A 56,683-nucleotide genomic window follows, 5' to 3' on the forward strand; every position below is an offset into this window, starting at 1 on the left:
TGTCATCACTAGTGTGGCTGATCCAGAGATGTCACCAATCCACAATATTTCAAATGGCACGTTCTTCATTGAACAGTTTGGAAATCCATTTTACCTCGCTTCCTCAGTATTTCAAACGACACGTTCTCCATCGAACAGTTTGAAAATACAGAGGTATGTGTCAACAGTTGGTCCGAAACTAGCAGGTTCAACGAAGGAGCAGCAGTCATTGCAAAAAAAAAAAAAAAAAAAAAAAAAACCTCCCCGGTGGATCCAAAATCCGAAAGGACGATCCAGGCAAAAGTTAGGGATTTCAAAAATATATACAAAAAGCAATGACTATTCAGACAAGACAATACGGTGTTGCATTGGTGAAATGGCGACTTCTTCCCCAGTTTGTGAGGACTTACCCCAGCAGTATGTTTAAGGGCTGTACCCCAACAATGGTTGATTCATTCCCCGTGGCTTTATCCCCAATGAAGGTTTCGAGTGTTCGTCCAGTGATGCCGGGCCGTTCTCCTTGTAGACCTGCCTAGTCCTGCCTCAACAATCTTACCATTATGCCGTCATATGAGTCTCATACATACTCATTCATTCATGCATACATAGCACGCATATAAATATCATTCATACATAGTTGCATTTTTACCCAATGACTTATTTCAATATCCTTAGATATCACCCCCATTGTGTCTAACTCCAAAATATCATCAAATCAAACATGTGGCAGGTCTCACCAGTAATCAGTCTATACAATTCCCCTTTGTCTTTAGACAAATTCCTTGTTCCCCTCAGGTGTATCTTCGTCAAGTTAATCCCCACTGATACCAAGCTTTACATTGTCTTTACTTTCACCGGAGGCTTTGCTTTTAGCAAATGCTAATGGTCTGTCTTACCTTTATTTTTTTACCGTGTGTGCGCTATCCCACAATGTTAGCAAACCCTGTCGGTCCATCATGTCTTTACTTTCGCCACTCGTCGGCTAAATCATGTCTTTACTTTCGCCACTCGTCGGCCAATCATGTCTTTACTTTCGCCACTCGTCGGCGAATCATGTCTTTACTTTCGCCACTCGTCGGCTAATCATGTCTTTACATTCGCCACTCGTCGGCTAATCATGTCTTTACTTTCGCCACTCGTCGGCTAATCATGTCTTTACTTTCGCCACTCGTCGGCTAATCATGTCTTTACTTTCGCCACTCGTCGGCTAGTCATGTCTTTACTTTCGCCACTCGTCGGCTAATCATGTCTTTACATTCGCCACTCGTCGGCTGAATCATGTCTTTACTTTCGCCACTCGTCGGCTGAATCATGTCTTTACTTTCGCCACTCGTCGGCTGAATCATGTCTTTACTTTCGCCACTCGTCGGCCAATCATGTCTTTACTTTCGCCACACGTCGGCAAATCATGTCTTTACTTTCGCCACTCGTCGTCAAATCATGTCTTTACTTTCGCCACTCATTGGTTAATCATGTCTTTACTTTCACCACTTGTCGGCTAATCATGTCGTTATTTTCGTCACTCATCGTCTAATCATGTCCCTACCTTTACCTTGAAGCAATGTTAACGAACATCAATCATAAACATTACTTACCATTTCTTTCCCCAGTGATATCTGTCCATTTGTCCCCAGTCAGTCTTTATGCATCATCTTTACATTCATGCTTGCATCATGTTCAGTCATATCATCACATTCATCAGCATCGCATGCCTGGCATTTTAAACGGTCCAAAATTGGCGTTTTTTTTATATTTAAGTATCTTCGACCCTTTGGTTTAAAAGTTTTCCCTTTTAAAACCTTCGTGACGAAGAAACTTAAATAGGGGCATCTGTCATACCCCAAATTTGGACCATTTAAAATCTTTTTTGTCCATATTTAAAAATAGTCCACATTCTCTTCTATTTGTTTTTTTTTACCATTTAAAACTCGTGTTTTTCTTCTTTAATCATTTAAAAAAAAATTTATCTACATTTTTATAACTTTTTGAGCGCATTTTATAATCTTGTTAGTCATAATAATCAAGTCATTTTAAAAGGTTTAATCATATTTTAAAAGTCGCGTCTTTTTATCATTTCAAACAAAATTTCGGCAGGGAGGTTACTTTGAAGTACCTCATTTGGTTCCGAAGGGACATTGTTTTTACGTTTATTTAATCTTCATTTTTATTTTATTTTTTATTTTTATTTGTTTTTTATTTTATTTGTTTTTTTATTATTTCTTCTTTTATTGTTATTATTTTTGTTTTTTTGTGTGTTGTTTATTTTTTATTCTTTGTCTTTTTGTCAAGTCTTTTTCTCCAAGTCTTAGCTGCAGGGGTATTTTGGTCTTTGATGTGTACCAGAGCCAACCCTATTTTGTCACTATAAGTACACTGCCAATCATTGGAAAAAGGGGGCGGTACAGAAATTATTACACGGATACATCAATCAACAGCCACAAAAGTTCAAAAACCCAAATCCCTTCTCTCTTTCTACTTTTTCGGATCAAATTATCAAAAATCAATGAAAAATAGATGAACATGTCAAGAGCAACATGAACAATATTCTCCAACAAAATTTCAAGAATCAACCTCGAATCACTCCACACTAACACATAAATCATCATCATCCAAACATCACAAAGCTGCCACGGACCCGTAACAAACAGATCGGTAACAAACAGTAACAAACAGATCCAAATCGTGTATAAACTCAAAAGACTCGAACACAATCACAAAAGCAAGTAAGATCCAAGCCGAACCGGATTCGAGTAAGGAAGCAAGACCGAACCAGACCGGAGCAAGCAGAGAACGAACCGGATTCAAGCAAGGAAGGAGAACTGCAACGGACTCAATTTGAGGTAAAAATCTAAGCTCAGATCTACTCTGTTTGGGACTTGTTTTCAAAAATCTAAGTTCAGATTCACACAAAGCAAGAAAAAGGATCTTTAAAAACGTAAAAAAATTGCAAACGGAGGAGTTTTGTTCCTCCGGCGCGGCGGCGCCGCCTGTTGGCCGGCGGCCACCACGCCGGAAATCGCATGGCTCACCGGAGAAGAAGGCTGCACTTGCAGACCTTCTCTCACTAGAAGTGTTTTAGAGAGAGGGAGGAAGGAGGAAATAAGAAAAAAACTGGTCCCAGCTCCTTTTATAAGCATGTGTGAACCGGTCTGGTTTATCTGAACCGGACCGGTCCATATGATTCCTCTTTCCCTTCTTTCTAAACCTTTAGATCCTTCCTTTTTTTTAATCTAACGGTCATGCATGTGCAATCTATGGTGGTACTTGGTACATCTTCAGATCTAGACTGTTTGATTTTTAATCTAACGGTCAGGGATGATTCTGTTTAGATCACACGCGTGTTCCTTGCTTGCAGTATTCCATGTTCTGTTTGGTTTAACTGTTGGATCTTAGATCCTAGGGCTGTGATGAGATTTTGGGATTCAGATCTGGACCTCTGGATTCATCCAACGGCCCAGATTTGATCCTGCTGAGCCAATGTTTTATTATTTCTTATTTTTAATTATCTTTGTTTTTTTAAATACTGTTTTTTACACTTTTTGACATTTTTGTGTTTAGAAAAATTCTAAAAAATATTTTTCTCACTATTTTAATTTTCTCTAATTTTAAAAATCCATCCTAATTGTTTCCTTTTAATTTTTTTTTTTATCTATTTCTTATATGATGATCTTAATTATTATTTGTCTTAATTCTTGCTTATTATTTCGTATGTCTCATTCATCATAATATTTCTTGTGATTACTAACTATTTAATTTTTGTCTTGAATCATAGCATGCACATTTAATTTTCTCATCATTTTACTTTGTCACTGACTTAGTGTGTATAAATAGGGGATTGATGTAATTTTATTTCTTGCATTTTATTTTGGCATAAAGGCCTTAGGGTTGTATTTAGGAATTGATGTAATAACGTAGGTAACACAAGCACCGACACTATCACACATTTATTTCCTTTATCGCTTTCCGCTCATTATTCGTTATGCCGTGCGTTAGTTTAGAAAAATCTTTTTTTTTTAAAAAAATCAAATATGCAAAACTTCAAAATCATTTTCTTAATAACATTTTTTCCTTTATTTTCTTAATCAAACTCTCAATCAATCTTAATTCAACTTCAATCATTTTCAAAATTTAAAATTAATCAACCTCACTCATTTCTTTTATCTCATGCCTTGAGGCCTCTTTCTATTATTAAAACCATTTTCAAAAAAAATCTTAAAACCAACCTAACCCACCAAAGAAATTTTTTAGTGGAACTACGTCGGTTTTGATCCCTTTCCCAAAAAAGGGTACGTAGGCAGAGGACTTGTCCTTCCAAATCAAATAAAAATAACCAAAAACATACTTCTTCTCCCTCCATTCTTTCACTTAGATTTTTAGGTAATAATTTTCAAATAAACAATGAATTTAGCACAAGATAATCTAGGTAAGAGGTTCCTATGGGATACCATAGACGCTTAGGGTGCTAGCACCTTCCCTTCGCGTAACCAACCCCCGAATCCAAAGTCTCGAAGGGGTTTTTACTCATTTTTTCCCTTCCCAAGAATAAAAATCGAGAGTTCAAAGATTGACGATTCAAATCAATCAATGGTTTGATATCCGAAAATCGGGGAGCACAGTTACCTTTGTAGTATGTACTTAAGAAGTCCTAGGAGAATGGAGCTAGAGTAAAGTGATTATTTATTGACTAACAAATTGCATCATAAAGAGTTGAAATTGTAGGGAATAAAGTGATTATTCCAGAATTAAGGTAGGGTTGTTAGTGAAATAGGTTATTTATGGTAATTTGAATTTTACATCTCATTTAAGAGGACAATATGATGAATTTTCAATATAATTGGTTCAACATTTTCCTTAAAAGTGAGATTAGCGCATAATCAATCATGCAGTAACATATATAAACATTGACACAGTGAGAATATATAAGATTGATGGTAAATAATAGTCATGAATGAGTTGAGTGGCATTCAACCAACATTGAAGCTGAAATATTAGTAAGGTAATTGCCTGAGTAGGTAATAGATAAGATAATAAAGGATAATTGAGTTCCATGAGGGGTTCCTCAAGACATTCAACCAACAAAATATCAAAGTTAAACATAGTTTATAGTCCAAAAGGTGGCATTATAGTAATGTCATAAATATCAGCCTGTGTGGTTCTTGATAGAACACATATGAGGAAAACATCTAGCGCTCATACACATGCCTCAACACCAGCACTACTACTACCAACAAACTACCCAAAGAAACACCAGCCAAAAACTCATCCAGCAGCTGCCGTGTGCAAAAAGCAGAAACTGAACTGCAGACAACAGCAACATACTAGCCCAAACAGCAAAAACCAGCATCCTGCTGACACAAAAATTGGGCTGACAACCAAACCTGCAAGCCCAGAACAGCAGGATACTAAGAACAGCCCCTGCACTACAACTTGCACCTCCTCTGTCCAAATCCCCTACCTCGTAAGACATTCTTGTGGATTCCAACTCCATTCATAATACAACACGTTGAAATATTTAGCCTACTCAAGCTCCAATGCCAAGAGAGCACCATAATTTCCTCCACCAAATCATCAATTGGAATGGAAATGCAAACAATATTCTATTGATTAATCCAAAGAATCATTACAACTTGGTAATTGTAGTCGTTTTTTATAGAGAACAGTAGGTAAATAAGAAGATGCGCTAATAATAAGAAAAAGAAGAATAGAATAGAGGGAGTACATAATCAGAGAAAGAGAGAAAGAGAAGTTACATCACACATATTTCATGTCTTATTTCTTTGGTCTTCTCTTATTTATGCGATCATTACACATTTCCATTTTGGCTTTTTCAAAAAAAAAATATGCGATCATTAACATAATTCTTCCTTTTTTTTTCCACATATGAGATCTAAAATCACATAATACATATAGGTTTTTGGCAAGAGTATTGGTTAAGGATACTATTGCATGATACTACAAAGCTATTTCTTTTGATTTCTTAACCAATACATTATTCTCAATAAATATAATACATATTGAAAATAAAAAGCAAACACACTAACATCATTACATATACCCAGAAGAGTACTTATTTCAACAATCACACAGAAACTCAAACATTAAACATATAGTACTATGTAATTAGCACAATACTAAAATTAAAATCACATATCTGAAACACCCTGAACTTCCAATTTTGGAACCCATATGAAATTATCAGCAGGAAAAAAGTGACAGACATTAGAACTTCCTGGCACAACACCAAGAACCTGAAATGAAACATGACCATGTCCCCAATGAGAAGTATCCATATGACAAACAACCATAGCTTCCACCATATCCCCATTATCACCGACAAGTGAAACTCTATATATCCTATTTTCACTTTCTTGGCTATGGCAATAGAATACAGCATAAGGGTAAGGCATAGTGTGACATGCCACCATCTTTGGAGCTGAAATCCTCATAATTTTTTCTAATATAGTATAGTTCTGAAAAGTGACACTTGATTTGGTTAAATGTGAAGTTGCATAAACTTTGAGATCATTTTTAATACCAAGAATACTTTGAGTGAAATCAAGCATAGATTCTAAAGAAGTGGCACAGAATTTCACTTCTCCTTTGATGGGTTTGCTCTCACATTCTGTAAGGGTATCTACCATTGCTTTGGCTTGTGGAGAGTCTTGAGATAAAGAGAAGATTTTGAGAAGAGTTGGAAGTTTGTTCAATGAAAAAGGAAGTGAATCAGCTTTGTCTCTTGGCCAAAACTTAGGGGAAGTTGAAGGGTTTCTTTTGGGAAAATTAATTTGCATTCTTTTCCCAACTTTTAAGTCTTTTAAGGTGAAGAACACCATAACAGAAGGATCCATGTGATTGTGATTATGTGCATGATGTTTGTGTTCTGTTTGATGTTCATTAGTAGCAGTTTTGTTCACTGCAATATCCAAGAGTTTGCTTTCTGTTCCAGCTAATTCTCTTGCTCTGCTTCCATAAAAAATCTGCAAAAATTTAGAGAGCTTTGAATATAGAAATAGAGTTCCAAGAAAAAGAAAGGAAAAAAAAAAAGCACATAACATAAGATACCGTGATTAGAAATAGTAGATGAAGAAAGATGATCTCAGATATAAACTTTGGACTCATGTTTCTCCTTAGCATGTATTGAATGATTTTGTGCACCTTTGTATAGCTAAATCCAACACTGGAAAACAATTAAAGGCTTAATTGCATTTTTCCCCCCTATAGTTTGCCAATTGTGCGATTTTGCACCCCATTGTTTAAAACGAGCGATTTTGCCCCCTATAGTTTTCCTCCTTTCTGATTTTATGGTTCCCATGACATTTAATGCTGATGTGTTTGTTATTTATCAATTAATGTGTGCCACGTGTGTAATTTCATTTTTTTAAAAATAAAAAAAAAATGGTATTTTTCAGATTAATTAATAAAAATACCATCATTTTCACGTGCCTCCTTATCTCAAAATCTAAAAAAATACCTTTTTTCATTAATTGATAAATAACAGACACATCAACACTAAATATCATGGGAACCATAAAATCAGAAAGGGGGAAAACTATAGGGGGCAAAATCGCTCGTTTTAAACAATGGGGTGCAAAATCGCACAATTGGCAAACTATAGGGGGGAAAGTGCAATTAAGCCTTAAAGAAATTTGTGCACCTTTATCTACATGATTATATTAGGTACTCTGCATTTGCGCACGTGGAGGATAGTCGATTTACACCAAAAAATATCAGGTACTTGGCAATCCAATATTTAAACCACAGAGGAGTTTAAATATACTTTTGCTCGTTTTGACTAATCTATGATTTTGGTTCTTTTTTTTTTTTTTTCCTTTTATCATATAATATTGGTATAAAATTTTCAGCGATGCATAATGATGATTAATCTCCTTCGGAGAATTTGTGGCAAACAATATTAGTTCTCCCTCTTTCTACCGGATTTTTATCATATGAGAAATGATATTTGAACATCCATTTAGTGATAATTTTTGCAACAATTTTCTCTCTCATATTCACATTACTTTTTACTTTATCTCTCTATTGTTATGGTTTCTGTGTCAGTACCACTTTTTTCTTTGTAAAATATGGTTGTCAAATAAGTTGTCACCAAATTAGTTGTTCAAATAACACTCTTCTTATCATATGTATCAGTTAGAAATCGAACCTCTAACAATATATTTAAAGGATTCAAATCTCTTGCCACTCAAACCATTCTATTATTGGTTGGTTCACTTACTTTTAAATCCACGGTTTTGGTGACCTACTCCTTCCATTTTTAAATATAAGCAAATTTTACTTTTTAGGTTCATTTAATTAATGATGTATGTGGTCCATATTATGAACCACATATATCATTAATTGAATAAATCTAAAAAGTAAAATTTACTTATATTTAAAAACGGAGGAAGTAATTCTCCAAACAAAAACACCCTTACTAACAACTGAACCAAACTTCGTTGGATAAGACATGTTTAACTATATATTATTTCTTTTAGAAAAATAAATTGAAATGTTGGAACAATATTATAAAAAGCGACCCTGTTTGGATTATCTTATTTTAGAGTTTATGCAAATAAATATGTCTTTATGTATTATTTATAAGATTGTTAACGTAGTTTATGAAAAAACAGTTTATGAATGTACTATTTTCGTTAGTAAGAACTTATAAATTAAAATAAAAATTTATTTATTTGGATAAGCTCTTTTTCATAAGCTCAATCCAAACGGGGTCTAAATAAACAGAGTAATTGCTTATTAAAAAAGTATGATACATCGATAGTAATGTACGGTGAGTTACTTTGTCGTTAATTTAAATATGGAAAATGTTAACAAGTACTTCATTCTTTTGGAAATTGTGTATTCTACTTTTGAAAGTTAAAAAGGTGATTTTCTTAATGTCAAACTCGACTTTTCTTTCTACTGTTAGTATGCTAACTAATGCCTTAAGGACACCGACAAGACATTTTTTAAGTGAAATAATTTTATAGTAATTTCTACCAATTCATTTATAACTTTAATTAAATGTTTATTTTTAATACTCCCTCCGTCCCTAAATAAATGATCTAGTTGACTCTTACACACATACCAATGCATATGTTTTATCTTTGATATCTTCAATTCTCTACTAAAAAAAATTATAAAAATTTAATATTTTAAAAATACTCATCGAGACGAATCCAACAACATCTTACATGATATTATTTATCTTTGTGAATTAGTAGAAAAGTATGGTCAAAGTATATCAAGTCAATAATGCATATTGTCAACTAAGTCATTTATTAAGGGACGGAGGGAGTATATGCTAATATTACTTTTAAATTAGCATACAATACACATGATATTTGCTTATCATCCTTTCAATATGTATGATTTTGACATTTGCAACTAGTTGAATCACCATCAACTAGTTTGTCTTTTTGTAATTTTTTATTTTTCACGGTTTTATTGCTTCTTCTCTTTGTTCTTAGATGGACCGCGTATGAAATCACTGAATGTTGATTTAATTGGTAAGAAGTTCATTCACCCGTAATATTGTAGATTTAACTTTTATTGTCATACAATAACTTCTTTGATAGATGATCTATAAATATACCTTTAAATATTTTTTGAGTCTTGGATTCTACCCTTACTTTGATGAGTCTTCAAAGCCAACCCACCTAAAGTTTTAAGTATAGATGGACCGTACATGGACCCAAATATATTTCTAAATTCTTTGGTACATGATCTATAAACATAAATTCATGATCAAGGGTAATTAAGATATTTTTGATAATCAGTTAAGCTATCCAAATGTTTGTAATTTATTTGCAGCAGCTGAATTCAAATGATTTCTTTTTTTAGTCGTTGGGAGCATATACTATAGTATTTGATGTCCCCTTGGCTTCAGCTTTTTCATTTTCATATTGACAATAAAAAACAAAAAGCAAATCTATACTGATGAAAGAAAATCTCATGTGTTTTTTGATGAACTAATAACCAGATTCAGGTGGGTCGCCAATGATATATGCTGTAAAAGATTAGGGAGATCGCTTATGGGCTTTCAAGTTGTTCAATCCTAAAAAAATCAATAGAAAGATAGCTTCCGGTAAATTTTGAGTGAAAAAATTTTGATCGAAAGATATGTTCTAACAAATTCGTACAATCAGAATTTAAGTTTTGATAAATTTAAGAGATTATAAGTAAAATTGAGGGACCTATGGAGCGCCTTCAAACGTTAGACAAATCTCTTCAATCAATTGATCAGCATGTTCAATTTTTTGTCCTAACATCAGCATATTAAATTATTGCTCATGATGCTCGGAGTCAAGATCCTCTCCATTTTATACATTCTCCATTTCTTTCATTTGGAGGTATATTTATAAGGATAAAAACATATTTAATCTAATAATAAAATAGACTTTTTCTTTTTTTTTTAGGGAGTAAAATAGAGACTTATTTGGTCCAAATTAGTGAATGGCTAATTTTGATTTTTTTTCGTTGAAAATTTGACCTTTCCACAAACTTTGGTCAATTTTTAAGAAGGGATTAGTTTCTCCTTTCTTATAAAGTTGTTATGCTTAATTTAAATAGTAATTTGTCTCGGTAATTAAATTGATCCGCACTTAAATTGTGAGAGATTAAATCAGATCTTTAGTCTTAAAAAGTTCGACACGTTTGTTACTGTTTTTCTAAAATAGTTTTTAAAACGTTTACATTGAAATTTGTAACAGTTCTTTTTAATAGAATAATTTTTAAATTTTAAATCTTTAAAAGGTATCCCAAGTCATTCGTTAATAGTATGATCCAAATAATGTTACAGTTACTAACAACGACGGTACCAAAAAATAATTGAATCAAATTGACTGGACATATAACCAAGCAATAATTTTGAAAATACATGCGGTACAATAATAATACACTTGCAATTGGGGGCAATAATTCTGATATTGCACAACTGAATCGGTAGTGGTTGAGGAAATATCTTCAACTAATGTTTTTTTTTTTAATAAACAATTCGGTATTCAACTCAAAAATTAGTTTATTAGAGGGTTTAATTCCACCGTTAATTAATGTATAACTGTTTTTGTGTTTGTTTTCGTCGATAAATAAATATTATTAAAACTTACCACCTAGGTCTCGTGAGCATAGCTCAGTTGGTAGGACAGTGCATTATTATATAAAGGGGTTGGGGTTTGAACCCCTGACATCCCACTTATTCATCTTATAAGGTGAATTCTAGCCATAGTTTTAAAACTCGGCTCGATCATCGACTCGACAGAGGCACTGGGTCACTGAGTGGATGGTCGAACCATCGAGTCATTGGTTGAACTGCATGACTGAATCGGATTAAACCGGATGACTCGATTAAATAACTCGGTGTTTAGATATATATTTAATCAAATTAAATTGGATTGAACGAGTACTCAGTCTCTACAAAAACCAAAATAATGACACAAATAGAATAAAAATAAATATCCAACAAACATAATTTCATAGATTAATTATTATGTTTAAATAAAATATTTAAGCTTGATAATTATATATGCTTATGTTTTTAACCAAGATTACATAAGTTTATATTGTAAGATATTTTTATCATTTGAAAGAATTCAACGAGATCCAAAAGTATACGTTATTATATCTACTTCATCCGTTCCTATATGTAATCATCCATTTGATTTTACTTTTGTCCTTAAATGTAAACTCCTTTTCAAATTATTAGATACATTTATTATTTTTTTTCCTAAACATTCCCCTAATTAATCATACTAACTTGTCTTGAAATACGAAAAGTCAAATTTAATATACATACAAAGAAAAGACAATTTTGTAATATTAACACATAAAATATATACATTAATTACAGTAACAACTTTTCTTAATAAATGTGGAAAAAGTAAAGGGGGCTTACATATAGGGACGGAGGGAGTATATTAAAAGCATCTAGATCACAAAAATTAGTAGTGCTTCAGTGGTAGGCAGAGCATTGATTGATAGAAATGTTGTGGGTTCAACTCTCACCTAGGCTATTTTTTACAATAATAAAATAAAATCAGTGACGTTCAACGTGACAGCTTGCATAGGAAATTGTGTACGGTTATGAATGAGCTTTAAGGAGGCGTTATGAGCATTAAATCCGCATTAGTTAATAATTAAATAAAAGGCTTAATACATGTTTCGGTCCCTCAATTTATTTTTGTATTTCATTTTGATCCTTTAACTTTAAATCGTCTATTTTATAAAATAACAACATAGTTATCCTTTTTTATGAAAAAAAAAATCAAAAACTCCAAAAAAAAAATCATCAAACTCATAGGTAAACGCAAATCTTCATCATACAAGCCAAGAAAATTAAATTTCTTTGAAAAAAATCTCATAAAAAATGATAAGATATTGTCATTTTATAACATAAAGGACTAAATCGTGACAAGAAAAAGATAAAGGACGAAAGTGTTACCTAAAATAAAGTTAAGGGACTAATTGTGTAATTTTGCCAAAAAAAAATATAGGCTTAATACATGTTTTGGTCCCTTAACTTATTTTTGAATTTCATTTTGGTCCCTTAACTTTAAACTGTCTCAATTTGGTCCCATAACTTTACCTCCGTTTACCTAAGTGGTCCCTTCTGTTAAAAAAACTAACAGAAGGGACCACTTAGGTAAACGGAGGTAAAATTATGGGATTAAATTGAGACGGTTTAAAGTTAAGGGACCAAAATAAAATTCAAAAATAAGTTAATATACCTTCCAATATTATTTAATTTTTTCTTTTACATTTGACTCGTTAGAAAAAAAAGTGTTATAGTATAATATACTATCCGATTTTGGGAGAAAGAAGTAGTGGTAATTTGAAGTTCGATTAATAGGTAGGAAAGTCTGATCAATAATTATTCAACTCAATAATTAAATTTAGATTCTTGTTATATAGATTTTGGAATATATTTCTTTTGTATATGTTAATTTCATTATTATTGTTGTTGTTATTATTATTATTATTATTATTATTATTATTATTATTATTATTATTATTATTATTACTACTATTATTACTATTATTATTATTATTAATGTTAAATTTTGTTTTTAATTGAAATTATTTTGATTTAGATTGAAATTATAGGTTAGATAATAAAATTATTTTTATTAGGCTTAATACATGCTATGGTATTTTAGTTTTATAATTACTTTTTGAGGGATAGTTTTTTTTTTTTTTTAAGCAGAGGGATGGTTTTAAAATTACTAATTAGTGAAATATTTTTATACTTTCTACCCTCATTTATAACTTTACATATTTATTTTTAATATATGCTAATATTATTTTTAAATTAGCATACAATACACATGATATTTGCTTATTATCATTTCAATACGTATGATTTTGACATTTGCAACTAGATGGACCGCACATGAAATCATTAAACGTTGATTTTGTTGGTAAGAAGTTAACTCATCCGTAGTATTGTAGATTTAACATCGTTGTCGATACAATGACTTCTTTGGTAAATGATCTATAAATAGAGCTGTCAAAACGGGCAGCCCGGCCCTAAACGGGCCGGCCCTAACGGGCTTCGGTTTTGATAGGGCCAGGCCAAAAAGCCCGAGTGGAAAATGGGCTTGAAATATACTACCCGAGCTCGGCCCTACACGGGCCGCGGGCTAACGGAGCCCTTATTAATTTTTTTATTTTTTTTATATAAAAAAAGTACTATAAAAATAAATTGTAAACATTTTTGTATACTAGTCGTAAACTAATGCAGAATTTTTTAAGTAGGTTCATGGAGCATTTTAAAACTTGACACCTAAAACCTGCTAATACAATTCTAAGATGCATCAGAGGCATAATTGATTATGGTGTGCTAATGCCTAATTCAGATTCTGATTGAGGAGGTGATCAGGATGTTAAGAAGAGTATTACAAGTATTTTGGCATCGTTCCTTGTGAGCTAAGAAATAGGTAGTTGAATTGTATATAGATTGTTAAGAGGATGAACTTTGATTTAACTAATACTTGTAGGGAAGAGAACATATCTACTCACAAGATTGTGTCCTTGGATTTTCATCCTCATGGTTTTGTTTAGTGGAATACTATTTCTTCTTTTATTGAGGAACATTTTGCTCGTAATAGACCAAGTCTTCAAAATTATCATTTTTGTTAATTCTTTTGTTTATTGATGATTGTTTGTTGTTGCACTCTTTTTTGCTTCACCTAGTGTTCCAGAATTGGCCAAGGCCTAATCCATCAACATATTGGGTAATCCTAAACCATTAGCTCCTAAACACAACACAATATGGATGCGCTCCAGAGGCATACTCAAATAGGACCATTGTTCGAATTAGGACTTTCATATCAAAATCACATCATGATCTAATTGCACTTGTCCTTTATAATAGTTGTATAATTAGGACTTCAGGGTCTTAAAACCTTGATACTCCTAGTATAAAGCCTAACTTAAGGCTTGGGATCAGATACACTATTTTCTAACTGTGAAACAACACACTTGTAATGCCTAAGACTAACGAGGAAGGGGAGTGGTCGTCGGTGCACAAGGCATGATAAAGAGTGGCTTCTAACAGCTTCTAGGCAAACTGAATTCACATCAGAATGAGAGGGATCCTGATATTGTGTAGGTATGGGACATCATGGTTGAAGGAAGAGGCTTATAACAATTGTTTGATACTAACTATACAAACAAGATGCATATTCTTTGTGGTAGCCGAAACCATAAGAACTTAACATGCTTGACTTGGAGCAATTTTGGGATGGGTGACCTTCAGCGAAGTTTCACGAAAAGCGTGTGAGTGAGGACAAAACATGCATACAACGTTCATCTTCCTCTACCTTCTAATACACCATCAGGATGAAAATCTTAGGTCTAAAAGGATCAACGGTGTCGCCTATAGGAATCGTACACTACGATTTCACCACCTTTTAGTTCTAAGATCCAAAGGCAAACCTAAGATGTGGGTGGCAAGTGGCTAGCACCGTCATAGTTAACCCACAACTCTACCAAGTTGATGACACCATTGCTTCATCATCGTCACTGTCACTTGAAGCAAATTTGAACCAGCGTCGAAATCAGAACCACGTGATTTCCCTTTCCATTCAAGAATTTCCTCTTTAATTAGAACCTGGAGATCCAAATAATTTCATCCTTTAATGGCGGCCAATGGCCATGAGACCAACAACCTCCTCTATGATCTTTTGGTGGCTATTCATCAACTACCTTGGATTATTTCAGCGCAAGGAGAGCGCCTAAACCATATAAAGATTGAACTAAGGGAGAATAAACATCATCATTTGTCAAGAGAGAACAATTTCCTTCCTGAGGAGATCGAACATCCCAAATTGATATGTCATCACCTATTAGGGTCTCTTAGGTCCATATCCAGAAAGCACAGTGGAAATGGACACAAACCACCGTCAAGGAGCCAAAGATCACATTTCATATCTACTAGAAGATGTGTCAATTACAGAGGAGACCACAAGAACTCCCTTTCGCTGACGAAAAGGAATGGATGAAGGGATCGTGAGTGATCCCCCCTCATGTCACCACTTTCTACACTCCATTTTGTCATAAAGTTTATGGTTTGAGGAAGAACCACTTCGCCAAAATGCTTTCAATAACATGATATATTGTTATCATGTCCCGAGATTGTTTCCTCAGCACAATGCATCATTCTGAAATCGTCTCACACCATAACATTTCTCTTCACCTTATTATCATCTTACATTTGAAAAGAGTCAACAAGTATCTTAGCAATTAACTCTCGAATGGTATCTTTTTAAAGTTGTCAACGATAAATTAAGTCTTTTGAATTCTATTTCTAATATTTACTATACACTTGCTAAATAAAAAAATATTTATTATACGCACACAAAATTGTTCAAAAATGGACTAAGTTGGGTCTTTTAAGATGAGTAATAAGAAATAGACTTTGAGATGATAAACACATTCTCTTTTGTTACCACAGAATGAATGGTAACACATCAGAGATTTTCCTTTCAAAAAAACAGCACATGAGAAATTTATTAGGATTGAAAAAGGGGAGGAACTAGTATGGGTTATTTTTTGTATTTTTTGGTGTAGATAAAATTATCATTTCATCATTAAGTGTCCAAAAATATCATTTACCTTCCATGAAATGTTGCAAAGGGCATACATTAGCACACTATCATGTGCCAGTAGGGGGAACTAACCTTCAAATAAAGGGTTGAGCAAAATTTAACACACCTCATACCTAACCACTTCTTACAAATTCAACCAAATAAAAACCACCCTCTGGATATACTTTACAATCTGATAACATAGCCGCACCACCTACATCAATGCCACAAAGGACAGGCTGAAGCAGGCACAGATTGGAGGATAAGGCACCAAACATATGACTCACACCGGCCATATTTTGGATGAAAAATTAAAGATGAATGATAGAGTAAAAATAATTAGAGACTTATTTGGTCCAAATTAGTGAATGACTAATTTTGTTCTTTTTTCGTTAAAAATCTAAAATCATCATAAAAAAAACGCGAAAGAGATTAATTTAACCTAAATTTATAAATTCATGTGCCATCATCGTTATTCACAATGGCATATGCAAATGCAAATGTAATTGACACACATCATCTTACAAGATACGTCAATAACTTAATAGACAAACTTTGATCAAATTTTATGAAGGGGTTAGTTTCTCCTTCGTATAAAGTTGTCATGACTAATTTGAATAATATTTTTTGTCGGTAATTAAATTGACCAGCACTCAAATTATGAGAGATTAAATTGGATCATAAGTCTTAAAAAAATGAGTATTTTTTTTTTTATAAAAAAAATTTGTTACTAATTTTTGCAAAATTACTTATATAGTCCCTTAACTTAATTTCAAACAACGATTCAATCTATATCTTTTTTCCTAATCATTTTTTTCATTTTACATATGAATTTTTAAGAGACCACGAAAATAATCTTACTTTTTAAAGAGAGTTTTTAAACAAAGTTTCAAATGAATAATTGGTTTAAATAGTTTCTCATAAAAATTCATTTTGAATATTTTATCATTTTGCTACTTTTTTATAACAATAAAATTTTAAAAAATACGTAAATTAAGAAGCCATTTTGAGTAGCTTCACATAAAAGAACTTATGAACAAAAGCAAAACGGAATATTTTATCATAAGCAATATACTACCATTTGAAAAAACAAACAATAAAATGAATGATAAAGATAATATTACGAAGTTACGAACAACAACAGGACCAAAAAATGATCGAATCAATCAAAGTATGGGGTCATTCATATCAAGCAATAATACCTTTTTTTAGGGGATGCGGTACAATAATATACTTGCAATTGAGGGGCAATAATTCAGATATTCCACAACTGAATCGGTAGTGGTTGAGAAAATATCTTCAACTAATGTTTTTTTTTTTAATAAAAAATTCGATATTCGACTCAAGAACTCTCAAAAATTGACTTATTTAAAGGACTAATTCCACTGTCAATTAATGTATAAATGTGTTTGTGTTTGTTTTTGTCGATAAATATTATTAAAACTTACCACCCAACATCATAATAGAGTTTTTTTTTTTATTTTTTTTTTAAGATCATAATAGAGATTGTTACCCACCTCCTAACAATGTGATTGTGTTTTAAGGGTCTTTTTTTTAGGGAGTATTTAAGGGTCTATTTAGTTTCACTCTTATAGAAGTTTTATCATTCTTAAGGTAATCAAATATAAATCATTTTACTTCACCTTAAAAATTAATTTTACAAAATCAATATGTTGTTGAACCAAACACACAATAAATCTTTTACCTTCAAACTTCCCCTATTAATGTTCTAATTTCACCTGAGAAACACGTTGAGAAAAACTTTATGTTAAAACTCATTTCTTTTTATAGGAGTTGTTGCACTTTAATTAATTAACCAAATGATTTCTTTTTATAGTCGTTGGGAGGATATCCTATAGTATTTGATGTCCCCTTGGCTGCTTCAGCTTTTTCATTTTCATATTGACAATAAAAAACAAAAAGCAAATATATACTGATGAAGAAAATCTCATGTGTTTTTGATGAACTAATCACCATATTCAAGTGGGGAATTTTTTTTTTTTCTGCCCTTATTTAATTCCAAAAATATAAAAATGCCCTAGTTTTGAAAAAAATTGCATAAATGCCCTACTTTTCAGAATTTACTGATACCTTGCAACCCCCACTTGCGGGGTACCTTAAAAAAATTTTAAAAATTAACTACCCCGCAAGTGGGACTTGCGGCCTCCTTTTTTTTTTTTTTTTTTTTTTAAAATTAAATAACTATAACTACACGCCTATATTTTTTTTTTTTTTTTTAAAAAAATTAATAGATTGCCACCCCCACTTGCGGGGTAGGCTTAATTTTTTTTTTAAATTTTTTTAATACCCCGCAAGTGGGGCTTGCGGGTTTGTTTTTTGTTTTTTTTTTTTAATTTTATTAATAATAATAATAATAATAATAATAGTAATTATTATTAATAATAATAATAATAATAATATTAATAATAATAATAATATTAATCACTAGACATCCTATAAATAAAATAAAGACTAAATTTCTACTGATGTCTAATATTAATGCAATCTTTGCGGGAATGACCAGTCATCCTACAAATACCGCATCTTCTCTCAGTTTCCACATCGTCCATCTCGGTCCTAATGCGAGTAATTGGTGGACGACCTTACACTACATATATATATATTTCCACTACATATTATTATTATTATTATTAATAATTACTATTATTATTATTATTATTATTATTATTATTATTATTAATAATAATAAAATTAAAAAAAAAAAACAAAAAACAAACCCGCAAGCCCCACTTGCGGGGTATTAAAAAAATTTAAAAAAAAAATTAAGCCAGCCTACCCCGCAAGTGGGGGTGACAATCTATTAATTTTTAAAAAAAAAAAAATAAAAAATATAGGCGTGTAGTTATAGTTATTTAATTTTAAAAAAAAAAAAAAAAAAAAAAGGAGGCCGCAAGTCCCACTTGCGGGGTAGTTAATTTTTAAAATTTTTTTAAGGTACCCCGCAAGTGAGGGTTGCAAGGTATCAGTAAATTCTGAAAAGTAGGGCATTTATGCAATTTTTTTTAAAACTAGGGCATTTTTGTATTTTTGGAATTAAATAAGGGCAGAAAAAAAAAAATTCTCAAGTGGGTCATCAATAAAAAAAAATTAGATTTTGTCCCTGTAATTTCAGATTCTTCCACTTTTGGTCCCTCCTTTCATCAAGTCAACAGAATCTGCATAAATTACGTCCCTGTAATTTCAGATTCCTCCCACTTTTGGTCCCTCATTTTACGTGCCATGTATGCAGATTCTGCTTACGTAGTGGAATGGGGGACCAAAAGTGGAAGAATATGAAATTACAGGGACAAAATCTAAATCTTTTTTTTTACAGGAACTAAAACTGGAATTCGCTAATATTACAGGGACGAAAAGAGATATTTACCCATGATAATATATATGGCGTAAAAGATTACTTAGATTGTTTTATAGGCTTTTAAGTTGTTCAACCCTAAAAAAAAAAAAATTGATCGAAAGATAGCTTTTCGATAGGTTCTGTACAAAAAAAAATCGATTGAAAGATACGTTCTAATAGATTTATATCATCAGACATTACGTTTTGATAAATTTAAAGGATTTTGAATAAAATTGAGGGCCTATAAAACGACATTGGGTGTGTTTGGTTATGAGAAGAAAATAAGAAGAGAGAAAGAGGTAAGAGAGAGTAAGGGAAGAGAGAAAGAGGTGGGAAATAGAGTAGATTTAAAGACTAGACAAGCCTCCTCAATCAACCAATAAACACATTCGACATTTAAGACTTAATTCACGCAGAGATTTACACTAGCGTGAGTTAACTCACGCAGAGATATTATTGTCATTTCAGTTGGGAGCGAGCAATTTCTGTTGGATAAAGAGCAGAATTCATAATGATTCATTGTTTTGTATGTTTTGCATTGCTTGTTTAGAATGTGCGTACAAGAGCTGGCCAATTTCGTACAACGTGATCAAAAATAAAATTATTTTAGAACTAATATATTAAATTTTATTCGTATACAAAAAGATTCGCAATAATTTTACTACTATACAAAATGTAATTTAAAACAACGTCAAGAAACTTTTTTATATGATAGGTTTTATTACTCACATAAAATGTAAAATTATTTCATAAGCTTAACATAATATATACAGAATATATACAGAGTTGAGGTTCCAGGCAACCCACTTATTTCATTTATTCCCCTTGAGGTGAATTTCTAGCACCATATTACTTAGCTATTTTGTGAAGTGTATTTTAACATTAACGACCTTTTTGTTTAGACAAAACACCACACCCTTCCTCTTTGTTTGGTTGTGAGCATTGATAGTTTGAATTAAAAGAAATTGTAGTCCACCATAGTTACACTTTACACGGATGATACATGGTTGTGATACTTCCTCTATTTTAAAATAAGTGTTATTATTCAAATGTGACACTTAATTTGAGACGGATAGTGTATTACTTTTCATGATAAGTAACATTACCCTTTATAAAATGGAATTAAATAAGTTTTTCAATCCTAAAATTATAATGGATTTTTTATTTTAATTCATAAAAATAAACACGAGGATGTATTCATCCACACACAAAAAAATTGTTTCGACTTTTGTCACTATTAAACATAATTTTAAACATATAATAATATGAATATACATGAGTTTGACATAATAGATAGACATACTTTCCTTCAAAAAAAAAAAATAGACATACTTTTTTCATTCAAAAAATGATAGACATACTTTTATCCCATGAGCATAGTTCAGTTGGTAGAACAATGTATTATTATATGCAGGGGTCGGAGTTCGAATCCCGGACACTCCACTTATTCACTTTATAATGTAAATTCTAAATAATAAGCTACCTGACCAAAAAAAGATAGACATATTTTATTTTTTTGTCTAGATAGATAGACATACTTTAAACACGTCTTAAATATAAAAGTGAAACAATTTTTTTTAAATATGAACATAAACTTATCAAGAACAAAAAAGTGAAACAATTTTTTTTAAGAGAATTGAAACATTTTATTTTTATTTTTAAGGACTAAAATCAAATTCTAAATACTTTTAAGGAAGAAAAATATGACATACACATTTGTTCGGCTACTATTGATTACACGCACTATATATAGGGGGGTATTGAAATTTGAAACATTCATCCAAAATATCCCATACAGACAAAAGAAACTGAACGAGGCTTTTACATTTGAAAATGAGACCTGCTCTTGCTGTGCTTACTCTCCTCTTCCTTTTCTTGGTTTGAATTTCCTTTTACAGTTTTTTATTTTTTGTACATTTAAAATTTATACATTTTTTATTTTGGTGAAAATATTTATAATTATTTATGGATATAGTCTCAATTATAAGTAGAGTTTACTTTTTATATTCATTTAATAATTAATGTATTTGGTCTCTGAGAAGTGAACTTTTGCTTATAATTGAGACTGAATGGTGTACTTTACAAATGTAAAACTTTTTTAGATGTGTTTTCAATCAAATAATACAAAATAGATATTTGTAAAGATATTTTATAAACTAAATTCAAAGAATGTTATTTTAGTGTAATTTGATTGAATGAATGTGTAAAAAAGGTGTACACATTCGATGTATGAAAATTATTCTCATATTTTTTAGTAATATTATTGGTTATTTAAAATGAAATATAAAAAAAGTAAAATTTACATTTCTTGATCAAATCCTTCTTTCATGAATAATGTCAAACAATAATTTTGTATAATTCCATAAATAGTAAGTTATTATAGAAAGTCATGAATTTAATGCATTGAAAATTAAAATATATGATTTTTTCAATAAACATTTTGTTTTTTTTGAACAAATAAATAATTTTTCAATAATTTTTTTCAATAAACATTTTGTTAATTAAGGATCTTTAAAGAATGTCTTTAGAAGACTTGTTAAGAGGACTCTAATTTTATTGGCATTCTTTTGCTAAAAACAGAAACATAATTGATGTTCCCTAGAAAAAACATTAGTCTTTTTTGTCAATAAATCTAGAGTTTAGAAATTACGATGTACTACTAACCACCATTTTCCTTTTTCTTGTCTTCTCATTATAATCCGGAGAAGTTTGCTGCTACTATAGAATCAAGAAATGATCTAAAGGAATATTGGAAAACTATTATGAAAGATGAAGAGATGCCGGAAGGAATTCAAGGGCTTCTTCAACTGAAATCTGAAATCGAACCTATGAAGAACTCCAAGGCACAAGAACAACTTGCCAAAGGTAAGTGCGATGAGCATCCCGCAACAAACACACTAAATATCATAAAAAAAAAGGTGGTCACAGAAGAATTTCAACCAAGACCCACAATTTCAGCTTATGGTGATGACAAGATTGATATAAAGGTAACTGAGAAACATATAAAAGATTTTGAGCCAAGGCCAAGTGGCACAAGGTATGACGGTGATGGTTATAAAAGCGAGAAGCTACGAGTGTACTCTGAGTTTGAACCTAGGCCAAGTGCTACAAAGTATGATGGTGATGGTGAAGGTTATAAGACTATTAAACTACCAGGGAATGACGAATTTGAACCCATACCAAGTGTTACAAGGTATGATGGTGATGGTTATAAGAGTATGAAACTATCGGGGAATGATGAGTTTGAACCCAGACCAAGTGTTACAAGGTATGACGGTGACGGTTATCAGAGTACAAAACTATCGGTGAATAATGAGTTTGAACCTATACCAAGTGTTACAAAGTATGGCGGTGATGGTTATAAGAATACCAAATTATCGGTGAATAGTGAGTTTGAACCCATACCAAGTGTTACAAGTTATGGCAGTGATGGCTATAAGAGTATGAAACTACCGGTTAATGACGAGTTTGAACCCAGACCAAGTGCTACAAAGTATGATGGTGATGGTTATCAGAGTACAAAACTATCGGTGAACAGTGAGTTTGAACCCATACCAAGTGTTACAAGTTATGGCAGTGATGGCTATAAGAGTACAAAACTACCGGTTAATGACGAGTTTGAACCCAGACCAAGTGCTACAAAGTATGATGGTGATGGTTATCAGAGTACAAAACTATCGGTGAACAGTGAGTTTGAACCCATACCAAGTGTTACAAGTTATGGCAGTGATGGCTATAAGAGTATGAAACTACCGGTTAACGACGAGTTTGAACCCAGACCAAGTGCTACAAGGTATGACAGTGATGATTATAGAAAAATGAAACTACCGATGAACGACGAATTTGAACCTAGACCAAGCGTTAAAAAGTATGATGGTGATAATAACAAAAGCAAGAAGCTACATGTGAACGACGAGTTTGAACCTAGGCCAAGTGCCACAAAGTATAATGACTAAATAAAATTAAGAATGTAGCTGCCTTTAAAGGATATAATGTGCTATAAGTGTGTCCAATAATAACTCTGGTGTGATGTATTATGGTCTTTGAATAAATAATGTAAAATATTCGGTGATTTAGAATCATCTTAATAATAATGTGTGGTCCATCTGTAAGTTCTATCTCAATTGTCAAATCCTAAAATTGTTAGGTTGAATGTATTTGGTATTTTTGAGTTTAAATATGTGATCTCTCATTTGTTTGAGTTTCACGTAATATTTATTATTCTATATATGGATAAAAAAAAAGTGTGGTATTTTCTTTGTTATTTGTATTTATTTGTTCAAAACCAAATTTCAACTTGACGGAGAGTGGTGTGAGTATTTGTTTGGACTAAAGTGTACGTAGGGGCAATTTTACTTGGTAGTAGTAATAAAATTTAGGATAAAAATCTCAAATCTAAAGAATTAAAACAATAATTATTAGACTGATCAGACTTCTTTATTCATTAAACAATTGAAATTATGATTTAAAATTTGGAAACAAGTAAAACAGAACAAAACACTTGTTAAGCAATGTAAGAATCATGTTTATGAAAACGTTAAGCGGACGATTTCACTTATGCAATTACAAGTTTTTTTGTTGTTGAGGTATACAAGGTTTTTTATGTGTTACCTTTGAAGAATCGTGAGTAATTTACTCAACAAACAAGAAAAATTAGTTGCATAAACATCAAGTGGAGTGAAATTAGCTGTCAAATCCTAAAACATAACAAGGAGTAATTCATTAATTTAATGAATTTTAGAAAATGAGCTTTATAGTTTCGATTGATTCATTCTTGAACAAAAATCGACTTTATGGGAGGTACGACTCTATTGGCGTGCATCCGGTAGGAATTGAACATGCGACTTCGCCAATTATGAGTTGGGCGCTTTAACCATTCAACCATGGATGCTTCGTGGGAATCCTATTACCTAATGAATAATCAAAATCAATTTAAGTGAAACATTTTGGATAAATCAATTAAATATTTTATTTTATAGGAGTGTTAAGATGAAGGAACATCGATTCAAATTATGGATTTTAGAATTGAGAGAGATAATTAGAGAGAGCAAGAACTCTCCTTTGGATAAACCACATTTTTTTCTCATCAAGAGAGTTTGATAAAACTCTTAGACTTCCGAATTTGGAGTATGATACTTCCACAGAATTAACAGGGTTTAACATGCAATCAAGAATGTAGTACTTTTTGTAGTCTTTCCATTTGCATGATACATTTTGATAATGTTGTTTCAGTGGTGAAGTTACTCGGCTGAGAGTCATACTGACGACTTGTACTAAGTCAGATTCTAGGTTAAGCACGAGACATCTGTACTTCTATAGCCATTTGAAAACCAAAAAATATACTCCATAACTCAACAATTAAGACATTTTGTGCTCCACGATCACACAAAAATTAGCTATTAATACTGACTTTAATTCTCAGTATTATCACATTTTATCACATTGAATTGAATGAGATTATTGTGTAGAAACAATCCAAACTGAACTGCATTTAATTTTTGAATCGGATCACTTTTTGTTTTAAAATCGATCAAAACCAAACTACAGATACCCTTGCAACCTAGATCAAACATTTTATACGAGTATCACAATAGATCTCTACTCTTAAACTGAAGTAAAATGGAGCGAACCGACAAATGTTTGATACATGCTGTTTCGGTTCGGTGAAAAGAGTGTATGGTAGAATGAAATGAGATAACGTTCATTTTTTAAAAATAAACTATTTTATTCTATTTTAATATGTGTGATGTCAACCGAATGATAAAAATTATATAGTAAAATATAATCTGAAATGCCATAGCTAAGAAAAACCTATATACGACTTCAACTTTATCTGAAGTTATTTTTTGTCAATGATTAAAAAGTTAAGTGAGTCGATCTCAAAGATTCATTATGATCATGATAGACTTTGATTAAAAAGTTAAGTGAGTCGATCTGAAAGATTCATTATGATCATGATAGACTTTAAAACTCGTAATGTAGTGACAAAGTACTTACGTTATTACTCACCAACAAGTTTTTACGTTAATAGTAAGAGTTGAATATGTTACCGTGTATAAATAAATCAACTTATTACCAACTGAATCGAGATATGGAAGTGAGGAACATGTTTGTAAGAAAAAACACAATAGTTGAATTGAGATGAGCTAAGTAGAGTTGGAAAACAAAAAGCACTTAAATTTCAATTTCAACCATTTCATTTTCATTTCATTTGTTTCTCTAAAATCATTCACGATGGAGGAAAAACGTCCTCCATCTACCGTCGACACACCGGCGCCAGAACCAACACCATCTCGCCGCCGTGCCGGAGGAAACAAACGAAAATCCGGTTCCCTCAACGCCTCCAATTCCGCTTCAACCTCTTCCAAACGCATTACTCGCGAGAAAGCTTCACCTCTTCACCATCCTCCTCCGCATAACGGTCCCTTAACTAGGGCTCGTCAAATCCCTAACAATTCCTCCGCCGCCGCGAATTCTTCGACCGCTGGTGGTTCTGCTTCTGCTCCCGCCGCGGTGAAACATGCTCCACAGACGCAGGCGTTGGTTGTGGCGGCGGAGCAGCTTAAGAAGAAGGAGAGTGAGTGGGAGAGTATGGAAGCTGAAATTGAAGCGGAATTCAAAGCTATTAGATCTCGTGATGCGAATGCTCATGTTGTTCCTACTCATTGTGGTTAGGATCTGATCTTCATATCTCAGAACCCTAATTTGATTGCGTTTTGTTTTTGGACTTAAATTCAGTTTTTTTTTTTTTTCCTTTCTTGTTGATGTGAATGAATAGTTTATGTGATTGTTGTTAGCTCTGGGTTCTAGTGATTAAGCTGAATTTCTGTATATGATGGATTCTGTGGTTTTTGCAATTTGCTTTTCTTTCCAATTATACAATTGTTCAAAATTTATAGTGTGTTTGGTTTCGCGCGAATTTCATGTCCCATTGTCGGATTTGCCGTGTTTTGATGAGCCAGAAATCCTAGCTTCTGTTGGACGCGATGTAACCACTGAAAAGGATTAAACTAGGTTACACCAAGTATATTTACTTGTTTGAAAACTTTAGGTTGTATATTAATTTACAATTAGGTAGTATTAGAAAAAGAGAAGGGTCGATGCCGGGAATTGTATGCAGTTTTTCTGAATTCTAGAATGTATTAGACCTGGCTGACCTAATTTTACTTTGCAACATAATTGATGACAATGCGACTTCATGCTTTATGACTTTATTTCCTTGTGAATTCGCTTTCTTTGTTTTTGCCACCTTAGTAATAGAACTCACACGATTATTGTTCTTGTATTTGTGTTTAGTATTTTAAACTTTCTTAAGTCCATAAAAGAAGAAACATTACAATACTTATCATCTTTACTACTAGGAGCAGAGTGTGCTGAGGATGATTGTTATGTCTTATCATATAGTTTTACGTGTCATGCTTATGTTGTCCAACAATATGTTAGTAATATACTGTTATGCAAATCCTTGGTGACCCAAATGTCCCTTTGTACCCCCCCCCCCCCCCCCCCCCCCCCCCCCCTAAACCTTAAAAAGGTTAAAATGATGATTATATTTGCCGGTGGTTGGTTTTTTATTTTTTGATATTTAACTGTAGTAAGTATAGATTAAGTTTTGAAGTGGAGGTCAAAAGCTTCATTCTTGAATGATTCAATTTTATCTTTGGAAATGAATTTCAGGTTGGTTTTCGTGGTCGGATATACATTCAATTGAGAAACGTATGATGCCTTCTTTCTTTAATGGAATATCTGAAAATCGGACTCCTGATAAATACATGGAGATACGGAATTGGATAATGAAGAAGTTTCATTCAAATCCAAACATACAAATTGAGTTGAAAGATTTATCAGAGCTTGATATCGGGGATTCGGATGCTAGGCAAGAGATAATGGAGTTTCTTGACTATTGGGGTTTAATTAACTTCCACCCGTTCCCTTCAACGGATTCTGCTGTGGCAAGCACCGGCGATGATGGGGAAGCAGAAAAGAATTCCTTGCTTGAAAAACTATATCACTTCGAAACTCTTCAATCATGCCCGCCTGCTGTTCAGAAGACTGGCCTAATAACTCCTGCTATGACCTCTGGCTTGTTTCCAGAGCCAGCGATTGCTGAAGAGTTGGTGAAACAAGAGGGCCCAGCAGTTGAGATGCTTGAGTACCATTGCAACTCTTGTTCTGGTGATTGTTCTCGCAAACGTTACCACTGCCAGAAGCAGGTTGTTATCTGAACTGAATAAGTCATTGAAGTGCATAACTAGTGATGTGTTAAAGACTTGATATAACCTTAAATATGCTTATTTAACTTCTATGTTCTCAGGCAGCGCCGCCGAGCTGGAAAGCCGCTATTATAAAATTAATTTTTTAATAATTAATACTATAAAATATATTAAATAAGTTGCGTTAAAATATTCTTTTTATGGAATTTATATTATATATGTATTTAAATAATTTGATATTTTGTTTATTAGAACATGTTAAGAGTATTTTTAATTCAGTTAAATTTGAATTTTGTTTTTTACGATTTGTTTAGGTGGGCAACTCACATCTGTCCAATTAATTGGCCCCTGTGAAGCCCCGATACTCCAAAAATGGTGAACAATCGTGTCCGAAGCGTGTCCGACCCCGATACGCATATCGGAGAAGTATCGGGCAATTAATATTTATTTTTATGAAAAAAAATGACCGATACGTGTGGATACGACTAATTTATACTCCGACACTGACACTTCTGTCTTACATATTTCCTTTTAAAAAAAGAATAATAGAAGAATAAGAAATACAGATACATAAAGATGGGCATGCTATCAAAAAAGATTGTCTCTTCTAACCCCAAAAATAGAGTTTCTCGTCACCACCGAGCTATAGCTATTCCCTCTTCTAACCATTACCACCAATTGCCTCAATCTCAACATCTGCATCACTGATTGCCTCCATCAACACCTCCGGTGTGTTCTGCTCTCTTTCTCTTCTCTCTAATGCTATGTTTCTTCTGTTCTTCTCCCCTTAATATCTTGTTCTCTTCTTCTGTTCTTCTCCCCTTAATATCTCGTTCTCTTCTTCTGTTCTTCTCTCTAATTGGGAAAAAATTGTTTGTTTTCAATCTCAATTAGTGTTAACTGTTAATTATTAAGTAGTCAACATTAGACAATGATGTTCTTTTTTGATAGTACTAATGATGTTCTCTTTGGATGGTACTGATCATGTTTAGCTATATTCTAATTTGTGTGGAAAAAATATGTAATTGTCACTTGTTTTGATCATTTTCATTTATGTGAATGTTTGTTTATTATCATTTTAAGTTATGTTTATACATTGTGCACTTATACTGTTAATTTTAAAATTTAATTTTTTAATAACGTATCGAGGCCATATCGTATCGGGAATTTTGAAAAATTTCCCGTATCAGCATCATATTGTATCCATATCGTGTCAGGTATGGGGACTTCATAGATTGCCCCATTATGGATTTTAACACTATCACTAGCAGAAAAACGTATAGGAAAAAAAGTTGGCCCATTATGGTTAAAAATAGGCCCATTGTTCAAATCCAGACCGTAAAATTGAGATGTACACTTTCTAGACTGTATACTACTCAAATGCCATGTCATCCCTTGTATACTACTCAAATGCCACGCCATCCCAAACTGTTCTTAGAAAAGTTGTTAACCATAGTTATTAGAATTGCAAAATTTGATACGCTTTGGTAAGCCAATAATTCTTATCATGTGATGAATCACAAATGGCGGAAAAGCATGCGGAACAGACGTGAATCTTTTTATGATTCAATGATTCATTATTTTATTTATTGCTTTTCTTTCATGTATTCTTGTCGATGAAATTGACAAGGAAAATAAGCTAAAAAGGAACTCAAGGGATGCACCTTGATAATTCAGTTGGTATGTTTGCATTCTTTTGAAACCAAGACTGTGCACAATCCCTTGCTCCATGCACCTTATTTGCTTTCTCCACAGGTCCACTTTTTTCTTCTAAAATCAAGGTCTCACATACTTGCTGAATTTTATGACTGTATTGATTATTGTGTTTTTAGTGGAATTCCCTCCATCAAGGAAGTAAATTATTAGCTTGTTTGGATTCTAGGAATCTTATTCAGTAACTTCTATTCATGATATCCCCCAAAAGAACATTGTGTTAATTGCATTTGTGGCTTTATGGTACAATATCTGTTTAGAATCATATCTGAATTAAATAGACGACCTTTCAAAAAATATATATTTTGTGTTAACCAAAAAGGATTATTTCTTGAGAATTGAAAAGCTGAAGTTAATTTTTGAATGCTTTTCAAATATTAGTGAACCATAAAGATTGCATTCATCTAGACCGCTCAAGTGTTTCAATTAACGACGAACTGGTGAACTATATGTCTGTTTGTTGAATTATCATTGATATATTGTTGGAATGTTGGAAATTCATGGCAATTCAATTTGTTTCTGTACTTCATGGTGTATATTTTATCAATTCTGTTATGCATCTGGCAGGCAGATTTTGATCTATGTACGGACTGCTTCAATAATAGAAAATTTGGCACCGGCATGTCTCCATTGGATTTTATACTCATGGAACCAGCTGAAGCCGCAGGGGTTAGTAGTGGGAAGTGGACTGATCAGGAGACACTTCTGCTCCTTGAAGCATTAGAACTCTATAAAGAAAATTGGACTGAAATTGCAGAACATGTTGGAACAAAATCAAAAGCTCAGTGCATATTACATTTTGTTCAAATGCCAATTGAGGATGCCTTTGTTGACTGTGATGATGATGTTGATGCTGGTTCCAAAGAAACTGCAGATCCAGCTGCAACAAACAACAATTTGCCTATGGATGAAGATAAAGCTAAAGATGCTTCAGAAGTTATTGAGAATGACATTAGTGATAGCATCAAAGGCCATGATGAAACTTCTCAGGCTGAAGATGTCAAAGTGAAAGATAATCAAGAGGAGACTCCAAAGTTACAAGATGGTAGTGATGAGAAAACTAGTGAGGGAACTCCTAAATTAGAAGATGATAATAAAGTAAAATTGGGCGAGGAAGTAGGTGATGACTGTGTTTTAAATGCTCTTAAGGAAGCATTTGCAGCTGTTGGTTATTCTCCTGAACCTGAAGGCCCATCTTCATTTGCTGAAGTGGGTAATCCTGTCATGGCATTGGTAAGTTAAAGGGTTAGGTGAAGAACAGTAGCATATTTTTGGGGTATGGCTACAGTTATGTAATCCGAATTATATATTGGAAGACTTCTTTCTTCAGAACAATAATTTTGAATTAAATATTGTAGTCTTGCTGATGTAATGTCTTGTTGCTATTCTGCAGGCAGCTTTCCTTGCACAGTTAGTAGGTTCTGATCTGGCTGTTGCTTCAGCTCATAACTACATAAAATCCTTGTCTGGAAATGCTCCTAGCACTGAGATTGCTTCAAGGTGTTGCTTTGTTCTAGAAGATCCACCAGATGATAAGAAGGACACAGCTACTTCTGAGAGGTACGTGATTTATACGAAGAGTTTGCATTTCTGGTTGTCCAGTAACTAGTCCAATTGTTGACTTATTTGGACTTACAATGCTGTGTCTAAATGGATCGTAGGGATTCTAAAAGTGAGGGAGATCAGACTGACAAAAATGTACAACAGGATGCAGCGATGTTAAATGATAAAGATTTAGAAAAAGATCACCAGAAAACGAAGATTGCAAGTGATGCTTCAGAAGACAAGATACATCAGGCTTCTACAGATGGTGGAATCTCAGAAAAACCAATTTCTTCAGAGGGGGAAGCAATGAATAATCATGAGAGTGGGCTTGACAACTGTAATGATCCCAGCATTTCAAAGGCACCCAATGATCAAGCTCAGGGTACTCTGCATAATTCAAGTGGTTCAACAACCAAAGCTGAAATTCCACCTAGTTCTGAGGAGGTTCAAGAGAGAACTTCAAATGAAGAACCTGGCCATCCTATAGAGGAACAAAAAGAAGGAAGTGTGTCTGATTCTCATCCATCTGAAAAGAATGAAATTCAACAATCAATTAAATCCAATTTACCAGTGGAGCTACCCAAGCCAGCAGAGACACCAAAGTCTGATGACATGGTGTCTGATTCTATGCCCTCAGATACGAACAAGCCTCAAAAACAGCTATCTACAAATGCAGTCTCTGAGTCTCAAAAAACTACAGACTCTGCAATGGATGTTGATGTAGTTTCTAATTCCTTGCCATCAAAGATTGACTCCCAGCCACTAACATCTTCCCAAGATAATGAGACACACAAGGATGTAGATATGATGCCATCTTCACATCCAATTAAATCGAGTGTGGGTGCTGAAAATGGTGCAATTGCAGGTCTCTCTCTCTCTCTCTCTCTCTCTCTCTCTCATACACACTTACATACACAAAAAAGGAGTGATGTTGTTATTCATGGCATTCATTAAGGAATATACTAGAAGAATGTCTAACTCGGTATTGAGGAGTCTGGCATAATACAATTCTAGTCCACAAAAATGAATAAAACCTTTGTTGCAGGGGCAGTTGAAGATTGTGCAGGAAATGGTATGGAAGTGAAAAATGACGGTTCAAAGACTAAACAGGATAGCAGCTTTGAGAAAGTGAAACGTGCAGCTGTTTCTACATTAGCAGCAGCAGCAGTGAAGGCAAAAGTTCTAGCAAATCAAGAAGAAGATCAAATCCGAGAACTTACTTCAGCGTTGATAGAAAAGCAGGTAATCTTGTGGCCTGGTAAAGCTCTCACTGCATTGTATTTATATGTTACGTTACTTTGACTTTCTTTGTAAATTCCATCAACTTGCAGTTGCATAAGTTGGAAACAAAGTTGGCTTTCTTCAATGATATGGAACATTTGGTGATGAGAGTAAAGGAGCTTTTAGATCGGTCGCGGCATAAGCTTTACCATGAACGTGCTATGATAATTTCATCCCGCCTTGGTGTACCGGCTTCCTCATCCAGAGGTGTACCACCATCCATACCAACCAATAGAATTCCTATGAATTTTGCAAACTCACTCCAAAGACCGCAATTCAACATGAATCCTCAAGGGCCACTTATTTCTAGACCTGGGAGCACTGCAGCTACTACCCTTCCAAACCCATTAATGTCTGCAACTGCAGCAGGAAGTTCAGTTCGGCCATCCAGCCAGGAAAACCTTTCTTCTGTTGGGACAGAATAATATAAAGTAGATATGGAAAAAGTTCATGCCTTCTTATTTATGGATCACCTGCCATCGTTTTGACAATGTGAGTACGTATTTTCATTTTTGTGTAGCTTTCATTGATAGAAATTCTGATAATATATTTCTTATTGTAGCAGATATTGTTTGAATTAAAGTAGTCAGGCTAAAATAAAATAAATAAGCAAAATAACAAGGACATGCCAAGGAAGAAAACTAAATATACTGCATACATGCTGAGAATGTTTAGCAAGTTCATGGATGAAAACATTACATATTTCAACTTGAGTATACATGACTGTGACTATTTTGCATGATGGAAGTCACTGATTTGTGATTTGACTTTATTTTCAACTGGTTTTGGCTTTTTATAACTGCTCTGCTCCTTTTCCTTTTGGGCCCCGACATTGCCTTCAACTCCCCATTCTTACATAAAAATTAAAAATCACTTTTTTAATCAAGTATGATGTGTGAGAACTGAAATTAGTGGATGGACACTAATAGAGTACCTTCTCTTTTGTATGGAAACGGTACTTATCCGTGGCTAATAGGAGAATTTCATGGGTTACAATAAAATGGACGCCTCTTCCATCTTTATTTTATATCTTCGAAAAATTAATTGGTTTCCCTTTACAATACTGATCATTATTTTAAATTTACTCCCCTAAGGCTTTGTTTGGTTGTTTTTAATTTCTTACCTACACAACAGTTGGTGTTTCGATAACGAAATGTGATAAAGACAGAGGACCTGCTTGAAACTTGTTCAATATTTAACTTTAAAACGAGAGACCTGTCTAAGTACAGAAAAAATATTTTTTATTTTAGCTCAAGTTTAAATGCTTGTTATATGTACTGTTTAACTTGCATTATTAACCTATTATCATTGTTTGATCCAGTCAATTCTTTCAAAGGTCAAGTGCTGGTTAGGACTAACTTCAATTGACAAGTAATGGGAATCGTGACCAGTTAGTGCACTGGAAGCTAATCTTTTCCCGAGCAGCCGGAGATGAGAGGATGGAATTCTATTGATATATATATTTAAGATTGTAGTAGAGCGATTGGTTTTCTTAAATTTTTGAGGTTATTTATCTTGAAACCAGTAAATAGTTGTGCAAAATGTACACCTGCAGTCCATTTATATGCTCATCAAACCCCAATCCCCATCCCTGCTGGACTTTTCAGCGATCTTTAACAGATAGATCTGTTTGTTGATGTCTGTCATGTCATATTTAGGAGGCCCTGCTTCCAATTTCGTTCTTGATTGCTATATGAAGGATGGAGATTAAATCTATTATTTTTTTGCTTTAAGCATGTATTTTTGCCGATTTGTGTACACCAAAATCAACTCCAGCAGACCACATATTATGAAATTCACATACTTAAGCTAGTTTCTATTTACTTTTCGAAGATGGCATGGCCTGTGTAGACTCTTTTTTTTAATAGCACAATGTTGAGACTAATATACATTTTTTCCCATAGTACGATGTCACTATAGTCGTGGTTACAAAGCATGATCTTTGCACCTACTTGCCTAACTTTCATTTCAAATTTTATCTCTATTTTATGTGGGTCTTGAGTTATTTTCAATACATTCCACAATACTCAATATTGTAGAATTCAATGCGTGAATATAAACTTCATTGATAGTTTGACATCTTGTCGTGAAGCATGATAAAGCACAATAAACAGAAAAATTGATTATATTATTGGAGGAATGAGGAAGATTTGGATTCATCATAGGACTTTTTCTTTTAAAAATCCTAAAATTGACAAGATGCCATGTTGCTACCAGACTCGATCCGAGATGTGCTTCCTAAGAGCATCATGTCGACCAATTTCACCATAGCTTACTCTAAATCATAATAGTCAATTGATTATAATTGAAAGAATGAGGAAGGTTGATTGCAATGATTGTATGATGCACTTTATATAGTGTTCTTAAGGTAAATCAACATGACTAACTAGCAACTTTCGTAAAAAATAAACTAACTAGCAACTAATTTGTAACTACCTTAATTGTAAATCTTTGTACCCAACTCTATTTGCAATTAATATATGATGCACACTTTTTTTTTATTAATAAATTTAATCATCAAATACACTTATATTTACTACGTATAGCTTTCATGCTGATATTTACTTCATCCAAACGTTCTATTTGAAATATTTATGTTCCAAATTGTTTTACATTTTAAAATATCAAAATAACATTTGATAACTTTTAGTAATAATACCGTCATTTCATTATACAGTCTTACCTAATCGCTCTTCTCTTTTATTTATTATATAACAAACACTATCTTCAACCATTCTAATTAAACTAAATATTTTAATCTTAACACAATATTTTATTATAAAAATAACTAAATGTTGTAATCTTCTCTCATAAAAAAAAAGTTGCCAAAAAATTGAATCTTATGGTGCGTTTGATTTGTAAAATATGGATATGACAAAATAATTTCGGTTGTACCGTGTTTGATTTGTAAAATTGTTTTATGAACATGACAAATTGGAGGCAATAGGCAAGAGAGACTAAAAAATTTATTCATCATTAAACCACATCAACACTTTTTGTCTAAAATACCATAATAGTCTTTTGTCCATCAAACATTCTATACAACCAAAAGTTATTTAATACAATAAAAAAATGTCATATGTTGTGTTATTATGTCCAGTATGTAATGTTTAAGATATCAAACACACCCTTATTTCTTTCAAAGTATATCATCATATTACTAAATTGAAATTAACCAAAAAAATAACAAGATGATCTCAATTATAGAACACTAAGAAAAGAAGCAATCAATGCAATATTTTGTACCTACGTGGCATCTATCTATGATGGTACATTTCAACAAATACCAAAGTCGTTGCGATTCCCTCCAATTCTTGAAATATTTTAACCTTTCTTTTCCTCACCTAAAATAATATAAAAATATTTTAGTTGACCAACCAAACTAACACGTGCACCGCTCGTGAACCGTTTTCATCACACTAATAACACCCTTCTCTTCTATATACCACTCTTGTTTTTTCGTTAAAACTCTCTTTCATTCATATTCAAAAAAATCATAGAAAACATTCACATATTGTTAGTTGCTACATAGCGTGCAAAAGGGTCCATTGTAAATGCAAAAAGATAGCATCAAGAATTAGAACATAGCTTTTCTTTACAATCATTCTATTAATTCTATCTCAAAAAGGAAATAAGAATTTATGAATGTGACACATAGTTAAAGAAAAATTCAAATGGAGGAATGCAACAACAATAGAGGAGGAGAACTTCAACTTCAATCTTTATCATCAAGATCAATTCCACAACAACATTCACCTTCATTTCGAAGAAGAGAAAGCAAAGGTAGTAGTAATGCATCGTTTTCTTGGATTGGAAGCAACCGATTAGTATTGTGGCTGGTTTTGGTTACCCTTTGGGCTTATCTTGGTTTTTTTGTTCAATCTAAGTGGGATCATTATGAGAAAGAACAAGAACTAAAAGGGTTTGATTTTCATCTTAAAAATCATCAAGATTCGGTTGTCAAAAAAAGTTCTTTATTTGTTGATAATGAAAAAGTTGGTGTGAATAATCTCCTGGATATTGTATTGGCCAAGAAAAGGAGGAGTAGAAGATCATTGAGAAGTAAGTTACATGGTAAGCATAAAAGAAAATTGAAAGTTGATGGAAATTTTGGTAATATAGAGGAAAAGGAGTTAGAAATTCCTCTTGTTGGTCCATTTGGTTCAATGGAGGACAAAATCTTGAAATTGAGTACTAATGAGAAGGGTTGTGGAAAATGTGACAAGAAAAGTGAATTTGCACAAGTTGTTATGTCAAAGAGTTTTGTATTGATATTTCATGAGCTTTCTATGACTGGAGCACCACTTTCAATGATGGAGTTGGCAACTGAACTTTTGAGTTGTGGAGCAAATGTTTCAGCTGTTGTTCTTAGCAGGAAAGGTGGTTTGATGCAAGAGCTTGTTAGGAGACAAATTAAGGTGATTGATGATAAAGTGGATCATAGCTTCAAAACTTCAATGAACGCTCATCTTGTCATTGCTGGATCAGCTGTTTGTGCTTCATGGATTGGTATGAACAAATTTGTAAAATTTCCTTGTTTGTTTTTTTGTGATTTTTTTATTGTTTGAATGTTTTTTTAGAAGTAGTTATGTTTATAGTCAAATGTTTTAATGTTTCGATGATTATGATTGGTTGACTGTGTAAAAAAATATTACACCGAAATTGAATATGAATTATAGATCCTATAATGTTATACGATATCCGTGTAATCTCAAAACATTAAAAAATGACATTCATATAATGATAAACTCTTCTTCTAATCATTCCTACCATTCAGAGTTGATAAAATAAGTGGTTAAGATTATAAAAATGGTCATGAGTAAGCTTACAAACAGTATGAAAAGCCATGAGTGTGTAAATAAGTACTTTTCTACAAAAGTTCTTATTAGAACAACATTTTCTTGTACTTTACAGAACAGTACATTGAATACTCTCCTGCTGCTGCAAATCATGTTGTTTGGTGGATTATGGAAAACAGAAGAGAGTACTTTGATCGTTCAAAAGACGTTTTGAACAAAGTGAGGATGTTGATTTTTCTTTCCGAATTGCAATCTAAGAAATGGCAAAAGTGGTGTGATGAAGAAAGCATAAAGCTTAGATTGCAGCCTGCACATGTTCCATTGTCTGTTAATGATAAACTTGCTTTCTCAGCCGGACTTCATTCCTCGAGTGATGCCGAGAAAATCGATGAAAAGAGGAAGTTATTGCGTGCATCAGTCCGTAGAGAATTAGGTTTGAATGATAATGATATGCTTGTGATATCTCTAAGTAGCATCAATCCTGGAAAGGGTCAGTTATTGTTTCTTGAATCAGCAAAGTCAGTATTAGAAAATGAATCATTTCAAGATGATAACAAAATGCAAAATTCATCAAAAGTTGAAGATATTTATACTTTGGCTAGAAGACATCATCTTAGAAAGTTGTTGCCAATGATGAAGGATAGCAATAGCAATATCTCAAGCAATACTATAAGCAGGTAACATGAATCTAACAATAACATACATGGTTGTTTGCTCATTAAATACTCGAATTAGTCTTTGAAATTATAGAACTATATCTCAATCTAGTCCGTCACATTTCAAAATGATCCCTGAAATTGCAAATTTTTAATCAAATTCGTCCCTCCCTCGGTTTGTATTTGTAGGGTTAGAATGACATTAAGTTGATCATTTTGCAATCAAATAGTGTCAGAGATGAATAATAAATTCGGACCGAGGGATTAATATTTTGCAATTCCAATGATCATTTTGGAATATTGATAATGTGAGAGATTAGATTGATACAATCATACAATTTCAAAGACCATCTTCGTTATTCACTCGTTTTTTTTGTATTGAAAATTTAATTATTGCACTATTGAGGTGTGTATACTTTTTATGTTCACAGTAACAGAAAGGGAGAGGTGAAACAGTCTCTGAAAATTTTGATTGGTTCAGTTGGATCTAAGAGTAACAAGGTGGAATATGTTAAAAGTATTGTAAGTTTCTTGTCACAACATTCAAATTTGTCAAAGTCTGTTTTGTGGACTCCAGCCACAACACATGTTGCCTCACTTTACTCAGCTGCTGATGTTTATGTCATTAACTCTCAGGTAAATTGGACTGTTTATAAACTATCTTAAATATTTAGCTTCTTCATATGAATTACTAATTTGCAAAATGGTGAACAGGGATTGGGAGAAACCTTTGGACGTGTGACAATAGAAGCAATGGCATTTGGTCTTCCGGTTCTAGGAACAGATGGTGGGGGAACAAAGGAAATTGTGGAGCATAATGTGAGTGGTCTTCTTCATCCTATTAGACGTAAAGGGAATCATGTCCTTGCTCAAAATCTTGAGTTTTTACTTGAAAACCGATTGGCAAGAGAACAAATGGGAATGTATGGAAGAAAGAAGGTGCAAAGGATGTATTTGAAGGAGCACATGTATAGTAAATTTGTAGAGGTTCTTGTTAGGTGCATGAGAATCAAATAAATAATTGATTCTCACTTGTAAATTTGTAATTACTCTTTTTGCTCAAAAGGGAAAATATATTTTTGATATGAATGGAAATGGAACTTGAGAACACTAGCATTTAAATCTCTTGATGTTGAAAATGTTTTTCCCAATTTATAAATTTTTTTTTTTCATTTGTCAAGAAATTATTGTTAGACATTAGCACGTGTGTAGCTCACATATTGGCAATGTGAGGACTTTGATAGAGGGTAGTAAGTGTTACAAAAGTCTAAGATGATTGGTTTTTAATAGAGGGGTCAGATATGTTATGAGCATTTTACTTCAGATCAAGAAATGAAGCATAAGGTGACTCAAATTATAGTGATGGAAATAGATGAGGAGGATTCACGGTTTCTGTACTATTTGTATTCCCTGCCAAGATGCCTATCATATCAGCATCAATCATTTGGGAACATAATATCGATTACTTTCATATCTGATATGAAGACTATAATACCCTTGGAATGTCGTGATTTTATTCTTGGAAAATAGGGGCTAAACTCACTTGATTGATGTTGGTACATGGCAGTGACAATGGTTCTCAAGGTACCATTAGGATTTGAACATCTCATCTCATTGTGATACATTTGAACTAGAAGAGGAGTGGTTTAATCATTGTGAAGCGTATATGCTCTTGGTTTTGAAAAATATCTCATAATACCGAAAAGGGGGAACTGAGTTGTTTCAGCTTCTAATCTAAGGTTTCCTCCACAATATAGCATCAAAAATTATATTTAAAGAAGGTAAACAAAACTTGACTTCCCTATGGAACTCTCTTAAACATTTTTTCGTCCAACAATTACATGGCAATTTATAGTTATCCTTCGTAGAAGGTTTGACGACTTTTATTTATTTTCTTCTTTTTCCACGAGAATTACAACCTTCCCTTTAACATTACTTCAACGAAATAAATATTAACTATAACACAATACAATATTACTGACTAGAGCAACTCTTGAACTGTTTTAAATAGTTTTTATTAGTGTTATGGATGGCAGAGAGCCAAAAACCCACCATACAAGCCGATGTATGGCACCGCCATATCCGAATATGGGCCGTGGCGCCACCATCTTTCACAAAATTGGCCATGGCTTAAAGCCAAAGAGCTGCCACCAATATCCGCCAAGGCCGATATTTGACAACACTGGTTTTCATAACTGAAACTCAAAGCATTACCACAACCAACATGGTTGCTCTCAAGTTTATTGAGTGATAAAAAAAATCAGTGTACAAAATAATTTTTGTATGGGAAAGAAAAATAAGCAATGAAATAACTTCAGAATGATCCCTTGCTTTTTTCTTTTTACACAATGTTGAAATAGCATACAAGGAGAACAACGGACATGATCGATTAACACAAAACAAACAAGTACCCAACAAATCGCACTAAAACAATATGTTTCTTGATCAAACACAAATGTACAATGAAACCTCATAGACAGCAACGGCTAGACATGCCAAAGTGATTTTAAAATAATATACTTTATTTGTATTGAGAAGAATCTATCTATATGCTCAGCACTCACATCCTGATGACCTTGGCTGATTGCTGTTTCCAACATCAATTGTGTCTGGCAGGTATCTTTAACAAGCACGAATTTCCACATGGAGAACAAATCACAAAGCATAACATCAATAACATTGGAGTAATTAAATTATCCCATTATCAAATAACAGAAAGATTCATAATCTATGGGTAACTATCAAACCAACATATCAATCTTTTCATTATAACATGGCAAATGGTTCATGTTTGTCTCCATCATTAAACATCAATCCTATATGCATTCGTTTCCAAGAGACATGGATATAGTGAACTAAAACACTAGTAGGACCAAAATATGCTCCCCCAGCCAATGAACACCATCTCATAATCAGATATACCTAATTTGATGCATTTTTTATGAAGTATGTTCACATATATTAAGTAAGAGATACACATGCTTAAGAACTTACAATTCTTCCTCTTCCCCGCTTTTCAGGGCATCCTTTGCTATGGTTTGGAATGCTTCCTCGACATTAATACCTTCTTTGGCAGATGTCTCAAAATATGGGATATTTCCTTTTGCTGCACACCATGCCCGAGCCTTCTTTTCTGAAACCTGTGCACAAGAACTTACGCGTGTTAATCTGTTTAGCAGTACATATTTAGGTGTTTCAGAAATGTATCTGGTGCATGCAAGCTTTTGAAAGAAATAAAAGAAACATGTTAGGTAGCAAAAGGGAGGAAAAACATACCACTCTACTGTTCCCACCATCAATGTCGATCTTGTTTCCTATAACAACAAAAGGAAAATTCTCTGGATCGGAAGGATTTGCCTGATGAAGTGATCACAAAGTTCAGAAGTTATGAAATTCTTCTACATTGCTTGAGATGACAAGTAAAATTAAAAAATTATTTAGAGAGAAGCACAAGCATACTTGAATCAGAAATTCCTCCCTCCAGTTGTTAAGGTTGTCAAATGATTTCATTGAATTAACATCGTATACAAGAACACAGCAATCAGCCCCACGATAGAAAGCAACTCCTAGGCTTTGGAATCTCTCCTGGCCAGCTGTATCCCAAATCTGCAAGATTTAGAATGCTAAAAATTAAAACAAAAGCAAAGAAAACTTTTACCATTTTAACTTATAATTATCAATAAAAACTAGAAGATAATTATGAGATGTAGAACGCACAAATATGATTTCCGCAAGAAACAAAACATGGATGTCTAATACTGAAAGAGCGTGACGGTAATATGCTAAAATTTATACCCCACCAAAGTGTACTGTCCAAAAAATTAAGCAGCCTAACAATCCTAAACCGAAAAAGGCTCTTGATTGTGCAACTAAAAAACTTAGCTATTAATCATTTGAAATATAGTTATCATTTAAATAGATTTAGTTCTCTTCCCCATTAGATTCAATCTATACATAAGAGATGCTCAATGTTAAGACTAACAAAAGCCACATTACATATATGTGCAAACTAACGGTTAGGTTGTAGTGTGTTACATTTTAAAGTCATGTGCCAAGACAATCGTCAAAATATAATAAACAATTTCTCAAAAACGACAGGAAACATCATCATTCACTTCCCAAATCCCATACACAAGCCCGTTTTCAAAAAGTGCAATACACTTAAGGATGCAGGCATTCTAACATCAAAATGAGCAATAAGTAACAAACTTAATCCAGTAAACTACTAGGCGTGTTTAATGTACACAACAGGCTGATAACACAGTATCAACAAACATATTGAACCTTCATTTAAGAGGTTGTGACCTACGAATTCTTCAATTAAATCAGTATGTAACATAATGCACAATCTAAAACATCTATGTAATCCAACAACAACAACAACCAAGCCTTTTCCAACTAAATGGGGTCGGATACATGGATCAAATTAGGCCATAAACCATCTAGTAATATCAGAAAGATAAACATTAAAGGGGGGGGGGGGGGGGGGGGGGGGTTTGATAATTTATAAATCTGGCCTAACATTTACAAGGCTTGGTCATGAAGCCATTTTCAAGCATCTCAAAATCAAATTAAGCACAAGGCAGCACCGTTCACAAACCTGTAAGGTGAAAAGCCTATCTTCAAATTGCACTTCTTTGGTTAAGAAGTCAGCTCCAATGGTTGCCTTGTACTGATTACTAAACTTCTTATTCACATATCTAAAATATATAGGTTAAGAGAAACACAAAGACTGCATATTTTTAAAGCATAACCCTATACAATACTAAAACCTTAGAAAATTGCAGTGAAAATTGAAAACAAATATAGAACCGGTGTTGTCAATTACAGATCGCAGAAAATAGCGATTTGTTCAAATTCCGCTATGCAAAAGTGTTATAGTAGCACCGGCATAGCCGCTATTTCACAATATTTTGTACTAAATAGCGTATTTTGGAACAATAGCGATTTGTTCAAATCCCGCTATGCAATAGTGCTATAGCTCCGGCATATTCACTAATTAACAACACTGTACATGATACTGACATCCTATCCGAAAATCGAAGGATACTGATTCATCAAAGACGTCTTCCCCACCCTGCAAATCATCAACAACACTACGATGTTAAGAAAAAAGAAAAAGAAAAAACAAATGGTAGATAAAACAAATAATTCAGCTCATAAATCAACTTAACATTAACATGCAACTTAACATTAACATGGTTGAAAGTATCGAAAAAATTCTATAAATTAAGTTACTTCAGATATGATTCTTGTGATCCAAACAATTATAAGAAAAATTCACCAATGCATTAAGCTACTCTAGATACTCTGTAGCACTGATACTACACAATGTCCCACATGTCTAACACAGACACAAGGGTCGGTATATGTCAGACACATAATTACATTGAATTATGTCATTTTCTCAAATTATCATAGGTGTTCACGTATCACCAGATATGATTCTTGTGATCGAAACAAGAATAAGAAATTCACCTATAAATTAAGTTACTTGTAGCTATAATTCTCGTGATCCAAACAAGAATAAGAAAAATGACAAACTACGATACAATTTTGAGCTTGCATGTCAATAATTGAGTTCAAACAAAGATCGAATTGCAACAGTAAGAATAAAAATAAGCAGAAGGAAACAAAATTGTATAAGATCTGTAGAATATGATAATTATGGTTATCGGAAAACCCTAGAATTGAAGAGTTCGAGAGACGAACCCGCTGTCACCGAGAATGATGACTTTCAAGAGCGTTCTTCTACGGGAAGGCATCGTTCAGATCGGATGAAGAGTTAACCGCTTTGGTATGTGTTTTGCGATTTGACTTCAACTGCGACTCTCTCTCGTCTCGCTTACACCGTCTTCAGCTTCTCTCTCTCTCTATCGTAAATCTTAAGGAATATTCCTACTACTACTGACAGCTGTAATCCAAATTCATTAGTCGATAATAACAACAAAATTTTTGTTATTTCAAAAAAACAACAAAAATATTGTTCTTAAAAAAATAACAAATATTTTCATTTTTAATAATTAGTAACTTAATTTCATTTTTAATGATTTAGTTATCCTTAAAAAAATAACGACTTAGTTTAACATTTCTTAGTGCTCCTTACTTAATAATATTTGCCGTTTCAAAAAATATATATTTAACATTTTTTTTTCGATTTGGTCGAGGTTTAAAAATGTTAGATTTGAATTTATTTTTTTGCCAAATAAACTAGTAGTTAGAATTCACATTTTTTAAAATGAATAAGAGTAAATGATGTGTCTGAGGTTCGAACCCTGACTCATGCATATAACAATGCATATCTCTGTCTAGAATGAATAAGACAAAATGTAGATTTGAATTTTTTAAGATTGTTTTACGAAGTGTATTGAATTTTCTCATCTAGAATGTCATAAAAATAAAAAAATTAACCAAAAGAAAATTTGGATGCATAAATATGATCTAAAAACAATAATAATAAGTAAGGAATAAAAATTGAAAAATTTAAAATAGAAAATAATTACAAATAATGTAAAATCATATCAAAGTGTCAAGTAATTAAAAGAAAAAAGAAATTATACAAATTTCCCGTCAACAAAAATCATATTGATTAAATCAATCTTATCTCGATCTTTAAAATTCGCCACACATCATTATGATCGTAATCTTGAATCTTGATATTTTGTATTTATTATTGATGATTATGTCATCAAAAGAGTCACATTATGTAGACTTAATTTATGAAATTAGTTGGAAATAAGTAAAGAGAAATTTTTAAAGGTTTATTTGTCGTTTTCATCCATGTAATGTAGAGAATTTGAGTTTCAGTCCCTGAACAAAAAAAGATCTCCTGATTTGTCCTTTTAAAGTTAAATCTCTTTCGTTTTTGTCCTTCATTTTTAGACATGTCACACAAAAACGTTGACAATACCACAATCTTGCTGATTTGGCTTTTTTATTTTAATCTAGTATCTTTTTAATTAATTTTAGGACTAAAATAAAAGGGAAAATTCATTGACAAATTTGTTTTGTTCAACTCCATCTACCACGTTATTCATCTTCAACGCCACATTCATCTCTTCAACTCCATATTCATCAACTTCAACCTATAAATTCATAATTTCTACATACAAAAAAATAAAATAAAATAGAGAGTAAAGTTTAATCAAATTATCTTCATCATCCATTTCGCACCTTCTTTGTTTCCTTCAACACCATCTCCAAACCCAGAAGGAAAAAAAAAATTGTAATCAAATCATTTCGGTAACATTATAATATTGAACCTACCATCTCATAACAAAACCTCAAATCAAATCCAAACGTGTCTAACCTAACATCATATTTTGTCTTCTTCTTCGTTATAAAGCATTATCTTTCGCCTTCTTCTTTATTTTCTACAAATAGCTTTTGTTCTTTGTCTTCATTTTCTGCATTTGTAAAAATAGGAGGGGATTATTCATCTACATCGTTGTTTGATTCATCGTTACTAAAACAAAGACAGAAACCTGCTTTCTCATTGCGGTGTTAGTTCTCCATTGGTTACTACTTAAACTCATGAAAAGTCTGGGTTAAGATTTCATATATGTGACCGCTACACACGGTGGTATGATGATGAAGTACTTAAGAGATTAGAGAAGATTATAAGAGACTTTTTGAAGAAGAATGGTGCATTTAAGAACAATAAAAGGAATTTTGTCATTGTCATTATGATTTTAGGGTTGATGTTGTAATTTGCATTAAGTTGATTTAATCCTTTGTATTTTTTGTTGATAGTGTAAGTTTAGAGTGTTGATGTTGTAAATTTTACAACGGTGGAAGTTATGTGTTGTTAAAGAAGAAATTATTTTTTGTCTTAATTTAATTTGGTATTGTTCATGTATATATTGCATGGTTTAATTTAAAAAGACAATGAAAATAATTAAAGGCAACATAACAATATAATCTTACAATAACTCATGTTCATAAAAGAGAAATCCTACAAAATGATGTTCAATGAAACAAAACCTTTTAATATTACAACAACTTATGTTCATAGCATCATAATATTTCAAAATGATGTTCAATATAACATTCTAATATAACTTTATATAATATTATACATGATGTTACACTTTGACGATGGATAAATATAGGTTGAAGTAGTTGTTTAATGCCAAGTCACCTCCACTAGATTTAATTCAACTAGTGTGGTTCAAAACTTTCACGTTGAAGACAACGCACTACCGCGACGTCATGTATTGAGCATATACACGAACTACATGGATGGTGGTTTAATGCAGCTGAACATGAGTGAATGGTTAGTAATGGTTTCAACATATTTCATGGTAGGGTTGGACAAATTTTTTGCATCCGCCCAAAATCGAGCAACCTAGCCCACTTAAAATCGAAAGAGGCGGTTAAAACGGGTTGGTTGTGTCAACACAAGTGGATTGAGATGGTTACGAATGGCTCGATTCATATTCGTTTTTGTAGCCCAGTGAATCTTGCAGTCGACCGGCTTAATATATATATATATATATATATATATATATATATATATACAGAGAGAGAGAGAGAGAGAGAGAGAGAGAGAGTCATGATTCGTTGACACCAAATCTCAACCATCAATCTCATTTAATCCAACGACTCATATTTATTTACTTGAAATCTCACATGATCACTACTTCACTTAATCTTTGCTTTGTCCAATTTCTGCATCACACAATCATGGATCTTTGTTATCTCTCTCCTTTTTCCGGATTTCATCCTCCCTACCATCAATCTCTTATTCCAAATAAAAATTACATATTGGTCTCCATGTCAATCTAAAATTTGGGAATTGTAGCAATGAGGGAGAATTATGATATATTCAATAAATTCATCAAAATTCCAGAAGATTGATCAATATAACAATAGCATGTGATTTATTCAACATAATTCATCAAAATTTGCCCAATTACATCTTTTCCCTAGCATGAAAAGCAACGAGCATTCGTTAGTTAGAACATGAATGAATTCGTATACACGTGATTTGTCAAAATTATGATTGATCAATACAGTGGATTATATCAGAGACTCAATTGCCAAACCTAAAATCCCACAAATACAATAAAACTCATCAAAAACACCCCTAAAATCTTAGATTCACTACCTTCCACCCATGTTGCTATTGTTTTCATAAATTTGGTATAATGTGTCTCTATGGCATGTAATCCGTACGAGCTATAATATGTCTTTATGGCCTGGAATCCATACGTCATCGTGAAAGAAAAAATTCCAGAAGAAAATAACCATGTTTTTTTATGATTGAAAAAAATAATAGCATGTGATTAGAGAAAGGATACTCACGATATAGAAACATGAATTAATTATGAGTCGTTAGATTAAATGAGATTGATGGTTGAGATTTGGTGTCAGCGGATCCTGACTAATATATATATATATATATATATATATATATATATATATAGGCTTAAATGTTCAGTTAGTCCCTTAAGTATTTATTTGGTATCGTTTTGGTCTCTTAACTAAAAAAAAGATTGTTTGAATATTTTTCTTTATCTCCGTTACCTATTTTAGTCTTTTCCATTAAATAAATTCAAAAAAACGTTAGGGTTTTTATTATTCATCTTCTTCCTTCTCCTTCCATCATCTTCTTCATGATCTTCATCATCAAAAACACACCAATCCAGAAGAAAAAAAAATCATCATCATGTTCATCAAATTTATAAACATAATGAATTTCATATCTTAATCAATAACCAATTTTTCATCATCATCATCTAAACCCTTTATCATCATCATTATCATCACCAATCCTTCACTACAACCCATTTTCGGATTTAAATCCATCATCATCAATCCTTAAAAAAAAAAAAAAACCCATTTTCGGATCTAAACTCATCTGTGTTCTCCATCTCAAAAAGCATAAATCTTTCAACTGTGAACCTTTCCAAAGTTCTCATGTTGATTGCTTTTTTTTCTTTTCTTTTTTATTTCTGCCCTTTTGATTTTTGCTATTTCAAAGTTTTGTGCAGCTGTTCTTTTTTTTTTTCTGTTGTTGCTGTTTATGGTACTGTAGATGGGGTTTGGAGGAAAACAAAAATGAAGATAGGGTTTTTCGGCAGCTGTGCAACTTGAAATTATTGGGTTTTGGAGAAAAACGAAAATGAAGATGGGGAGATAGATGGAATGGAACAAAAGTTGTTGCGGTTGTTGGTGATGAAGGTTTGATTTGATGTATTTTTGAAGATAATTGCTATTTTTTTTGGGGGTTTAAATGGAACCAATGGTGATTGATTTGTTGTTTGTGTTGATGAGAGAGATTAAGATGAAATTTTTTGTTAATGGGTTGTTGCTGTATTTTTTTTCTGGGTTGTTACTGTGTTTTCTGGTTTAGTTGAAAAAATTGAGATTGAGATATGAAATTGTTTATGTTTATAGATTTGATGAAGAAGATGATGATGAAAAAGATTTTTTTTCTGGGTTGGTGTGTTGTTGATGATGACGATCATGAAGAAGGGGATGGAAGGAGAAGGAAGAAGATGAATAATATAAACCTAACGTTTTTTTGAATTTATTTAACGGAAGGGACCAAAATAGGTAACGGAGATAAAGATAAAGTACTCAAACAATCTTTTTTTTAGTTAAGGGACCAAAACGATACCAAATAAATACTTAAGGGACCAATTAAGCATTTAAGCCTATATATATATATATATAATTATCATATATTAATTAATATGTATAACACCAATAAACAAACTGTCACAACGAATAAAATATAATTAAATAATGGTTAGGCACTACTAGAAACAATGTTGTTTAGCATTCTGATATAAAAGTTTCTCACTCTCTCACATATACCACTTTTCAAACTCATTTATTGATCCAAGATTTATATGTTGGTTTATCTATAGCTTATCATTTATCTATAACTTATCATATATTAAAAGTTGACTTGACCCAAGATTTATCATGAATATTAAATTCGTTGATCAAGTCAAACCAGACTTTCTCAAAATATGCTTCAATGTCAATATCATACATGCATTTTTTGACATCTCTAAGTAAAAAAGATCCTCCCTTCATCAAGTTTCCAGGATGTTTAACTCCACTTTGTAACAAGTGTCATGTGCATAAACCATGGTGAGTCTTGGGGCATCACATCTGCAAGTGCCCTTGTCATTGCTCGATCTTTGTCAGTGAAGATCGTCTTTGATTTTTTGTTGTTGTGTACTTGTAAAAATGTATCAAACAACCGTCTAAATGACTTTCTCGTCGCGTCATACATTAGTGCTTCCAAAAAATTGAATAAACCTCTATAATGGTTGAAACCAGAAAAAACAAAAAAAATATGGTTTATTGGAATGGTTGGTACAATACGTAGTGTCCAATGAAGCATCACCAAAATACCCGTAATCCAAAATCATATATGCATCACACCAAAACATGTTTGTAATATGTTCTTCTACGTCCATCTAATATGCATGAAAAGATGATGGATTCTGCAACATTTGTTGTTGAAAATATTGTGAAGACATTCAATCTCACCACACATCATACTTCTTTGTCTTCTTGCAGTGATGTTTCTTACATCCACCTCTATAAATCCAACATTATCTTTATGTCGTGCATGTGTGCTCAGAAGTTGAAATGTTGACTTTTGCCTTAATCTAGATTCATTGGCCAAATAAATCTCATATGTTTGTACTTTAGTTATCTTTCTATGTGACCGAAGCATGTGTTGTATTTAGTTCCTTGCAGATCATGGTTATGTTCTTCTTCAAAGTCATGTATGACCAACTTTCCATTCTTACGTGAAAGTGTAATTCCTACAGAGAAATTTGTTCTAGTATCTGCTCTCTGAAATTTTCTTTCATATGCTTATCTTTTCTCTTTCCTCTTTAGGATTTCCTTACAAAAAATCAACCTACATGACGATTCACTACCGTCTTCTTTCTTGTTTGTAAAACGTACTCTAACTCTGAATCCCACACATAAACTATAAGCAAGCCAAAATTTACTAGCATCGTCCATATTATCAAATCTCATTTCAAGGTTTGGCTTACAATCAACATTTGAAGATGCCATGTTTGATCAAACTATCCAAGGAAGCTAAAAAGTAAATAAAGAATATAAGGCATAAAAAAATTTTAGGTTCTCTCATGGCATGTTGATCAATCAAACAATGCATACAAAACATTAAGAAATAAAACATTAAAAAAATGAATGTTTAGAACATAAATTCTCGAGGATCAATCAATCATCTTTGCCTATTTTAGAACAACAACATGAGTCAAGCTTTAAAAAAAAATAGAGTTTATGTAAACATTGCAATGAGTTTTATACCATCCTTAAATTTCATAAAATCAAATCCTAATAAAGTTATAAAACCAATTAGAAGTACTAGTGCAATGTAAAAAGTAAATACAAATCCCACATCGGTGGGAAAGAATGCTTTCCATTAAAAAAAAGTTATAAAAAGTGTGCGTGTGTGTTTATTATTGACAAGTGAAGTGGAGTATTGGAAGGAGTATTTGCAACATGTCAGGATGGAGGAAGGAGATGAGAAGCCGCCATTGCCATTTTGGTGAGTTTTATTTATTTATTAATTGTTTATGTTTCTTCAACCGTTCTACTTTCTTTTATTTGCTCTGTTTTTTTTTTTTTACAAAAGAAAAACTTAAATTCATAAAATCTTTTAATTTTCAACCTTAGTCTATCTATGTTTCAGATATTGATGCATGTATTATTCAAAACAGGTGTCAATAAAAAATTAATATTTTATTTGTTGTAATGAAAAATAAGTTGGGAAAAATTAACTCCAAATGAATGTCTCAAATCGCTCCTTTTTAGCTTCATATGAGATGTCAACCTTAATTATGAATAATGAGATGTCAACCTTTTTAACTTCATAATGAAGCTAGTTCAAAAACGTTTGTTTTATCTTCTTGATCAAGTGTTGTTATTCTCTATTTTTGTTTAAATTTTAATTTTAATCATGGTTTGATCTCATTCCTATGAGCATTTCAATCATTTAAAATAAAAAATATCAAAGAAAAAAAAAACTTATGATGACGCATTCATAGCAGGTTGACCGCGGCGACGACTGTAACACCCACTTTCGTTTAATCGTTTATTTAATCGAGTTTAGGTGATTATATTATAATTATATAATATATGCATGATTTTGGTATGTTTTGATGATTTATGATGATTTGATCGATGACGTGATGAGTTATGAGTTTTGGAAGATTTGATAAGGATATGAGAATTATTTTATTGTTAAATAAAATAAAGATTTGAAAATAATATAAAATATTTAGTTAAGGGCTGTTTTGATATTCTAGATAGTTTTGGGGGAGAAAGTGAGATAAGATAAGTAATTAAGAAGAGATATAAATAGGGAAGACCTAACTTTTAGAAAACATTGTTGTACGTACGTTTTTGGAGAAAAAGGGAGAAAAAGCCAAGAGAAGAGAAACCAAGAGAGAGGGCTGCGATTTCTTCATACAAGGTAAGGGTGAGACTAATAATTCAATAACGTTGATTGTTGTAATTCTGATGATTAATTGACAAAGTTAGGATTGATTTAGAAAAGTTTTGGAATTAGGTCAAAACCCTAAAAATTGATGATCGAACGGTAAAACTTGATTAGATTGATGTAGAAACCGTCCTATAACCTTAGAACATGTTTAGGATGGATTATGGAATCAATATTAGACTTTGAACCATGTTATTTGATGGATTTTCGAGAAAACCCGTATTCTGCCCGAGCTTCTGTTCATCGCTCGCCTTGGCGAGGGATGATTCTCGCCTCGCGAGTGATGAACTTCATCGCTCGCCTCGCGAGCCCTTTCCTTTCGCCTCGCGAGCGTTTCTGGCATCGCTCGCCACGGCGAACAACCCTTCCTCGCCTCGCGAGCTTAGGCAGAGAGCATGTCATATTTTGTGTTTCGACCTTTTTAGTTGGACCTTGGATGTCTTAGAGTGCCTGAACATACCTAGTATTGATTAGGAATGAATGTAGGATCAGATTGAACCCAGAACAACACTAGTTTGGGAGATGAGTGGTACTCGCCATGGCGAGTAAGAACTCTCGCCTCGCGAGCACAACCAGAATTTAGATGCTTGAGTGTTTGTGCGATCTGTGTCGCACGTGTTGATCAAGAGTGAACCCCTAATTGGTAATGAAACCTAATGATGACGTTTAATGCAATCTGTAAAGCCTTTAAGACATGTTGTCGTTAATTAAGCATGATTAATGTATTGTACAATCATGTAAGATATGAAAGTTAATTATGATGCAAATGATTTGCTGTTGATATAATGATATCATCTTGTTATTGTGACTTGTTTATGCTGCTTCCGTTATTTAACTAAGTGCATATGGTATATGATGAAGTCTAGCTCCAAATTATTGGATGCATGTTGATATGTTGAATTACGGTGTTTTGTTGTTAAGAGTCCATGCATAGCATATCATTGAGCTTAGTCCTCACCACGTTTATTAGGAGCCTTGTCCTCCGCACGTTTTATAGGAGCTTTGTCCTCCGCACGATTAAAGTATATTAATACTTATGATGAGGATTGGTACCACATGCATATAAGGAGTCTAAGAGCATTGTCACATTGTCATGATTAAGATGCCTTGTTGATAATGATTGAATATGTGATTACGTGATAAGTGTTTATCAATTATGTTATGTTGTTCATGATAATGGGATATATGATTACGCGATAACTGTTTAGCAATTATGCAATGTTGTTAAAGAAATGATTATGATGTTAATTTATGATTCGCAATTACATTGATTAATGTTATTTTGTTATGAAATCTCACCCCTTCTGCTTGAAAATGTTGCCCTTCGTATGGGTAACTTGCAGGTGATCGTGCTTAGTGTGCAGTTGCCGTCGTGAGTGGCCTTGCCTTCTCTGTGTCGTCTAGGTCGCTCTGATACGTAACGGGATGGGGTTATATGCTATAACATGCTTCATTCTTTTACGTGAACTGCTATGATAATTTCTGTTTTGATTAACTCTTTTGAGATACCTTGTTGGGGCCTGCGTGCCGAATTGATTTATGACTTATGAACTAATATTCCGCTGCTATGTTAAGATATTATGTGGAAGTTAAATTATTATTTAACTGTTTTTGGATTACGTTTCTATGTGATATCCCGTTTATGGTTTTTACTCTGATAAATGTTTAAGAAATTTGTATATTGGAAAAACGGGGTGTTACAACGACCGACGGTAGACGGAAAACTGATGATGACGATGTGGGAGTTTTGTTTTGAAGTGGAATGAAGAAGAAGAAGAAAAGGGTTCAACACGTGTTTTCTCTGATTCTCTCACATGTTTTTTCCTTTCAGCTTTATTTGATTTTTTTAAAAAAAGGTGTGCCACATGACATTACCCTAATTGAGCAATGTTATATAACATTAAAAGCCCAATGATACACAAATGAGATCTGAGTTGTAGTTGTTGAAGTGGTTAATGGAGTTGCAGCCATGAATTTAGAAATTGGAGTTGGAACTAATTGTATGTTTAAATTTGATTACGAGTAATGTGTTAGATATATATGATTCGTATGTGTGCCGAATATGATTATGAATTTATGATGCATTTTTAATTGTTGAAATTGAAATAGATATTGTCCTTTCGATTAGTTTAGTCTAATAGTTTCAAGAGCTTATGTAAGCATTTACATCCCCTTTTGAATATCCCTTCAAGAAGGATGGTGGCTAGGGAGTGTTTTGAGATATATTTAGATGAACAATTGAAGGTTGTTATAAATCTGACTATAGTAAACTTGCAATTGTTACTGATCATTGAACTTCTATTCAAAACTTTAACTATATTTCCATAGTTGTCTGTTGATAGTTAATTAAAATACCAAAAAAGGATCATTACCTTTAGTTTAATTCCAAACCACGCGAGTGAAGCAATATGTTAGAAAGTTGAAGAGTCATTGAGGGAATGTGGTTACGATCACCATTGACAATGCATCGTCCAATATGTGGCTACAGTGGTTAAAGATATTTTGGTCATACCAACCTCTACAATAGCTTTATAGAGCATTTTCAGGAAGAGAGTTAGGATGTTGGACACTTACAGAAGTTCCTTGAGTATGAGAATTGCAGAAGCTTTGATATGCTCTCAAAATTTATTGAAGTCAACGTAAGAGTTTAATGTTACTGAAGGTGTTGTTTTAGGTACCTTAAATTTCTTTTTCTACAATTTATTTATTATTATTGTTGTTGATCGATTTTTTTGTTATTTGATAAGAGAAGTTAATTAAGGATCGACCATTTGGTGTTAGGAAGCAGTTGTAGGTGTTGTGTCATCCACTTAATCACAACCGGATTGTGATTGAGTGAAATTATAATTATGTTTTGTAAGTAGATTACAACTTACTCTTTTGTCTTTAAAATTTTAGTATGGTTGATTATTATTTTCTAATTATGTTATTATCAATTCATATGCAGTTTGAATCTTTTTTTTTAGTCACATATGTCTCGCACTACATAACATATACCCTCCTTATTTAAGATTAATTTTAAAATGACATTTATGTTGGTTGCTTGGTTGTACTGTTATCTCTATCTAGTATGTTTCATAATTAGTTGTTTGATAATGTAGTTTAAAATTTGTGATGATTTTTTTTATTATGTGCTTGCAATTGAAAATATTGAGGAATAGAGAAATTTGGCAAAAGTTGAAAAGACCTTCATTTTATGAAAAATGGTGAGCACTATTGCCTTTTCATAATTAGTTGCTACATACACAAAAAAACAAAAATGGATATTTTGTTGTTTTATTTTTTCAGACGCAGCTTCAAATGTCATCATATTGAAGCATGAGCAAGTTGTAGATTTAATTTTTTTTACAATGAGAATTAAATGTTAAAGTTTAACTGTTGGCTATGTTGTGGTAGTTTGTGATATGTTTTGATTTAATGCAAGCATATTACAGTAGTATTAATTACATTAGACCCAAAATGATGTTCTAAAATTGTGACGTAATAACCTTAGATTAATGACATCAGTTTTAAGTTGAAATTTACTTTTATTTTAGCATGTGATATTTGATTACCCCTCAAATAAATATGAATGTGCTTAATATTAATCTCAACTTAGGTCCATTTTTTAAATTATTATTATCCTAAACCATAATTATTTTCTCAGTCAAATATTAAAATAAAAATTAATGGGGTTTTAAGTTGGTCTTTTTTTGGTTGTCAAAAAAAAAAGTTGGTTTTTTTTTTTTCTTCCGAATTAACCAATTGAACCTACCCGATTATCCTCCTTAACCGACTAAACCAATACTTAATTTGGGTGGAATTGATTCTATGTATTGAAATCAAGGGGTAGTGAGATTTTAGGATTTCCGACCGATGTTCCTTCCTATTTCATGGTAGGATTTGAAAAAGTGAAGAAAAAGTTTTGAATAAAAACAAATGACATTCAAACATTAATAAAATTATTCTTTATATTGTTGGGACCACAGAGGATGTCTACACTAAGTTGCATCATCATATTAGGTTAAGAGCAATCACACAAGTGAGATCGACACTACATATTAACTTAAAATGAGTAATGGACATGTATTTTGTCAATTCAGCATAACAAATCTACGATTTTCGATTGTCAGATCCCACCAAAGATCAAAAGTTAAGTAATTTAAAATAATAGATGTTGAATAAAAAAAATAGCATCAAAACGAATGACATCCAAAAACTAAAATTTAAAAAATAAATAAATAAAAGATATCCAAAACTAACAAAACCACCCATCATAATGTTTAGACTCCCGGGGGAGTTAAAACAGGGTTGTATAATCACAGTAGGGTAAAGTCAACCATAAAAGTGAAATTCACACCATATTTTTATTCAAAATCTAAAGGCATTAGGTATATGGGTCATTTCACTTATATTTTCTCATCATCTGCTTTTTTATCCAATGTGAAGCTTTAATTACATATGAGACATTAATATCTCTCTCTGAAGTGTGCGACGACTCTGCATCTGTATGATGGTAACATGGTCATATAAGGTCAGATTGATGCATAACATGATAAAAAAAAGGCGGGTGTATTTTAAAAAGAAATTTTGACATGAAAGAAATGGTAAGGAAAAAAAAAAGGAGTGTGTATTTTAACCATGAGAGTATAGGAAATAGAGTGAGTTATTGGTAATTTGTAGGTTTTTTGAAGAATTTGGAGATTTTGAAGTTTATTTACCAAAAAATTAGACTCAATTAAAAAATACACTTCATTTTTAAATTTCTGCTAAGTATATATTTTGTCAACTTAACATAATACATCTTTTTTCCATTTCAGATTCCACCAAAGACAAAAGTCAAGGAATTTGAAATAATGAAAGTTGAACAAAAAAAAAGTAAGAGAGTGACATCCAACAACTAAAATTTATGATAAAGAAAAATTAAACAAATGACATCCAAAAGTTGACATAACACTTCATCCTAATTTTGGAACCTTCGAGGGATCATAGTCTAAGTTTGTTCACCATATTAGACTAAGAAAAATCACACATGTCTGACTGATATCAAATCTTTGTCCTATACCTTAAGACATCAGATATATATGTCATCTCACTTATATGCTGTTTAAAATTTACCATATATCCCATCCTATTATAGAACTTTGACTCACACTAGACACACTAATATTTCTTAACCAAGTGAGCAACTATTCGTGTTCGTAATCACGTTACATAGTAAAATAAGGTCAAGCGGAGGAACACCATGTTCCAGAAGGTTGGTTGGTGATTGTTTCATGAAGAGAGTTTTATATTCCTTTCTTTTATGTGAAGACAAAAAATAAATTAGAAGGAAAAGTAACGGATTTGAAAAAGGAATTTGAACATGAGAGAAGATAAGGGAAAAAATAATTATTGTACGTTATGTTCGTGAGAGTATAGAGAGAGTAGTGTGAATTATCGGTGATTTTATGAGTTTGTTAAAGGAGTTTGAGATTTTTGGGTAATTATTTTACTAAAAAAATTGATTCAATTAAGAAATGTCACATAATTTTAAATGTGTAATAAACATGTCTTTTGTGAACTCAGCATAACACATCT

At 32.5% G+C, this 56,683-nt stretch overlaps 5 protein-coding genes across 6 annotated transcripts; 3 read left to right on the top strand and 2 right to left on the bottom strand.

The window, feature by feature from the left end:
* Positions 1-5,890: 5,890 nt before the first annotated feature.
* LOC11427663 (BURP domain protein USPL1) lies at positions 5,891-7,167 on the bottom strand. The gene is made up of 2 exons (XM_003606823.3): positions 7,042-7,167; positions 5,891-6,956 (listed from the first exon to the last, which is right to left on the bottom strand). Exons 1-2 carry the CDS (start codon positions 7,111-7,113, stop codon positions 6,123-6,125), a joined length of 906 nt encoding a protein of 301 aa, XP_003606871.2. The 5' UTR covers positions 7,114-7,167; the 3' UTR covers positions 5,891-6,122.
* A 14,026-nt stretch (positions 7,168-21,193) lies between these two features.
* On the top strand, positions 21,194-23,566 carry LOC11412488 (uncharacterized). The gene is made up of 2 exons (XM_003606835.4): positions 21,194-21,291; positions 22,122-23,566. Exons 1-2 carry the CDS (start codon positions 21,247-21,249, stop codon positions 23,367-23,369), a joined length of 1,293 nt encoding a protein of 430 aa, XP_003606883.3. The 5' UTR covers positions 21,194-21,246; the 3' UTR covers positions 23,370-23,566.
* A 2,019-nt stretch (positions 23,567-25,585) lies between these two features.
* On the top strand, positions 25,586-33,988 carry LOC11441086 (SWI/SNF complex subunit SWI3D). Of its 2 annotated transcripts, none has more exons than XM_013600951.3 (8): positions 25,586-26,083; positions 27,091-27,626; positions 29,907-30,572; positions 30,733-30,899; positions 31,001-31,749; positions 31,936-32,126; positions 32,216-32,657; positions 33,487-33,988. In XM_013600951.3, exons 1-7 carry the CDS (start codon positions 25,648-25,650, stop codon positions 32,588-32,590), a joined length of 3,120 nt encoding a protein of 1,039 aa, XP_013456405.1. In that variant the 5' UTR covers positions 25,586-25,647; the 3' UTR covers positions 32,591-32,657; positions 33,487-33,988. The 2 variants fall into 2 exon arrangements, with proteins under 2 accessions (XP_013456405.1, XP_003606885.1); XM_003606837.4 differs by having other exon boundaries at positions 25,589-26,083; positions 31,930-32,126.
* A 1,651-nt stretch (positions 33,989-35,639) lies between these two features.
* LOC11410250 (uncharacterized) lies at positions 35,640-38,728 on the top strand. Its single transcript, XM_003606838.4, has 4 exons — positions 35,640-36,674; positions 37,080-37,641; positions 38,052-38,256; positions 38,335-38,728. Exons 1-4 carry the CDS (start codon positions 35,840-35,842, stop codon positions 38,635-38,637), a joined length of 1,905 nt encoding a protein of 634 aa, XP_003606886.1. The 5' UTR covers positions 35,640-35,839; the 3' UTR covers positions 38,638-38,728.
* Positions 38,729-39,917: 1,189 nt separating this feature from the next.
* LOC11417478 (ras-related protein Rab7) lies at positions 39,918-43,518 on the bottom strand. The gene is made up of 7 exons (XM_003606839.3): positions 43,333-43,518; positions 42,671-42,697; positions 42,221-42,320; positions 41,080-41,226; positions 40,897-40,977; positions 40,615-40,760; positions 39,918-40,240 (listed from the first exon to the last, which is right to left on the bottom strand). Exons 1-7 carry the CDS (start codon positions 43,383-43,385, stop codon positions 40,174-40,176), a joined length of 621 nt encoding a protein of 206 aa, XP_003606887.1. The 5' UTR covers positions 43,386-43,518; the 3' UTR covers positions 39,918-40,173.
* Positions 43,519-56,683: the final 13,165 nt, after the last annotated feature.

This window comes from Medicago truncatula, chromosome 4 (genome assembly GCF_003473485.1).
Source record: "Medicago truncatula cultivar Jemalong A17 chromosome 4, MtrunA17r5.0-ANR, whole genome shotgun sequence".
NCBI lineage: Eukaryota > Viridiplantae > Streptophyta > Magnoliopsida > Fabales > Fabaceae > Medicago > Medicago truncatula.

Excerpts from the sequence above, each read along its gene's own strand:
- LOC11427663 (XM_003606823.3), bottom strand. The coding sequence starts at position 7,113 with ATGCTAAGGAGAAACATGAGTCCAAAGTTTATATCTGAGATCATCTTT. Across the intron at positions 6,957-7,041 it reads ATCTACTATTTCTAATCACG|ATTTTTTATGGAAGCAGAGC; the intron begins GTATCTTATGTT and ends AAATTTTTGCAG.
- LOC11412488 (XM_003606835.4), top strand. The coding sequence starts at position 21,247 with ATGAGACCTGCTCTTGCTGTGCTTACTCTCCTCTTCCTTTTCTTG. Across the intron at positions 21,292-22,121 it reads CTCTCCTCTTCCTTTTCTTG|TTTGCTGCTACTATAGAATC; the intron begins GTTTGAATTTCC and ends AATCCGGAGAAG.
- LOC11441086 (XM_003606837.4), top strand. The coding sequence starts at position 25,648 with ATGGAGGAAAAACGTCCTCCATCTACCGTCGACACACCGGCGCCAGAA. Across the intron at positions 26,084-27,090 it reads TGTTGTTCCTACTCATTGTG|GTTGGTTTTCGTGGTCGGAT; the intron begins GTTAGGATCTGA and ends AATGAATTTCAG. Across the intron at positions 30,900-31,000 it reads GACACAGCTACTTCTGAGAG|GGATTCTAAAAGTGAGGGAG; the intron begins GTACGTGATTTA and ends AATGGATCGTAG.
- LOC11417478 (XM_003606839.3), bottom strand. The coding sequence starts at position 43,385 with ATGCCTTCCCGTAGAAGAACGCTCTTGAAAGTCATCATTCTCGGTGAC. Across the intron at positions 40,978-41,079 it reads GGGAGGAATTTCTGATTCAA|GCAAATCCTTCCGATCCAGA; the intron begins GTATGCTTGTGC and ends TCACTTCATCAG. Across the intron at positions 40,241-40,614 it reads AGCGGGGAAGAGGAAGAATT|ATACCTGCCAGACACAATTG; the intron begins GTAAGTTCTTAA and ends TGCTTGTTAAAG.
- LOC11410250 (XM_003606838.4), top strand. The coding sequence starts at position 35,840 with ATGGAGGAATGCAACAACAATAGAGGAGGAGAACTTCAACTTCAATCT. Across the intron at positions 36,675-37,079 it reads TGTTTGTGCTTCATGGATTG|AACAGTACATTGAATACTCT; the intron begins GTATGAACAAAT and ends TGTACTTTACAG. Across the intron at positions 37,642-38,051 it reads TCAAGCAATACTATAAGCAG|TAACAGAAAGGGAGAGGTGA; the intron begins GTAACATGAATC and ends TTATGTTCACAG.